A 72089-nucleotide genomic window follows, 5' to 3' on the forward strand; every position below is an offset into this window, starting at 1 on the left:
TTTACCTATACACTTACATCTTTCTCCTTGCGCAGCTAACACTGTCGTATTATGTCGTATGTCGCATTATAATTATATATACGATATTTACGAAAATACTTCCTAAAAAAATCTTCTGCCACACAGGAACACTACGCGCCTGTATCCAGGAGTGCGGTGGCTGGGATATTATTCACCAACACTTCAATCTTCGGAAGAGTCAAATTTTTCACCATTACTGTATTTAACTTGAAGGAAGAGGGGTTTTCGTGGCCTTCGGATTTCCGCACCCTCCCGGCAGCAGAAATCCGTTTTAGTTTAATTTATTTTCCATTTCCGTGCTTTCCTTCTTTTTCCACTGGCCTTGAGACATTTTTCCTGGATTGCTATTGAACTGTCGACGTTCGCCGGCTGTTTTTGAATGCTCGGGTTTCCTTGCCTACTGATTCGCTTTGCTTCCGTAGCCGTGTGCTTGAGTTTGCTGTAGTCTTGGCGCACCAAATTGGTTTCGCTGTTGATATTGGCGTCTTCTTTCAATGTCCGCCGTTCTTCTACTTTCAAACTGGATTGCAAGCTCAAATAACTTTTCCAGTGTAGTCGGATTTCTTAATTCAATAAAGTCTTGCACTTGGGGCAGTAACCTCGGCAAAATCACTTGAATTATCTCAGGATCCGGACGGTTTCCATACAAGATTTTGAAGACGTGAATTTTTCTTAAAATACAGCTTGAGAGATTTTCGATTCTTTGCTGATATATGCTGAAAAGTTCCGTTTCTAATTTCGTACGATCCCTTACGACAGCGAAGGCTTTTCCTAGGGCAGTCTTGAAATTCTCGTAAGTATAGGTGGGACTTCCTGCTTGACCCAAGACACTTCTGCCTATACATTTGAACCAATTAAGCGCTTGGCCCCTCAAAGCGCTGGTAGCTAAGGTAACATTTTGAAATTCGTGCACGGGGTAGAGCATGAAGTGGTCATCCAATTTTTCTAAAAAACTGGTAACCGGTGAGTTTCCATTAAATGTTACTTCTGGTTTCATCGAAGCGCGCATGGTCTGGACGATGTAACCAAATCTTTCCAGGGCGGCAGCTGGCATTTCTGGATTCTGAGCCGCTTCTGCAGGCAGCACAGGTTCTTCTTGAAACTCGGCCATGGTTATTCTTCTTCGTTGGGCGCCACTATCAGGTTCAATGTTCCGTCTTACTTTCTTCGGGAATATGCAAGTACCTGACTCGGAACAGAGAGCTTACTAAAGCTATGTTCAATAACTGTGGGGAGTAGACAGGATACACAAGAAAGGTATACAAAACCCTTTATTTTTCTCTCTTTACAATAATATCCGTACTTCGGAATACAAAGACCCACTACTTGTGGTCTAAACGTAAGAATATAAAAATATTTAACTAAACTTTAACTTAACTTTGGAATAATAAACGTGGAAGATTGGCCTTATATTAACAGGAAGCCGTATAGAGAACTGTTAACACTACAATACGTTTAAAAATTATCACGAGGATTAAAACTCTGGCCTGGAAGGCAACCAGCAACTGAGTAAAACTTCTAAGGTAAGTGGCCTGCTTCGACTAACTCCTTCCTCTCTCTCGCTTGGCAAAAAGCCACATCTTAAGTACTTGGCGTTCGCCACACAAATTTTGCATAAATAAGTTAACGCTTTTAATTCTGGCCGGAAGTAGAAAATAAGAAGTGATAGTAAAGATTTAAAATAAAATAAACGTTAGTAAAACTTAAGATCCTTACATAGGTGATGCAAAACCATTTGCAGGTATAACTGACGCCAAACCATATGGTTCATAGAATATAGAAAAAATTGAGTGTGTTGGACATATTCAAAAACGAATGGGAATATGGCTACGCAAATTAAAACTTGAAAGAAAAAAAGTAAAATTAAATGACGGTAAAATCTGTCTGGGAAAGGGATACTAACAGATAAGTTAATAAATGAAATAACTTCGTATTATGGTAATGCGATTAGAGAATATAATGAGTCTGTTAGTAATATGAGAAAAGCCATTTGGGCAATTTACTACCACAAAATATCGAGTGATGAAAAGCCGATTCATGACGTTTGTCCTACAAATGAAACCACATGGTGCAAATACAATAAAGCTAAGCAAAATAAAGCTGATTATAAGCATATAAATTCTGAGACAGTCGCTGTAATGGAGGCAATAAAGCCAGTTTTTATAGATTTGTCACAACCTTCGTTATTGAGACGTTGCCTTGGCGGGAAAACACAAAATAATAATAAATCATTTAATTCCTTAATTTGGAAATTTTGTCCAAAGACATGTCGTGCTGGTAGTAGGATAGTTCAAATTGCTGGAAATGAAGCAGTAATTGCTTTTAACGAAAGGTCTGTTGGTAGAAATTCTGTAATGAATGAGGTACAGCTTTTTAGAAGTAAGTTTTCTATTGAAGGATTTTTACAAATTGATAACTAGAGAATAGATAACGCAGAAACGAAAGGCTTGTCAGAAACAAAACAACAGCGTAACCTTGAAAGGCAGCAAAAAATGTCAGAAGTGCAGGCCTCCATAAAAATGATGGGGATGTTTATTGTGCTGGAGCGTTTTAATTTGTAAATAAAATTTTAGCAGTTTAGCATACAATTTGAAGTAAGTCGTAAAAGATTTTTTCACCCATGTTAAATAATATGTATATTATACAATATAATACATATCATATGCCTAAATGATTGAGTTTATTTAACTAAAGTGGTTATGTAAAAATAAATTTTTGTGCAAATATGCCACATGTATTTTAATATACGGCTATCATTCTGTTATGGTAATGTATATAGCAAGGTAAATTTAACGTGTTTCATACTAACAAAAGCTTCTGCAATTTATTAGGATTTATACTTTTTAAATATATTTTGAAAATAAATATACTATGCACTTTATTATTAGAAAGTTATATACTGAAGTATTGGCATTAAAACTCAAATTTCTTAAAATACGGTTTTTCGCAGTTGTATACATAGCATTTAAAGTATGCTAAAGTTACATTGTGGAAGAACTATTAAATGTTTTATAAGTTTGATATACAGTAATATATTACAGAGAACTTGAGCTAAGACATTTGGCTATAAGTAAATTCTTATTTGTAAGGAAGTTTTAGTTTTATCATTCTTAGTCGATATGTTATACTTCGATGAATGTAGCAGTTTAGCATACAATTTCAAATAAGTCGTAAAGGTTTTTTCCCACCTATGTTTAAATAATATTGCATAATATGATACATATCATATGCTTAAATGCTTGAAAGTACTTAACTGATGTGGTTATGTAAAAATAAATTATTTGTTCAAATATGCTACACGTATTTTAATACACGGCTATCATTCTGTCATGGTATTTTATATAGTATGGTAATTTGAATGTGTTTCATATTGACAAAAGCTTATGCAATTTATTAGGATTTATACTTTTTAAATATATCATTTTGAAAATAAATATACTATGCACTTTATTATTAGAAAGTTGAATACTGAAGTATATGAAGTATATTAGTACTGAAGTATATTTGTATCCATCATATTCAGAGATTTAGAGTATGCTAAAGTTACTCTGTGGAAGAACTATTAAATAATTTATATGTTTGATATACAATAATACATTACAGAGAACTTTACCTGAAACATTTGCCTATAACTAAGTTCCAATTTGTAAGAAAAATTTAATTGTATCATTGATAGCGTAGAAGTTTCAAATCATTTTTAGTGTATATGTTATACTTTGATGATGGCAGCTTATTTTACATTAATTATGCTTATACCAACTATTGGAAATTGTATAATATTACAATATCTCTCAGAAAATAAGCATTTTATATATTTTATAACAAGAGAAGTATTTAAAAAATATTTACATTAAAACTTGATTATCTCAAAACATAAATTTTCACTGTTGCGCGCATGATATTTTAAAAACGGTTCTTGGTACACACTTTAAATTTAATGGACTTCTTTATATGAGTATTATCATCTAACTGAACCAAAAATATATTGAATATTTTAATAGTCAAAAATTTTACGCATGGAAATATTAAAAATTCTTTATTAAAATGCATTGTATAAATTTAGTTCTAAATAAAATGAGAATTTAACATAAAATTCTTAAGATTTTTGGTTCACAGTAGTCTTTAGATGCTATACAAGCTGTATATTAACTATGAAGTTAAAATATATAACAGAATGTTTTAAATTGTGCACGCAATGTGGGAGTATTGCGTGATCATATAAAAAATTACCTCACAAAGAAGATTAAATTATAAAAACATTTGTGGCAACATAAACTATTTGTTTACTAATTCAGCTGTGCTATGTAGTCAGCTGTAAAAAACTGGAAGTAATAGCTTTAAAAATAAATATGCTATCCCAATTCTTACAACAGGATCATATTCAGAGATTTTGAGGGTTTTAAGGTGTACGAGACCCCTTAACGTAGTTCAATGGAAAATGTGATGCAACCACTTCGCATTCCCCAATGACTTTAGCTTTGGCACTTACGTTTCAACCGTCACCGGAATGACGGCCTTGATAATTCAACGAAAGAACATATTATTAGTACTCATTTCGTGCTCTTAACGTTCTTAGCATATTTCATAATGCCTTACCGGAAATTTCTGTTTTCAGCTATAATCCTGGAAGGAAAAGTTCTGTTCATGCTGGTTCTATCATCTCGACTTGAGGTTTTGGATGATGGTAAATTACTGATGTATCGATTGTTATACTAAGGGAACTCTATTTGTATGCCTCATGTCCATTATTGCCACCAACCATAACCGAAATCTGAAAGGATTTTATGTGGGACTTCTCAATATCTGGCAATCTCTGGCAAATTCCGCTCAACATCCACGATTTGTTTCCGTGACTTCTTGCTGATTAGCAGCATTATCTTCTGTGTCCTAATGTGTTCTGCAGTTCTTTCGTAAGCGTTCATCACCACTGCCGTTCTAGCATACTAAGGTCGCTTTCGTCTGACGTCTGTTCCGCCTCAAGGCACTTACTTAAGTGGGTAGACTGCCTGGACGAGCTGTCACTTGTCCACTAGCTTCTGGGTTGGAGTAGTTCCGATTGGGCATTGGTGTGTGCAAGTTTCTGAAAGGACTGCCACGTTTTTCAGGGCGTACATTCTAGGCATTTTTTAAATCCTTGAGATCCACTATTCGCAGTTGTTTCTATACCTCAGGTTCCCGTATGCCACCGAGGAAGTATTTCATGGATTGTACTTCACGTATTTCTGTTGAGCAGTCAAAAAAGGAGAGATGGGAGAGCATTTCGATATCAGTGGCGAGCTTCTCGATTATTTTGGCGAGCTTCTGCTATCGAGATATTAACTGCAGCCTTCTATAGCCTTTTAAACACTTCTTAGTAGAGCTTTCGCGTACCGGGTACAGCATCAAAATCTAGCCTCTGGTTTTCTAGAAGAGTGGGACCGATATCGTCTTCTATTCTCAGAGAAGTTGCGAAATTACAGGTTTGTCTTCGGAATCCTACCCATTTCCATTTGGAGCTATACAGAACTGAGCCTTGTACATATGCCAAATGTTTTTTCCATCACACGTGGAAAGCATGAGAAATGGGTCGGAAAACATAGGTACCAATTTAAAGGTATCAGAATCGTCTCCAGTTGTCATTATGAATGTGTTCAAGCTGTCAGATTCTTTGGCGACAACAGCAGAAACTCTGTCATCGATTTGTTGTTCGACATCAGAAACTCTTCCTTTGATTTGTAGTTTGACAGCATTAACTCTTTCTTTGATCTGCTGTTTGACAACAGAAACACGTTCTCCAGTTTCTCTAACTCTCCTTTCGACCATGTTATTTCTGCTTTCAAAATCCTCGAAAATCTTCTACTGTTGTCTTTTATTTCTTCTTGACAGGCTTAAGTATCAATTTTGGATAGATTCCATCTTTCCTTGAACTGGTATTATTTCACCTTTCCCTCTTTTGTTGGACGCATATATCTCTTCTGTAATTGAATCAACCTCTCCTTTTATATCTTCCTGGAACGCAGCAAAGACTGTCACAAGCTGCCTCAGATGCTCCTCAATTGTTCTTGTCACTAGCATTCTGTCCTACGTCTAACACCCAAAATTGTTCCTGGCATAAAGGTTCGTAAAGCATGCGGAAGAGCTGGTAGCTTGTTAGAATTTATTTGTCCCGAAAAAACACTAAACAATTCTGGAGTTTTTCGAAAAGTACGAGTAAAAAAATATAATTCCAAAAATATACGAAATATAAAGGAACACTGCTAGTAGTTATCACTTTAAAGTGCTGAGAATGATGAAGAAAATACGATGAAAAGCGCACGTAAAGAGCGAACATAAATCTGTCAATACTCCTTACTCTATGCTGAACTGCAAAGTTCAGAACTGAAGTTCATTCTGGTCTTATCTCATTTTCTCACTCTCCATACCAAAAGCCCGAAACTGACAAAACTGTTGGACGTTCGAAATTTTGGAAGAGGAAACAAATGAAGCCACAAGGAAAAATCTGCATCGCTTATAATGATTGTCACATTAAAAAAACTATAAACTGTATTTACAGTGGTACCTCGATATACGAGTGCCCCAACATACGAGTGCTACCGAGCGAGCGATGTTTTTGCTTTGAGACGAGAGTAAGATTTGAGATACGAGGAATCGCACACTACACCGCTGTACACGACCGCAACATGCGCGCGCATGTAGGTGTCGTGTGCAGCGTCTAACAGTTTCTCCCACCTCAGACTAGTCCTCAGTCTGAGTGCTTGTTTCCCTAGTTTTGGAAGCATTTTTGATAAGTTGGGTTCGCGTTTTTTGCTTTTTGTACATTTAGAAAACATTATCATATTTATTTTTATAACCCTGGGTCCAAAGAAGATGATGATGTCTATTGAATTAAAGCGTTAAATAATAGAAAACCATGAGCAAGGTGTGCGAGTAATTGACTTGGGGAGGATGTACGGGCGTAACACATCAATGATATTTACTGTGCTTGAACAAAAGGAGTTGATAAAGTATAACGCCAACTAAGGGCGTTACAATAATTTTTAAGCTCCGACCTCTCTCCTTCAAGACATGGAGAAACTACTGATGGTGTGAGTGAGAGAGAAGCAGCTTCAAGGAGGAACCTTAACACAAAGCATCATATGTGAGAAGGCACTATTACGAGTTATTTACGAGCGATTTACGCTTATTTTCTAAAGAAGATCCCACACACTTCTACAAACGTGGAATCGGAAGACCCGTTTAAAGCCAGTCGGGGCTGGTTTGACAACTTTAGGGAAAGGACCGACCTTCACTCCGTCGTCAGGCATGGTGAGGCAGCAAATCCGGATGTAAAGGCAGCTGATGTTTACATCAAAATGTTTTCCGAACAGATAGTAGCCAAAGGATACATTCCCCCAGCAAGTCCTCAACTGTGACGAGACAGGGCTTTTCTGGAAAAGGAAGCCGAATAGAACTTACATAACGGCAGAGGAGAAGATGCCAGGTCACAAACCCATTAAGGATAGATTAAATCTAGCAATTGACGTCAATGCGAGTGGCGACTGTAAAATCAAGCTTCCGCTAGTATTCCATTCGGAAAACCCCAGAGGCTTTAAGTCATATAATATTTTAAAAGAAAACCTGCCAGTTATAATTTTAAGAAGATATGTGGAGGGCAAATCCGAAGGCGTGAGACAGAATGAACTTCTTTGTGGAGTGGATAATTCTGGTGTTCTGTTCTGGTGTTGGCCTCGACAATGCCCCTACTCACCCGTCAAATCTCGAAGATGATTTACTCGATGATTTCAAGTATATAAAATTTCCCTACCTACCACCCAACACCACTCCTATCCTGCAGCCCATGGATCAGCAGGAGATTTCTAATTTTAAGAATTTGTACACTAAGCACATTTTTCGCCGCTGCTTTGAGGTGACAGAGAACACAAACCTTACCATTCGAGAGTTCTGGAAAAAACACTTTAACATCGTGATGTGCCTAAGAATTATTGTTCAGGCCTGGCTGGGTGTTACAACGTCTGCATGGAAGAAGCTGTGGCCTGAGGCTGTAGCTGAAAGAGAATTCGAAGGATTGGAACCCAAAGTGTCAGTGGTAGAGGAGCTTGTTTCTCTGGGAAAATCCATGAGTCTGGAGGTGGAGGAGAGAGATGTGAACGAACTCGCAGAGGAACAGTCTCAGGAGCTGACAACCGAGGAGTTACACGATCTGCATTTGCAGCAGCATGCGGTGGTTCAACGAAAAATTAGTTTTGAAGAGGAGCCAGAGATGGAGGAGGTTATCCCTACAAGAGATATAAAAGAGATCTTGAGAATGTGGGATAAAGTTGTAGAGTTCGTGGATATAAATCACCGCGAAAAAGTTGCAACTAGTCCTAAATCGGAGTTGTTCAACGAAACTTGCCTAACTCGATTCCGCAATACCTTGACAGGTAGGTAGAAACAAACCTCCTTGGACAGTTTTTTTAAACGATCTGCGGGTGAAAATGAGCAGATCATGACAAAAAGAGCGAAGACCAGTGACAAAAATTAAGCGCTTCCGTAGGCACTTTTTCTTTTAATTATGTTTTTATAGAATATGTATTTGTTATTTATAAATATATGTTTCTTCTTGTTTTTGAATAAGAAACTACATTTTTCTTATTAAAAAACACTTAAAAAACAGCTGAGGTCGTGTTTTGGGAGCTGGAACGGATTAATGGCATTTCGATTACTTTCAATGCGGAAAATTGCTTTGAGATACGAGCAAGGTTACGAAACATATTAAACTCGTATGTCGAGGTACCACTGTACTTAATTATATAATCGTTAGCAAGCAGATAGTAATAAATAATTTTAAAACTGTGCTGCTATCAATATACAAATTATGTTGACTAGTATAATTAATTTAGAATTATGCGAATACATATAATATAAGATGATGTATGTTACTACAGATACGTGTTAATATAATACATATATAAGTCTGTGCATATATATGCAATCATAATTCTTTTTATACCAGTTAACAGTTAGAATTACTGAACAACCATGAAAGGTTCCCCAAGAATGAAATATGGTGTAACAATGAACACTTAGTTTAGAAATTCGATTCTATTATATATTGTTGTAAAAGTCATTGTAAGAGTGAAAATTCTTCATTCTGCCTTAATGCGATTTTTTGCGTTTAATGCGTTGTTTGGTGATTTTATGATCCCGAATTATATTGATGTGATATATTAATACTGCATTTGTAGACATACGTTTTCTGAGAAACGAGTCAAGGCGATTGATTTTTTGTAAAAATTTGGATTTATCCTTATTTTATTGACGTGCACCAGCACTGAATTGAGAATGGCTTGTGCTATGCTTCGATGAATGAAGAAGCGTTTGTAAGTAATGAATATTATGAACATTTGAACATATTTAAATGAATAATATTAAAAGTATATATTTACTTATATCATATACTAATAGTTTATGGTAAATTTTTCATTAGAAATCTCATCACAGTTTCATTTCTCATTCTATTGCATTTCTATAGCGGTAGATAAATTTTGTGGTTTACATATTGTAGATTGCATCAGTTTTGCAGCGCAATTTATTCCTCGGTATGTTACTTGTAGTGTTATTAGAAATTCCATTATTTTTGTATTTTTTCTGCAATCGGTAGTATCTGATTAGGAAATTTATGTTTTATTTCAAGATATATATGAAGTTGGTTATATCAAGTGTTAAATAAACGTTGTTATTCGGGCAATAGCGTTAGCTTTATCGACATAGATAAATGCAATTCTTATTTCTTAAATACTCAAGATATAAAGACACACTCGAATAGTAGATTCACTCACTTTACGTTTTTTAAGGGTTATATATATACATTAAGGGCGTGTTCAAAACAACCATTGACGAGTAGTCTTGGCGTAATTCGTATTCATACCAAGATTATCCATTTCTCAAGGCAATAATTTTTGTTATTTTTGCTAAACCGTTTACGAAAATATAATTTTCCGAATCCTGAACTCTTATGCATGGAAAGGCAGATTTTAAGATATTTGTTTTGCAATTTGATGCAAAATTCGTATTTTTAAAACACTGATGTATATGTTCTTTTTTAAAATTCTGCCAGTATATAACATTATATAACATTCTTGTGTTATCACCATTTATAGTTGTCGCTTGCTGTACAGCCTGCTGAATACATTTTACTTTCTAGGTATCTACAATTACATCGTGTTGTTTCGGTACGAACAGGGGCGAAGTATTCATCACTTAGATACATTTAAAGATAATTAATTAATTAATTTTTTCTGATTTTGATATCTATAATATATAGACAGGATTACTGATAAGAAATTTAAGAAAATAGTAAATGAAGAAGTAAATAGAAAAATTTCTTTCAGGTATTGTGAGATGTCAATATAAACTTCATACATTTTACTAGGGGGCTGTTGACAAAGCAAAATCTTTACTATATATGTCTACGAGCTCTACGTATACAGTGTGTTGCTCAAAGTAAACTTCCTGCATTGTGAAGGGTACTACGTGTATGTCGTGATGCGTTCATGCGAAGCTTGTTTCCTCGTATGAGCTCTGCCTCTTCGAACCGAAACTGACCGTAATCTGCAGCGTCTTGAGTTGTTTATGTAGCTTCTTGAGCTGTTCTGGTATTTCCTGTCGAATCTGACGATGACGCGGACAGTCTTGTATCCTTCGTTTACTTGCGACAAGTTTCTTGTACTTGCCTGCTGAGTCTCCTAGTGCTTTTTACTTCATTTTTTCTGTAGCTCGCTGTAACGTTTGTGCTGTCTTCTTGCGTTCAGACATTTTAGTAAATTGAAAAAAAAAATTATGTAACTGTTGTAAAGTAACATTGCATCTAAAATATGTTAAATACCTACAGAAGTTTAAACTTCTACTCAGAAAGGAACTATACAATAAAAGAAATAAAATTTTTATTAGAATAGCATAAAATGCATAGAAACATTTCATTATGAAGAAAATATTTCATTCTTTCCAAGCAACCAGCTATTCGTAAATAAATGTTTCTTGCCAAGTCAGGAAACAAAGACCTTTGACACTTGGGATAATACATTTGTAGTTATGATTTAAATTTATTTTAATATAACAAATTTGCAAAATCTCAATAAAAGAATTAATGTAGCGATAGCATATCGTGTCACGTATCTAAAGGTGAAACATAAAAGTTGCCAAAAGCAGCTATTCATTTAAAATACTGAAATTAACGAAATATTTTTCGACATACAGTGACGTTATATGGAATCACGTGCTTTCTTCAACTCAGAATATAACCGTAAATAATAACAATAAGTTTCGAGTTTGGCAATACTATTTATTTCATATTTTTTTAACTTAAAAATTTCTCTTAAACAATACGATTTGAGAGAGAGAAGAGCCATCATTTTTCTAAATAAAGCAATTTGATCTCCAGCGCTTTCCGAAATTTTATATAACATCTCGAGTGATAGTCGTAGGAAGACAACAATAGTCGAAAAGTTTTACGAAGAATTTTTGAAATCCGAGGGTACCTCCTTTTAAACTCAAATCTCCCCCCCCCGTTCCGGAGGATATGATGTTACGAAGAAAAAAAAAAGAAAGAGGCAAAATCCCACATATATTTAAACTGCTGATTCCTGTTTACAATATTCAATTTCCTTTAAAAACATTAAACTTCATTTAAATAAAAGGAAAATAAATTCACACTTTTTCCCTAGCTTTCAAGCTTTTATTGTATTTTTAAATATTCTTTTTGTCACTGTTGCGCAAGTTTTCCGCGGCGTCATTAGGAGCCGTAGGTCGAAAACATATAAGATCATGGCTGTAAATAATGATCATATGATAAATTGCATACATATGCGATTCTTTTTATTAGAATTTGAGTACAATTCTTTATACATCAGCTACTATGCCCCTTTATGTAACGACAAGGATTATTTTCAATGATTATCCGATGAGAATGATTCTTTACAATGATTATTTGATGACAATGATCATTTGCAAAGAATATTAAAAGCCGATGACAACGATTACTTAAATAGAATATGCATGTCATTCGATGACAACGATTATTTCCAAAGAATCTTCGATCACTTCACTATTGTATATTGCTATACTTCTGGTGTTGGGGGGGGTGTATTGTACTACGGCCCTGTAATTAAGCGTTTTAAATGACATCAAAAACGTTAGTAAAACTTAGGATCCTTACATACTACCCGCCAGAGTTAATTAGTTTGAAACTGAGGTCTAAAACGACCTTGTTGAAAACTTTTAGCTCTAGAATCTAACGCGAGGCCAATCTTTTACAAACATTTCTCACTAGAAACTAGAAATTAACATTATCATCTCTATGGACAAATATTTTCATCTGTACTGCATCTATAAACAGGAGTTTCTTAGTTGAAATCTGGTTGCTTATGGAAGGAAAACTAGTTTAATGAAATGTTACACAATCAAATGGCAAGTAACATGAATATTTATATTTCTCCTTTAAAATTCTTATTTCATTCATGACGTTATTTAATTATCTCCCCGTGCTCTCTGACTTGTGTTGTAAAGAAAAACACCAAACACGAGCGTGTCTATGTACAAGTGTTCAACACTACGGCCTGCAATCAAAACACTAACGTGTTAAAATTCAACATAACAAGACCTCAGAACACACCTTATATTTATCTCTAAACCCTGAGGTACTATTCTGAAAAGTGGCTAACTCTGAAGTGTAGCGTCAGAGAGCATAACTACATTCATTCAACCTTTATCACATATTCACAATAATTTGCTCTTTTTACAGTCACACGAATAAGTTAAAATTTTTGGCATTACTCTAATATTTTTACTTTTAACATATCACAATATTTCTTAACTTTTAAGATAACAGTTCATATTGTATATAAGGACATATTAACATGCCGTTAATTTTACGCATTTTAAAACATACATTATTAGTACATTGTTAACTTCTATTCTTTTCCAAGCAAGTGCCAATTCTTCTGCATTGAAATTCTACATTTCAAAAGTCTTTCAGATTAAAACTTCTTTCTTGCCAGAATCTTTTAAATAAAATTTTATACAATAATTTTTACAATTTTCTTAAGGTACCTTTCTCAGAGATTATCTATGCTTTTTCAATATTCAAGTATTTACACATTCCTATTATACATTAATTTTAGTTTTACTCGCGATTAATTGAAAATAATACCAAAATAGGTAACAACTCCTTTCTTGCCTTTTTAGCGATAAAGGTAGGCCTCACATAAGGTAAAAATTCTTGAATTCTGCCACTTGCAGTAAGATTGAAAAATTAACTTATGGTTTCAAAGTAACATAAAGTTTTACTTATCTCTGTAATATTCAGACATCCTTTTTTCTGCCCAGTCCTGGAAGGTAGCGAAGACTACGGTCTGGTTGATCTTCCTTCTTGTGCGGGTTCGGCCTTCGGTTCCTTCCTCCATGAGCTTTCTTTTTCTTCCAGTTCGGTCACCGTTGAAGACCTTTTTTTTTAGCATCTGCCTGTGGTCTCGGCCGTTTGATGGCAGCTGGTCTTGGCGGAACCGGGACAACTGTCTCTCGTTGTTGCCTGGATCTCGTTGCTGGCTGTTCAAATTTTTCTTGCGTCTTTGCATCTGCAGCTGGTCTTCCTTCATCAATTCGTCGACATTTGCTGCGTAGACTCCTATCCGATGGGTAGATCTTCTGTTTTGGAGCCGTGTTATAGTTGCTGTCATTTCTCCTGGCTTTCTTTGCATTAGTCGTACTTCTCCCTTCTTCATTCTGGGGGTGGTCGTGCCCTCTCTTTCCTGGTCGGTGGAACGACTTCTTTTTCTTGTTACCTTCAGTTTTCCAACGGGGGAACTTTCTTTTCAATTGCTCCTGTCTACTAATGGCTTGCCCTTGGGATTGTCGTTGTTCCACCTCTGGAGCTTGTGCCTGCCGTGCCGGATCCTGCAAAAGATCTTGAAATATTGGCATTTTATTACGATTATAAAATGGTTTTATCTGGTCTACGTTTACGGTGCAGGTTTCACCATTCCTGGCTCTTAACACCACTAAGCCTGAGTTACTTTTTCTATGACATATGGTCCTTCAAATCGTGGATAAAATTTGGCAGTTTTATCTTCTGGTGCTGAAGAAAGTTAATGCTTAATTTTTAACACTTCATCTCCTACTTTATAAGTTACTCCCCGTCGTTTCATATCATAATAAAGCTTCTGATTTCTCTGTGCTACTTCAGTGTTCTTTTTTGCTTCTTTAATTTATTTTTCTATATTGCCCATTTTAAATTCTGGGGCTCTTTGTTGAACATAAAATAATTTATCTAACGGCGTTATAATCTTTCTGCCTAAAAATAACTCAGCAGGAGTTTTGCCCGTCGTATCATGTTTTGCGGTCTTAAGGGCGAAACCTAATTCATTGACATAGTTAACCCAGCTATTATGAAAATTTTTAACATAACTACGGACAATTTTCATTATATTTCTATTGACCCGTTCCGCAATATTTGATTGCGGCCGATACGGGACCATTTTTAAATGACGTATGCCCAGTTTTTGGCACATGTCTTCAAATATAAGACTTACAAATAGAGGATCATTATCCGATATTACATTTAGGGGCGCCCCGTATTTTAAAATATATTTATTTAAAATAGAATCAGTAACTAATTTCGCGGAGGCTCGTTTTAAGGGAACAATTTCGATCCACTTACTAAAATGATCAACCATAACAAGAAGACAGCGACTTTTATTTAACTGACTTTTTGGGAAAGGGCCCAATAAATCGATGCCAATTATTTCATTTGGAAATTCCGATTTAATACTATTTAGAAACCCGGCCGGGCGGAAATTAATATAATTAACTGCTTGACATGTTGGGCAGGACTGGACATACGCCCTTGTTAACTTTTGCAGCTCAGGAAAATAAACTGCTTCGCGTACGCGTTGGATAGGTTTACGAATACCAGCATGAGAAGATAAAGGGGAGTCGTGTAACTCCTGCAGTATATTTAATCTAAGACCAGCTGGGATAACAGGTCGAAATTCGTTGTTGGAATTCGTAGTTTTTGTATAAAATAATAGACCATCTATTAGTTCGTAATGGGCCGCCCTATTTCTTATCGCCACAATATCTTGGTGGCTAAAATTTTCAGGATCCTTTAAATAATCATAAATATTTTTAAATTCAGGATCTTTACCCAGTTCGGTTATCACAGTTTCTCGGGAATGCAACTTACATGCTGTGAGCATTGCCACCTTTACAGTATTACCTTCTTCATTTATTTTTATTCTGGATAGGGCATGTGCTACGATATTTTCCTTTCCGGGGCGTGTGCTTAATTACCAGATTATACTCTTGTAACTTTAGTGCCCATCTTATTAACCTTGGGGATAAGTTTTTCCCTGAGTACAATCTAGTTCCCGCCGCATGATCAGAATACACTGTTATTGGATCCTTTTCAAAATAGACTCGGAACTTTTACACTGCTAACAGAACTGCAAGTGCCTCTCTCTCAGTCGCGGAATAATTTCTTTGTGTTTGATTTAAAGTTCTACTAAAAAATGCCACGGGCTGCTGATTTTGCGAAAGTACCGCTCCTAGCGCATAATCCGAAGCATCCACTGAAATTTCTAAATTCTCATCCTTTTCAGGAAATTTCAAAACAGGGGCTTGCGTTAATGCTTGCTTTAATTTTTCGAAAGCACTATTGGCTTCGGCCGTCCACGAGAATCTTGCTTTTTTCCTTTTTAATTTTAACAATGGTTCAACAATAGCTGCAAAATCTTTTATAAAGCTCTAACTTCAATCTTTGGAAGAGTCAAATTTTTCACAATAACTGTATTTAACTTGAAGAAAGAGGGCTTTTCTTGGCCTTCGGATTTCCGCACCCTCCCGTCAGTAGAAATCCGTTTTAGTTTAAATTTTCTTTCTTCCTTTCCATGCCTTCCTTGTTTTTCCGCTGGCCTTCAGACTTTTTTTCTGGCTTACTATTGAACTGTCGACGTTCGCCGGTTGTTTTTGGATACTCAGGTTTCCTTGCCCTCTGATTCGATTTGCTTCCGTAGCCGTGTTCTTGCCTTTGCTGTGGTCTTGGCGCACCAAATTGGCTTCGTTGCTCATACTGGCGTCTTCATTCGATGTCCGCCGTTCTTCTACTTTCAAACTGGATTGTTAGCTCAAATAACTTTTCCAGTGTAGTCGGATTCCTTAATTAAATAAAGTCTTGTACTTGGGGAACTAAACTCAGCAAAATCACTTGGATTATCTCAGGATCCGGACGGTTTCCATACAAGAGTTTAAAGACGTGAATTTTTTTTTAAATAAAGGTGGAAAGATTTTCGATTCGTTGCTGGTATATGCTGAAGAGTTCCGTTTCTAAACTTGCACGATCTCTTACGACAGGGAAGGCTTTTACTAAGGCAGTCTTAAAATTTTCGTAAGTATAGGTGGGACTTCCCGCTTGACCCAAGAGGCTTCTGCCTATAAATTTGAACCAATTAAGCGCTTGGCCCCTCAAAGCGCTGGTAGCTAAAGTGACCTTATGGAACTCATGGACTGGATACAGCATGAAGTGGTCATCCAATTTTTCCAAAAACCTAGTTACCGGTGAGTTTCCATTAAATGTTGCTTCTGGTTTCATCGATGCGCGCATGGTCTGTACGATGTACCCAAATCCTTCCAGGGCGGCAGCTGGAATTTCTGGATTCTGAGCCGCTTCTGCAGGCACCACAGGTTCTTCTTGAAACTCGGCCATGGTTATTCTTCTTCGACGGGCGCCACTATCAGGACTTGTATTCCTCTTTACTTGCTTTGGTAACATGAACTATCCTGACTCGGAACAGGGAGCTTACTCAAGCTATGTTTACTAAATTACGTGATTCAAATCTTATTTATTGCAACAACTTAAACTGTTATGACACTTTCAATTGCACAAGAGGCCCTTGCTTTTACAACTGCATTTATTTGTGGAACACTTCCTTTTGCAATAAGAGTGTGTACATATACTCCGCTCTTTCCTATCTACACCAGAGCATATCTGTGATTATCGACATACACCGGTGAGGGTCCGAATGTAGAAGAATGTAATGCAATATTTGATCTTTCACCGACGTATTTGGTGAATGTTGACATTCTCCGGTGAAAGTCGATATTCTCCAATTTCGGTCTTTCACGGTAACATATGTTTATAAGATTATATATATATATATATATATATATATTGTTTATATATATATATATATATATATCGTTTATATATATTGTTTATATATATATATCGTTTATATATATTGTTTATATATATATATATATATATAATCGTTTATTGCAATGCATTGTCGGAAACGCTTTCCTGTCCCATAGTGACGAGAGACAACACAAGAAAAATAGGGTACGAACATTGTAAAGATATTTGTTTATTTTCCTTATCGCAGCGGAAACCAAGAAATAAGAACAAAAGCAGGGGATCGCCATCAAAGAAAGTATTCGAAAGTTCCTTCGGAACGTTTCCTAAACATGGGTTTGGTAGGGATAGTCCAGTGCATTGTTCAGCAAGATCACGAGACCTAACTTGCATTATCAGTTCGTCTCGGGGTACTTCAACACATAAGTGCACGAACCCCAGTTAGAAGTCCAACAGGAACTTGTGGCACATATTGTGGCAGGTGCTGGGAAAGTCCTGGGGATGCACGGTGTTTTCCAGAACATCTGATGTTGGATGTGCGAGAGATGGGATACCTGTAACAGGGTGCAGGTCGTAATTTCGAACACCTTTTTTGAGGTCCATAAGTGTCTAATTTTGTTCCTACTTTTTAATTTCTCTTGTGCTAAGCATAACTGGTGTCCGATCTTTCCTGTGTTTTGTGTTGTTTGCACCGGCCAGGAAAGTGTTTTCGGCCATTTAATTTTTCGTCATCGTCGTCTCTCTCATATATGTGTATAATTACTTATGACTCAAGTGTTGCTACTATATGATGACATTTACAAACACGGTGTTTAAAATGCTACATATTGCCATCCGAAAATATCTTTTTCTTTTCCTCTTGCCGTTCAAATAAGATATATGTGTCCTTCATTGCAAAATTTCCTGGAACTTTAATTTTTCTTTTTTCGAGGACAATGGAGAACATATTTTAGTATAGGCAGCTGTCAATATTCAAACATCAAATTGTAAAAGCCATTAAAGTGTGGCCGAAATGATCAGAAGGGCTAAATTCGCATAAGGATTTAGGAAATAAATTTTGAAAGATTTTGTAAATTTAATGGAACAGGCAAAAGAAATTACAGGGAACAATACATATAGGAGAAAAAGGGGTATATCTTTTCCTAATTTACTTTGATTTGATTGATTTCTTTCTTTCTTCCTGTATAAATAAATAAACTTTAAGAATGCAACTGAAGAATGAGAATAAAAGTTTCAATTGAAAACAAATGGTGGCAAAAATCCTAGTGCGGCTCTGCTGGACGACGAAAAAGACCAGCAATATGATCCGAATTTGGAATAACGAGAGAAATTTGAAATCTGTGCAGCCAGCGATGCAAAGAGACTCGTTAAAATACAGGTTTTGCTGATTCAGAAAGAACGTTACGTGTATATCTTCTAAAATGCTTTTTCCATCCTTTGTTTGTAGTTGTTTCATTTTTCATTTCAGTTTCCTTTTTTCCTCCTATTTTGCAATTTTCATCATTGTTTCCCTCTGTTTTTAAGCCACCTGTTTATTATTTCTGTTATTATTATTGCAACTTATGTAAAAATTAAGTAAGGAAAAGTAAGGCACTGAAACTTTGCAAATTATTACGCTCTACGTGAGATTCATGGAGGCCGCTTATTGCATACAAATAACGCAAAATACTTTAACTTATCTGCTTGGCTTTAGGTCAGAACAACGAAAACAACAAATTCACCCTTTGTAGAAAACAATTCTGCCAGGCAATAATCTACGGGGAGTTTTTTCCCTATCAAACTGAGCCAAAAGTGTTATATAGTATCTAAATATGGAAGTGTTGTACATGTTAAACGTGATCGTCATTGCATTACCTTCACTATTTTACTACTGAAATAAAGATATACCGATTTTTTTGTAGATTGGAAAATCCTCCTTGTGATCATGAAAAGGAGCAAAAACTGGAAAACGAGAAAGAATTGGAAAACGAGAAGGAACTGGAAAAGAAGCGAGAACCGGAAAAGATGCAAAAACTGGAAAAGAATCAAAAACTGAATAAAAAGGAAGAACAGGAAAAGAAGGAGAAACTGGAAAAGAAGCAAGAACTCAAAAACAAGAGAAAACTGGAATTGACACAAAAACTAGAAAAGAAGCAAGAACTGAAAAAGAAACAAAAGCTGGAAAGATACAAAAACTAGAAAAGAAGCAAGAACAGGAAAAGATACAAGAATTAGAACAGAAGCAAGAACTGAAAAAGAAGCAAAAATTGGAAAAGAAGCAAGAACTGAAAATGAAACAAGAGCAGAAAAAGAAGGAAAAACTGGAAAAGAAGGAAGAACTGAAAAACAAACAAAAACTGGAAAAGCAACAGAAACTAGAAAAGAAGAAAGAACTGAAAAAGAAGCAATTACTGGAATGGATTCAAAAACTAGAAAAGAAAGAAGAACTGAAAAAGAAGAAAATACGGGAAGGAATACAAAAACTAGAAAAGAATGAAGAACTGAAAATGGAGAAACATATTGAAGAGATGCTAAAACAAGCACACAAAAATGAATTGGAAAGGCAAAAGTTGAGGGAAAAATTGCAAAAACCAAAAAAGAGAGACCTGAAAATGAAGAAGGAACTGGAAAAAATGCAAAAACTAGAAAAGAAGCAAGAGCCGGAAAAGATGCCAGAAATGGAAAATATAGAGGAGTCTGAAAAGACGCAATACCTGGAAAAGAAGCAAAAAACGGAAAAGATTCCAAATCTGAAAGACAAGCTGGAACCGGAAAAGAACTGTCAAACCCGAAAAGGAACCGGTTGAACTGCGAAAAGAGCCAGAACTGGATACCGACTGTAGAACGATTGATTTAATGACCAAACGAAGCAAGACCCGGAAAAGAAAAATAGAACAAATAAATCATATACCTGCTTCATTTTACCAAAATTTATTATCAACAACATTTTTATTATCAAGAACTTTATGGTATTCTTAGTATATGGACGGCATTTGATAATATTTTGCTCGGTAAGTGTAACTACTGATATATTATTAGCTAGTAATTAGTCATGCTAACTTTAAGATACCAGTATTATTTTAGCAGCAACTAAGTACACTCTTTCGTAGTTCAGATCTATGTTTTCAGTGCCTTTCATGGCTGCGAGGTCTTCCGGTTTTACCTGGAAAGTCACACTTTATTGACTTTCTTAACACATAGCTTTACACATGACAATATTTTTCAACAATAAATTTATGTTGTGCTACTGGCTTTAAATTGTGCAAATAAATATTGCACGGCATATCTTTCATAATTGAACTCATGAAATTAATTTATACAAATTTCATTTTAAAATTTGTTTGACCCTGAGCTGTCTTATCCAACTGCAGATATTCATAGAACTTTATATCAAGGTTCAAAGAAACGTTCAAAAAGGAATGTTTATCCACTTTTAATTATGTGTTAATCAGCATGATTTGCATTACTAAGATTGTAATTCTAAACAAATTAAAAGCTATTGTAGTATGTACATTAGCTTTTCATTTGCTTTCACCTTGTTTAAATTCAGTTTGACATACCACAGTTTCCGTCTCTACTCAGGATTTTTTCAGTGTAAAAATTCAAGATTACAAATTGAAATGAGCGAAAGAAATAACTTTTAAAATGTGTGTATACATTACATCAGAATCATAATATAATTAGATAAATAAACTGAATAATATGTTATAAAGCGAATTTATATCAATTTCTATTTCTTTCAAAATAGAGATTCCTTCGCACCTCACAAATCTCACAGAAACTCTCGGTTTGTGATTCGTGAGCTTTAGTTTTTTATATTTGGAATTTGGCAGCAATATGATTCACTGTTACGATGCAAATTCTTGCTCACAAATTGGTTATCTAACTAAAAATTGTATAATTAAAATAAAATGAATATTATTAGATGGAAATGTTGGTTTCCTTTGCGTTTATCTGAATGGTATCGTATTGCTTTCTTTATTTACTAAAGATCTGATGCATTGTAATTAAGCGATATACGAACTTGATTTATATGCGATTACGTTTTCTTATACAAAATGTTCCAACAATGTGCTTATGCGTTGTAATTTCATTTATTCAAAACTCAGTCTAGTTATATTTATAAAATTTTCAATAGCAAACGAATGTTTTAGGAAAACAGTTTAAACGTTTTGGGTCAAGATACTTTTCAAAAAAAGTCTAATCCAAAAATTATTTATATGAGAAAATTTTATATAAAAACAAATGGCGCACATTTTTACGTTTGAAATTTACTGGCATATTCCATGACAAATTTAGTAAGAGATTTCAGGTTATTACCAGCTATAGGAAGTCAAGGATTTCTAGAATAATTTACAAAGTCAAGGATTTCTAGAATAATTTACAAAGTCAAGGACGAGTTCTGTCTATTGTTAATTGGTATTTTCATTTCCAAAATAGAACGTTGAAAATTAAATTTTGAGAGAAGTCTTTTTAATTTTTTTGGCACGCTGCATAATGAGTTCATTTCAAAAAAGCTGAAAATAAAAGTATCAGTTTTCTACATTTTACTAATTATTCTTTCCTCCAATACCTAGACTTCATTTCGGAAACTTTCCTTTTGGTTATAAGAAATAAATCACAAAACAATTGACTGATGTCAATCGAAATCAGACGGAGATACTTATGTTCAAAATTATTTCATAACGAGTGCAAACTTTTTCCTCATAAAATTATGAGTGTCGGAGAAACATATGAAGAGCTAGGCTTCGTAATTTTTACAAAACAAATTACTTTAAATTTTAAAGTACCAAAGCGCAAACATTTACGTTTTTCAAAACACATTTGTACTTGCAAGTCAATGCCTACCACAAACGACCAAGATCCGGTCTGAACTTTTGCAGACAGTGCACAGACATGCGTTTCGAGTACCTTTCATTTTGGTTATTTGCGTATGCCATATAACCTTCTCAAATATTCTCATGCTTGTGACTCAGAATTGAATTATCATTTTAACTGATATTTTTATGTGATGTGTAACAATAATTTTGTTTATTTTTCAGGATGAAGATTCAGGCCCCCTTTGCGCATACCGACTGTAATTTGAATAGCCAGTTTACAATAACAAGCTTAATAGTAACCGACCGTCATAAGGAGACGCCCGAGGCTTAAAGGAACGCGAATCCCTATCAAAGTTGCAACTTGTGTAAATGCAATTTTGACTTTTAATTTCTTTTATTTTCCCTTTCTCGTGTCAAAAATGTTTTTCTCTTCAATATTTAGTTTAATAACGTGAAACTTTAATTTAAACTTTTCTTTTCGCTATTTTTACTTTAAAAAGCTTTTAAGTTCTTTCATTTTACAAAAGTAATACTGATTTTAAAAACTATAAATATTTCCGTTTGGTTTTTTATTTTAAAAAATTGCTTTTAAATGCTCACTTTATTTATTTTACAGAAATATTATATACTCTTATAAGCTAAACATATTTCTATTTCGTATTTCCATAAATGCCATTTTTTAAAAATATTTTACTCCTTTTTATTAAGGGGTGTTGGAAACCCTATAGCAACAATGTTGAATTGGCCATTTTTGGATTACCTTTTCTGAAAATCTGCTGTTCTTACAGGTTTGAAGGTTTTTACGTAATTAAAGTACATCTATCACCTCGCGCTCTTTTAAGCACGAGGCAGCTTCGTCTATGCGCTCGCCATAGTAGGAAAATAATATCTATTTTTGAAATTTTATCCTCTAATTTATTACACATAACGGTACACAATATACAATAAAACAAATATCACTAGTATAGTATACATTTAAATATATACATAAAATAAGGCGTGCAAAACATGTTTTAAGTAATCTCAACTATATACATAATATAAAGCGCGCAAAACATGTTTCAAACAAGATTTCAAGGGGTTCAAGAGGCCGTTGCCTAAAAAAAAAAGAAAACAATTCGTCGTTTCTGGAAGAAATGAAACTTTAAAAAATATTTTCGTTGTCACAAAAACCAAACTTTTTGAAACATTACGTTATTCAAACTCTTACGTCACTTCCGAGTGTCACGTTATCTAAGATGGCATAGGTTTCGGCTACGTCCCCAAGCCTCTGGCATCTCCTGAGGGCGGTTGGTTACTACACCTGTATCAACGATAGTGAACTTCCGGTGATATCCTTCTGTCTGTACCTGAATGAAACTGGCTCTATTTGACGGCACACTAGCAAAACACTAAAAAGTCATGATTTAAACGACGATGATTTGAATAATTTAACTGGAATTTTGAGGACGACAATTTAGATTAACTGCTGATGATTTTTTATTTAGGTGATCGTGAGTATATGGTTTAGTGATGAAGAGTATGAATAATTGAGTAGGATGATAATAAAACTTTAGGTGATCGGGCTTTGTATCTAGGTGAAGTTCTTTTATTCTGACGACGACTTCAATGATGATGATGAAGATGATACATAGGATGATTTAGAATGACTGATGTGATTTGGGTGATGATGGTTTATCTTATTCTGACGATGATCATGGTGACGCGATATACATGATGGTTAATATGACGATGTGTATTAAGTGATAATAAATATTTAGATGAATTTGATGGTGACATACTTTTGACTGATGACGATTTTATACATGATGTGAGAGTGATTTATATAATAATTTAGAAGAGTTAGACAATGAAGACGATGATTAAATGAGGATGAAGAAGATGATGATTTGGTTGATATTGCTTTCTATTTAGATGATCTGGAAGATTATGATTTATGTATCTCGACGATGATAATGGTGATGATGACATATACGACGGTTTAAACTGAAGGTATGATTTCGATGATGATGATTATTTAAATGATGGTTTTGAATAATCTGGTGATAATTTTATAATTTCTTTCTTGGTTATTCAGATTACAATTTTGATGGTGAATTAGAAGGTTGAGGTGATGAAGACGATGATCAAATGAAAATCATATTGTTGATGGTGGTGATTTAGATGATACTGCTTTTTATTTAGTTGATTTGAGCTATGATGATTTATCTTAATTTGGCGATATTTTCAATGACGATGTTGATGATAATATATATATGATGGTTTAACATGAAGATGTGCTTTGGGTAGTTATGCTTAGTTAGATGTCTTAGATTAGCATATGAAGTTGATTGGATTTAGAAGGAAATTTATATAGATGATGATTTCAATGAGTTAGATATTGATTTAGATGAAGGTATATTCATTTGATAATGATTATTTAAACAATAAGAGGGTCGTCCGAAAAATTACTTTGCCGTAAACCATAAAAAACAAAGTCTTATTACCTGGAAAAACCTATTGCAAAAGATACAGCTATATTTCTGCTACTTCTCAGCATAAGAAACATCGGAACAATACCAATTGTCATAGCGTCTGTTACCTATTTCCATTAGAGTGTCATAGAAGTCTGTCGCCTGGGAAGAAAGGCAGCCCGTCACATTTGTCTGCAACATTTCACCTGTAGGAAAGTGTGCCCAGACAAGAACGTCTTCAGGTGCAATAACACGTGGAAGTACTTAACAGCAAGATCGGAGCCATAGAATGGATGGTCAGACATCTCCCAGCGAAACGTCTGCAACATATATTTTGTGGAATTCCCCGTATGCGTCCGATGTTGTCGTAGGACACCACAACACCAGCACTGAGCATCCCAAACCATTTGTTCTGAATGGCTCTTCAGATGTTCTCTAGTAAAGCGCAATAAAGATCAGCTTTCACCGGAGCACCACTCGCCAATACGACAATGAGCAGAATGCCTTTACTATCCCAGAATACCGTGGACTTCAATTTCCGTGCATAGACTGAGGATCGTCCGGCGCGTGGATCCCTGTGACGCCAATCAATCGTGAGTTGCTGTTTTCTGTGGTGAAGTGAGCTACCCACATCTCATCACCTGTAACGATTCTGTTAAATTGCGTTCAATAAACTGATTTATGTATCTGCTGCCTCTAGTTCTTTGTGTTTAAGTTTTGAGTATTCGAAATGGAACTCAAATACAATCAATCATATATATAGATTACATATCAATTCATATATTTGAATTAAATACATATTTACTTACCGGCCCGAAACTTTCTTAACACGTTGAGCGCGGCGCCGGTCTCTGGGGATCGACAGTGAACTTTCCGTGTGGCCGGCGTCGGTCCCTGGGAACCGACACTGGAATTTTCGTTTGGCTGGCGTCGTTCCACAGAACCGACAGTATAAGTTAAAAAATAAATATAGTCTCAATGAAATTTGATCAAATTTAGCATTAATGAAATGTATTGAAACATTCTAAACAAAAATACGGCTTAGCATTAAGGCTTAGCTCGCTGCCGGCTGAACGGAAAGGACAGCAAATTCGGCGCCGAACTCAGCGTGTTAATTAGAAAGCTACCGCTCGGCCTTAAAAACGCACAGCAGTTTGGTTTAAATAACCATTGATAACACTATTCTATAACGTTCTTTCTATAACGTTCTATAACGTATTATTCTATAACGTTCTTTGTACGTTAAAGTACATATAGCACAAGAGTGTGCAAGGAAACTGACTCGTATAACAAATTTATTTAATATTTTTCATATAATAAGGATAATTTCAAACTGTAAACATAATTCTAAAAATCCATGACATTATCGAATTGAGACCTGTTTCGATGTCAGATATATCTCGTAATGAAATCTGAAATTTTTTGAAATTTAACAACTAATTTTTCGAGGTATTTGACAGTCCAATCTGTATAAGTTTCATTTATTTGTTTAAATGTTTGTAAAGTGTTATCACAGATTTTCATAAAAAAAGGGTGTGAGAGATAAATGATAAAATTGATAGATAGAAATGGCGGGAATATTATGCATTTGTTCAGAAACATAAACGTAGTATTTGTGAGATTTCTCGCACAGCCAAGTTATAATTGTTTTGTTAAATTCTTTTTTTTTTTCATATTTAATTCTTTTAAATTAATTTCTCAAAGTTTGTCATAATTTATGTGACTCAACTAGGTACGAAAAATTGATTCGGAATGTAAAAGAAATATATGTATTCTGTAACATTATTTTTTGTAAAGTTTAATTTTTTTTAATTAACAAGGTCTGTAACCAATGTTTGCACTTATTTAATGCACGGAGTTCCAAGCAATTTCACTCATCATCCTACAAGCTGCAATAAACACAAAAACACAACTCTCAAAATGAAATATTCTATCAAGGATTGTAAAGCCAAAGGCATATAATTAGTCTCCTCTGTATGCTCAGATCATTCAATATGATTTCTCTCACAGCTTATAGATTTTCAGATGAGTTACTCACGTTCGTTTTTAATGGTAATCAAAATAATGTAAAACTGCAATTAAAAAGATTAAATTTTCTATTAAATTGACTAAATGAAAAATATATTCGCTGATCGCTTAAAATTGCTTCAACGGTACCTAGTTCCAAATTGCAAGACGGGTATTCCACACACGGATAATCGAGAATTAGTATAACATTCTACAGCAAAATAATGCAAATTCCGTGCTTTTTTCATATAATGCATTCATGCTGTCAGATTTATTATGTCTAATCTTATAACATTATTGTAAAATTACTGCCGGTAGAAATCATTCCTTGAAAATGAAGGCCCCTTGCCACCTTCTTGATGCCTAATTTCAAATGGATAATTCAAACGTGGCCAAAGGAGAAATATTAAAATTTCCAAAAATTCGTGTTTACGGTTTTTTAATACCTAGATTTACCACTGCTAACTAATATTATGATATAATAATATATTAATAATTAGTCAAATGAAATTTATGTGGCTTCGTGTCAACCACTTGGTATTTTTAACGCTGTGTTTGAGCAAAAACAGAATATTGTTTATTTAAGCTATAATAAACATCCTACAGTAACATTTAGTTATTGTACATTGTTTTTTATCAGCACTTACGAGCTGAAGTTTCGTCTTATTAAACTATCCATATTGGTGTTTTTCATGCTCCTATATTGTTTTTGTATATAAATAATGGAAATTACAATTGGGATGATCAGTTCCATAAAACTCTCAGTATTCTGCAATCCTAACCACATGACCAATGGTGCCCCAAACATACAAGAAACAAACAGGTATTTACAAGTAGGAATGATTTTCGAAACTTTTGCTTGAACAAAACTCAAAACAAAATAAAACAAAAGGGTCGAATCAAAATGTTAATATTTCATAAAAATGTGCAGGATAATGTTAGATGTAAAGCCTGTTTTCGTTTCCCTGGCAGACGTGCTAGGAAGTTTCATAAATGAAAGTTTTCTCTTTTGGTGGGATAGTGGCTGTGACCTATACATCGAGCATTCATTGCTGGACAGTACGTGTATAATTACAGATAGATAGATATAAGTAATTAATAGAGTATTTGACATATATAAACTCATCATTCAGATCTTCGAAAGTGTTCAAATAGTAAAAACACGATACCGTATGCTTTCACCACTTCACTTATGATGTATACTATGCCCATATGAGGTACTTCTCCCTGTTAGAGTTAACTGAATCTTAGCTATTGAAATATAGCATTTTCAAATTCTTTCCATTTGAATTTAACAAGAATAATTTTACTCTGATCTCTCTCTTTCTTTTCTGTTTGTTTCTTACTTCTAGCCATCTATATCCAGTTTTATATCTTCTACTTGTGCCTCTGATATTTAATGTAACGGCATTTTGCTTTAGAGTAAATAGATTTAAAATAATTAAAAATTACATTCCTATTTTCAAAATACTTTTATTAATATTTCAAGGTAAACATTTTGATATTCGTCAAATGGAACTCGAACCTAAAATTTAATTTTTATTAAATCTTTAATCTATTTCCAGCACTATGCATAAAAACGCCCTTTCTTGTTAAAATAACGAAACTGATTTCAGATCTACTAGTAATGAATCAACTTGCAAATTGCTTAGATGACATTTTTCAGCTCTCAGAATACATTCCATTTAACTATGCAGTAAATCGAATGATTGTTTGCAGTTAACAATATGTAAAAAGCTGTTTGGGCCAGGTCGAGAAACTGGTGGTTTACATCTGGAGGAAACGAATGTTTGACAATGTCTATATACTATATATAAACTAATAATTAGAAACTTCCGCGTAATGCCCTTATGAAATAATTCACTGTATATTAGAAAAGTACGAGAAACAGACGCATATTTTTTCGAAAGAAAAAAATCGAAAAATTATGTGCTTACTAAAATCAAAAATCTCACGCGAACAACAAATAAGGCCTTGTAAGGCCTTATGTGTTGTTCCTTATAAGTTATGTGAATTTCCTTATAAGGCCTATTAAAATGTACACACTTTTTGCTGCTGATCATTTAAATTTATTTCTTCGAATTGCTGTTTCAAACTTGAATACCCGATTCCTAAAAGAAAGTTGCTGATTTTGAAATTACGTATACTGCACAATTTTGGTCGTGCGTTTATGAATTTTTTCTAATTTTATTTCTTTATTAGCAGAAGTACCCGATGTCAATTAAGTTAGATTGAAAGCAATGTATCTAACAACAAAGAGAACGATACCGTTGTAATCCTTCTCTAATGATGTAAAAAATACGATTCATAGTTATACATTTTTCAGTCTGGTGCGATATGCAACCCCACATAAAAAATTTCGATAGAAAAATATAATTCTCTCTCATTGTATCAGAAGCAATGTCAATCAGCTTTTAGTGATTTTGGTCTTTCTAATCAAATGGCCATAACAGCTCAAGTTCCATCCAATATTTCACCTATATTCAACTTTAGTCGATTCAATGTCGCAAAATATTTATCATAATTGATCAGAAATCAATAACGCAAACAAACAAACAAACACACAAACAGACATTCTTCTTTATATATATAGGTTATGTAAAATTTACAAATTTTTTATTAACAAAATGTACGAGTTGCAAGCGAGCAATAGCAACACATTTCGAAGTAAAACAATTCTATTTCCAACGCCCGAGACTGTTACCACTAGGAAAAATGAGTGCGAAAATTAGAACTTTCAGAATTTTTAATTACTATTTTGGCTCATGAAAGTGGTTAAGATGAGAATAGTCGAAATGGCTTCCCTCGAATTTTCGGAATCGGGAATAACGTATTTAATATTTGGGAAAGCTATTTTTATTTCATCTTTTATCTATTTTCGTATTTTAACAAACTCTAGGATTTGAAACACAGCAATGGTAACAACTTTCGAAATAAAGCAGATTTTCGTCTCCAGCTTGCGAGACTGTTGCCACTCGGAAAATGAGAAAGAAAATTATCGTTTTTCCGAGTTTTTAATTTATAGCTCTGATTTTAGCTACTTTTCTTTTTTTTTTTTTTTTTTTTTTTTTTTTTTTTTTTTTTGGAGAAAAGTGACGTCGACCTATTCCGGGACCGATAAAAGAATTGTAGAAAGTTTGGTGGTGATAGCTATAGTAGTGACCGAGTTATGAGAGGACAAACACACAAACTTTCTTCTTTATATACTATATAGATAACAAGTATGAAACTTTCCCAAATGTAAGTATACGAACCGCGAGACTGTATTAAAATTTGGATTTACTTATTTGTCAAAAAAGAATTTTTTTAAAAATTTGACATCGCCAAAACATGAATATTTTCGTGATTTAAAAACATTTCGATAACTGGAAGTATATTACTACAAGCAACGATTGCAAAAATAAAGGTCTTGTAGGGACTTTTAAGCCGGATAAAGGATGTTGGTGTACATATACGTGAGCATATACATATACGGTTGGTACAGCTAACCTGCAATATAAAGAGAGAAGCAAGCCTACTCTTTAGAAAATTTCAATATTCTTCGGCTAATCGTTTTTGAGTTATGCGAGATACATACACACATATATTATATCTACATACATACAGAGAACACGAAAAAAATCCCTTTTGAATGCATTATAAAATATACTATGAAAAGGAAGAAGTCTTTATTCTGTCCGTATGAGATGTCGCACAAAAATAATCCAAATGGATTCAGATATGGACAAAATGGATATTTCCTCTGAAATGTGATACATGAAAATTTTCGTGATTATAATACTTCCTTTATATTGTAAAATGCAGTAATAAAATATTACCTAAATTTGAAATCTTAAAAAGATGAGAATTAGTACCAGAATTCCACAGCTATACTTTTAAGAAGTGGTCGTAAAAAAAAGTGGTTCGCTGAGAACCTCGTTGTAAAAGTTCAAGCAATAACTAAAACAATTTCGAATAAATTGTGTGTGAAAACTGTATGTCCCGTCGTTCAAAAGTAGTGGACTGTAAATTCACTTGATGTTCCCTCAGTGTAGAACCCAAGAAACCTCAGAGTCATAATGTTGACCGAAACTACTTTATTGGCTTTCAAACATTAAGTTGGCTGAGGAATGGCGAAGAACTCTTTGAAATCTCCGACTTCAGTAGCGGCTCACCAAGTAAACTCAGGAGAACCTCTGCTTAGTTGAAACTCACCGCAACTTAGCTCTAAACCCGATCTTTACGATCCTAACAAATTTGTGTCTGCGCCTCTCCTCGGTACAAAGAGAGAAATACAATTTTCGTAACATAGAACTAAAATATTTAATCCTATGCGGCGCACTGTACGTTAAAGTCGGAATTTCAGCAAGAAACGTTGTATTCAGTCTATTTAGTCCTAAATAAGTATACTGGTTAAATGTTGTAAAAATTGCACTTACCGTTTTAATTCTGTGGGTGTTCTATGAGGTGGAACACTGCGCCGCCAGAGCTTTTAAAAGTGCGACTAAGCGAGCATTGCAGTGAAGCACGAAAATGAGTAGAAGCGTTTGCATAAGAATGAAAAAACTCTGTATTATGGCTGTATACATGGTTTCCTGGATATACACAATATTCTTGAGTATATACGGATAAATGAGATACATATCTATGTACACAAGTCCTATATACAAAAATGTTTATAAATTTTCCTATTTCTTAGCTTCGTGAAATTGTTCAAAGCAAGTCACACCTTTTTGATGGAAGCACAAACCAACTAAGATTAAAATAATTAACTACGATTAATATTAACAAAAAAGAAAAATAAGCTTATAATATATAGATACACGAAAAATATCTACACAATTATTGAAAATAAACGGGAATGAGACTAAAAAGACAGCAAAAAATTCGCGTAGGTCTAAGTAAAGATGAGTCAAGCTACTAATGAAATTCCCGCCTAAAAACTACCCCCAAAAATTTCGAGATGCCAGAATTAATGCTTTCATAACACAAAAACCACCTCGCCCCTCAATGCTGCTTTGTTTGAATTCATTCCCCCCCCCAAAAAAAAATCAACGGAAACAGAAAACGAAAACAACGGATGTTCTCTCCTAAGAGCACAGATGTTCTGATTAGTAAGAGCATGAGATTGCTAAAGGCGCAGTGTTCCCGCTAATAAAACACCTGGTTTTATTCAATGATTCTGCGTATGATTTTTGTATGAAAGATTAAAAAAATAATTTGGAGTACAGCCAGCAAAATTATGCCTATTTTTTCTCCAAATAAAATTTTTATATCATTAAAAAAATAGAGAAAATTACTTGAAAAAAATGGATTTTAATAACACATAATAAATTAAAGTTATGTGTCTCCTTGTGATATGCTGCTATCTACGGTTTAAAAAGAAGAGTTCAAAGTATATTATAAAAGCATTTTTATCTATTTACGGTTGAATTTACAGGCTTTCGAAGCGATTCAATTTGGGTGTTCCATGTAGTGGCACACTGAGACACAAAAGCTTAACCGTATTTTAGAAACATTTATAAAAATATATAAATGTAATGTTAAATATAAAATATTCGTTTCAAAGCGATCGTTGGCGATTCCATATCTCTTTAGTCTTCCGTTGCATCTTAGAGAGACATTGTGAAAAACCTATATTTACTTATTTTCTCAGAAACATCGGTCATCTTAGAATGGTAATCGACAAGAGGATTTATTGTACCTATATTTTCTTTTTGTAAAATTCTGCGTTTACATTTTCTAGATCTAAATTTAAATTTGATCTTTCTCAAAAAAATAGTGTGAAAATGAATGCATTTCCGTTAATAATCTATTCCGTTAATAACTCTATCTGGCTGCAGTGGTCCATAGGTAAAGTCGTTGAACGCTGGTAGCTAGACCCAGCACAAAAACACGCTGCTTGAGAATTTTGTGGTTTTTCTAATGTGTAATGTGCGTACGAAATTTTTCCTGAGATAGTCCTCCCCAAACGCTTCCCTCCCCTTAGGAAAAGAGCCCTAACGTGCTCTTCCGATAATCCAATAAATATAAATACGGTACTGAAATATTACGTAGTTTATCCTGACTGTTGTCATCACAACTAACGAATCGCAACATGCAAAGGATACTTATATAAAAGGATTACTTTGAAGTCTTAATTTTATTCAAAGAACATAATATTAGATATTTGAGACATTCATAAAACTTTTAAATACATTTAATCTAAAGTAAATGCTCCTTTTCCCTTTTTTAATTTTTTAAAAATATATTGTTCATGAAGAACTGCCAATACAACTTTATGAAATGACTTAATTAAATAATAACGTTTAATAGTTAAGTAAATAAATTTAAAATTCTCTTAAAATAAAAAATAAAAAACTGCGTAGTACTCCCATACGTATCATTAATTTTCTGCTTCCTTTCAACTTTTCAATGCAAGAGTTCCTTCTTGGATTTTTAGCAAAAAATTATTAATGAAAGGAAATATATGAAATATAGAGGTAAAAATATTCCTCATTCTTACTCGCACTTAGAATTCATTACTCGAATACGCACCAGCACCTTTTAAAAGTAGAAAAGATATATCTGCAGAATAATCGTCATGCGATTATTTTATTTACTCTCTTTTATAGGAATATATTTTCCACGACGATATTTTTAAACTGCGAAGTTTTGGAACCGCTTTCTGTTCTTCGTCGATGTTTTGTACCACGATTGTTTTCTTCGATGATGTTTTAGACTTACGATATGTTTTCCTGCCTTCTTTTCTGCCACATGTTTTCTACAACGAAGTTTCCGTCTTACGTTGTTTTCTCCGCTACGTTTTCGTCCGCGATGTCTTCGTCGGACCTCCTAGAATTCACTCGCAAGCAAGCGAAGTAATCGTTCCATTTAGACTCTTGTCCTTCGACAAAATAATACCTGGCCCATTATGGATTTATGCAAATATACAGAGACGTATAAGATTATGGGGTTCATTTAAAAATGACTTTTCAGTCCACTTTCATATTAGTTTGATTACCATTAAAAACGAACATGAGAAAGGTGTCTAAAAATTTGCGTCTTATAATTAGGAATTTTTGAATAAGATTACAATCAATTTTTTTTTTCTTATGGTTGGCACTTGCCTATGTCGGCATCGTCCTGCCCTAAGGCCAGATCGGTAGTCTCTTTATCATGGAGGCGCCTAGTAGGCGGGCCATCATTGCCTCCTATGAAGGGACAGACAATTTTACATCCATGCCTTCTCCGGGATTCGAACCCTAGCCTTTCGGTATCGCACTCAGTTTTCCCTAACCACCATAACGCTGAAAAAGGCTTGCAGCTACAGATTTGATTTTATTCTTGACTTATCATTATAGTCGTTAGAATATTTTATTCTCACAATTAAATATTGTTTTTTTTTTTTTTTTTTTTTTTTTTTTTTTAGCTTGTACAACGATGATTCAAATTTTAGTGTTTTTCCAGCATCAAAGCGGTGCGCACATTGATTACAGACATGTTGTTTAAAAAAATAAAATTTACGAAAAAAAAAATGCAGATCAATTTTTTAACAGTGGGAATCAATTTTTCGTAACTATTTCAGTAGTGTCAGTTAGGTTAGACTTGTAGAGATTAATATTAAAATATTAAAACTGAGACTCGGTCTTTCAGAAAGCCTCACAAGTACTTTCTCTCTTTCCATAACAATGTATGTTATTGTCGTTAGGATTGATCAATACCAGTATTGATCACCGATAATTTTTAAGAAAATCTGTGATAACTCTTTACCGACTTTTAAACAAAGGAATGAAGCTTATCCAGGGTGAGCTGTCAAGTACTTCAGAAACTGTGTTCTTAAACGTTTAAAAATATTTCATATCTTTTAATGAAATACATCTGACACTGAAGCATGTCTCCATTCGATGATGCCACCGATGCTTGAAATTATATTCACAGTTTCAGCATGTTTATAATAAAAATTGTAACCAATGTGCTACTCACTAGTTTTCTGATATACTCCTGCGCTTTATGTACTTTAAAATTACAAACGGCTACAACTGTGTCTCTGTTCACCTTGTTTATTTAATCAAACTACTTTGTCTTTAACTGACAGAGTGTTGGCTTTATAGTAATATATACTTCTCACACTTCTGCTGCTTTGTTTTGTGTTTCAAATGTTTCTTCAGTTTTATTTGGACCGTAAACGCTTCAAGAAAGTAATTCAGAAATCTGATTTAGAATGTGCGTGTTGATGATTGACTGATTCAGATGCTTGATTATTTTCTGATTAGATCTCATTTGCGTCTGCAAGAAGTGCCAATAATTAGGTAATAAATCTATGCAGACTTTTCGTCAGAACTCGTTGGTATGCAAGTAAATAAAATGCTTACACAAATGAATAAAATACTCCTCATATTATCATTTCGACGTTTCATATACAGATAATTTGACTAAAACCTGAATTTATATTTTCTCTCTCATTGTAATGTTTCTTTATACTTTTATAAACGTTCTTCCAAATAAATGTTTCCACAAAATTATTACAATAGGTTCTCAAGCATTACCCTCTTAACCTTCTAAAACCGGGCCGAAATTCTCATATTATAGCTTTCAGACCAGCGCGATCCGAAACAGTTTTGCCACCTCTTTGACATTTTCCTAATGAGAAAATTCGTTAGTTCCCCTCCATGGATGAAGTAAAATTTACATGTTTGTCGGACGCCTACGTCCCATAGTAGAGGAGTTGCTAGATTTGCAATTTTTTCGATGATTATTTTGCTTTCATATTTAAATGAAAGCAAAATTCTAAATAAATAGTGCATAAATAAATGTGCAGTACTGGATGCATATCCAGTGCACACTTTATTTAGAACAAAATGTATGCAATGTTTATATTTCACTCATTATTTCTAATCAATCTCGTAAATAATTTGTGAATTTTTTAACTTTGTTTTCACTCTTCATTTATATTCGCGTATTTTCGTATTAGAAATTAGAAAGCGAGAACAAAATTTAACAAAATATAGTAAATACAGACTAGATCTGTAAGTCTGCAGGCCGGAATGCGATTTTTAATAACATATTTTCATTGATAAAATAATGGTAATGACTAATTTAATGAAATAATAATAATAATATTTATTACCATTAGATGGTTAGAATGAGATTCAATACAATTAGATTTTGAGATGAACTTACAGCAATAATAAAGCTTTACATAACAATAACAGAGATTTAAATCTGCTTTTTTCGATAATTTTGTTATTATAATATAAAAATCAAAATCCGAGATACATTGGTTGCGTTTAATAATTAATTTTAACAAATATTACATTGGACTCTCAGGCAAAGAAGGTATATCTTTAACGAGAATTTTTCTTTGTAAAATTGGCTTTTATTTATGTTAGCCGAGAAAAAAATTCGTGACTTATACATGCAATCATCAAAAGAATTTTGAGAACAGTTTTAAATGTTCATGAAGAATTAATTATACGTCAATTTCTTTCCATAGGTAGAAATTTCGTCTAAAACTATCGTTATATCCAAAAGTTGAAGTCTATTTCATTTTCAACGAATATTCTATTTGCACATAATATATTTTCTAATTTATTTTAGAAAGAGTAATCTTTCACGTTTTCAAAAGAATAAGGAAATATTGGGTGTTGATACCATGTAGTAAATTTGTTTTTTATATTTCTTCCAGTAATGAAAACGATTACCCTACAATATTTTCAAAGCAAAATTAAGAAAACCGTCTACGCCAAACTTTGCATAAAGTATCGTCTCGTGTATATTTTTATTTAAAGTGTGGAATTTTCTCTTTGAAAATATCAAAAATCATGAAGAGCAAAATTAATTTATGAGAAATAACTTTGAAATGCAATAATTCCATTGTAATATGACATAGTGGATAAAAGTGCAATACAGTTTATTTATTCACAAATAATCCCCCTCATATGCGTAATTTATGTACTGTCGATTGAGAAATATATGTTAGTAAATTAAACCGGTTTATTCAATATTTTTCCTTTATCAATATTTTTACCTGCTCTTCAGTAAAGCGGTAAAGGTGGCTGAACACTTATAGCTCGCTTGGATTTGAATCCCGGATAAATAGTTGGATTCATGGTTTTTGTGTAACGTAAATGCAAGCCAGCTTCTCTTAGAAAGTCCTCCGCGAAGACATAACTCCCCTTATACAGGTAATCGTTGGGTGCTTTGATGTAATTCAGTAAGCGAACAAATTAATCCAATCAATACCGAAGAACGGGTTGACTACATGTGGAGTTTTCCACCAGGAATGTAAATGCGAGCAATTTTCTCTTAAAAAGGTTTACACGAAAGCATCCATTCCCTTAAGCAGATAGCGTTCGCGTGCTTTTCCGTAATCCAATCCTAATTTTCATACATTTAGTAGTAAGTTGACATACACCTTATTACAGACAAAATAACAACTTTTTTAAGATATTTTTGTATCAACTTGTCTGAATTCTCTCTATCTCTTGAAGAGTATAAGAATTTCAGCAAATAAAACTAGCCAAAATTTTATAACATTTAACTGATGTTTTGATTCAGTTTACAAGTAACGTCAGCTTTACTGATATTTAAATATTTTTTGGCAGATCTCATCCTAAAAGAGGGTGTAAAGATAAATTGATTTTATTTAATTTACAATCAATGAAAATCATTGAAAGCAATCACTGAATGAATGAAAATCAGAAAAACTATTATGCATACAATTGTCTCTTATTTATCTCCTGATAAATCAGACAAAATTGCCTGCATAATAGAAGCACTTTGAAAGAGTTGACAGTTCTTAAGGGTTTTATGCACTCCACAAAACAATGTCAAAATAAAATCTTATTATTCATAAGTATGAAAAGGAAGTAAACGAGTAAACGATAAAAACGGTTTTACCTATTTTCTAGAAGGGCATTAAATCTAAAATATCAATCTATTCTTATTTGTTATGATTAAAGAACATTAAATATGGTAAGCTTCAAGAGCGTGCAAAATCGCTGACGTTTTAATCATAGCAAAAGTCAGTACTAAAAAAAATAGCATTAAAATTATGAGACAGATTGAGAAAGAGATGGCCTCTATTTAATTTTCACGTATATTGGCGAGAGACAAAACCTGCGGTTTTTGCCAAATGTAGCTAAACTGATAAGAAGAGGGAAATAATGCGTAGGTAGCGGCTACTCTGAGCAGCAACAATGGACCACCCAAAGATCTACAGATAGGCGAGTCTCTAAAATGGGGAGGGCATGGATGGTATGACAGTTGTACCAATGCCGGCGTCTGAGAAAGTCATTCTCCTTGTACAACTGCTGTACCAGCCGGCTTCGAGAGGTTAATCGCATTTACGTTTACTCGGCTGGAGAACTCAGTAAAGGACTTCTTACCACAATGCCCACAGTTGGATAATCTTCGGTTTCTGGCAAGTACTATCTTAGCTGGTAAAAGGCAGCAGACCAACAATAAAGTGCTATTCACATTCAATGTTCCCATGTTTAGCTATTGTCTATTTTGCCTTTCTGCTCACTTTTCGAATATTTGATTTTGAGTGAAACGATCGTTAAGATAGTAGGTGCTTTGAAATTTATAATCATTCATCCTTTGGTATTTAATTAGGAAAATTCTCATCGGAAGACCCAGTGTGAAAGTAATTCAGCTAACAGGGAAGTACTGCTATATGCGGTAGAATTACATTTGCATAAAGGTATAAAACCGGCCCTTTAACCCCCCGAGCGTTACGGGTTTTTTCAGGAAACGACGTAAAAATAATCGTGTTTTGTTACCATGTCTGTCGCAAAAGCGGCAAGCAATTTTACTGAAACTGCTTCAAAAGCGGGCCCCCCTTACCATGTGGATATAATTAAGCTAATTCTCCCCTCCGTTGAATTTAGCGAGTGAAATTATTTTTTCTCCCTATGGTATCTTCGTCACGAGACTGGTTGCTAAAATAGTATTTTATCTCCTATTTGGCTACTTTATAATTTGCACACTAACACATATTACTGTATATTACTCGTACCTTAAAATCAAGATATGTGCCGAATACAGAAAGTTAGTCAATATACATCAGTAAGAGAAACTACGTAAAATGCTTTAAATTCCCAGTTTCTTTAAGGAATTGCTTCGATAATGGTGAAAAATTAATCTTGCATTTTTTTATCCTTATTTTCTGAGGAAATATTTTTTAATATACAAAGGGATTTTGTGAGAATTTTTTTCTCTCGTGTTGCAATTTTTCGAATACAAATTATTCGCAACTTATTTTAGTATTATGTTTGTATTTAATTTTCAAATATTATAAGTTTATTCCAGTTTAAAGTGTTAGATTTAAATAATTCTTTAGATTGCACCATAAATTTATTAGTAGTTAGTTTTTTATGACACTGTTTTGACTTGTGAGAAATAAATAAAGTATTGTAATCGCTAAACATTTCGATTTTCATATTTCAAAGGAAATTTCCATTTTGAATAGTTCCATCATGACGTTTACACGTACGTATGTCGCATAACTTAACATAAAATGTTGAAATTTTATATTTGGGACTTATGACTAGTTTTAGTGCGACGTATGTATGCATGTATATCGCATAACTCAACAGCAGAATAGATGAAGTGGCTGATGAATGAGATCAGGCAGTTCGGCTTTCATAGAGTAAAATCACTTTGGGGGTAGAAAACAAGTAAACAGCTTGGACAAAGGAGCTTCTTGAGAAAATAAATGTATTTTCGAGTTACAATGCAATTTCCTTGTAATTAGCTATATATGAGTTACAATGCAATTTCCTTGTAATTAGCTATATATGAGTTACAATGCAAGTATTTATATACTACGTGCATTATCGAGATGTTAATAGAAACCAAAAAAAAAATTCTTTGTAGCAAAATTGTTAACGATATTATTTCTCCAAGACATTTACGCAGATGTGTATTCTTTTCATGAAGGATGAAAAATAAGTTAACAGTTTTTCGAGCAGATGCTCCAAATTATACAGCTTTGAAGATTAAGTAATGAAAACATAAACTCTTATTTCTGGTTATGTGCTGAAAAAGATATTACCCTTTTCAAAGAAAACACCTAATAGCGGAATCTTCAAGTTGACTTCAACGTAAATATACCTCCAGGGGTATATTTTAGTTTACTGAACTCTTTTAGTTTACTGAACTAAAAGCTTACCACCTTTGTACATTTTCTACTTTATATGGGAGACCATTACCTTTGTGCAAGGACAAAAAAGCATCCGCTATCTATTTTTCTCAGTTCTTTCATTTTGTTTACTATGACGAGAAATGGAGCTGCCGAAAATTCTAAATTTATTGCTTCTTCCAAAGACTCTGATTTCAAGTTGTGTATTTGCCGTCTGTTAGTAATTTAAGGCCTTAAATTCAGAAACATCCTTTCATCAGTAATTACAGTACATATAAACACAATATCATTATTTAAATTCAGACTTTAAAAACTTCATTTATGTTAATCTATGGAAAGCGCAATATATATATATATATATATATAAATGTAGTAAGCTCGCATAAAAGTTACCAAGAGCTGTTGCTCCAAAAATTGCACAAGATGTTTTCTAGACCAAAATTAGTTTTTCAAAATTTTAATTAATACCTTGCTTGATATATATATATATAAATTTAAGCAGTTTATTTCGTGAAAATTTATCACACTTTTCGTAGGAATTATTAAAACTGTTTTGCTGTTAAAATTATTAAAACTGTTATATGTAAACTATATATATATATATATATATATGTAAACACACAATACAAAACACTGTGTATACATATGGTGATGTAAGTTTGTGAGCATGTGTGCGCGTGTATGTTATATTTCCCTATTATATATCATATCAGTATTTTATTGAAAGTAGTTGTAGACAACATTTAATAAAAAAAACTGAAAAGTATAGTAAATCTCAAAATGATAGTGCCATTATGAAACTGAATATTACATGAAATCGAAAATTTATGTGAAGCAACTATGGAATGAAAATAAATTCTAGTTAGGTTTCACAGCATACAAAATAACACTTTAATCTAACCACTTGAGTAAAACGAATGCCAAGAAAATATCCTGAAAATGTATATCGGGAAAAAAAATTCTCCGGAAAATGCCTCACGGAAAATATGCACCTGGTTAAAAATATCGCTAGAATAATAAACAATGTAAATATTTTTATCAGGTACATATACACATGTACCTTGAAAAATATTTGTAATTTTTATACTTTGTAGAGATATATAGAGGATTCTTTAGTATTAAATATATTTTTCAATTATTTATTACAAAATATTCTTTCTTACTAAAAATATGCTTAATGATTACATCGTTTATATATCCTAATTAATTATGAATATTTTTTTTTAGTTTTTTGTTATTTGTGTTTCGTTTCTGAGAATTATTAAAATTCAAGCAATCTGAATTTTACTCAAAAATAAATTCTTTCCTTAGTGACAAGTATAACTTTTGCATTAGAAATTATTCATGATAAATGCAATCTTGCTTTTTTGCCAACAGAATGTTTTGGCTTATTTGACTACATCAAAGCATACTAGAGCTGTCTGCCTAAGAGGAGGGTCCGAGAAAGAGATGCGAAACAGAAAAGATATGCGAATCATATCCATCTCACTGAGATGAATATGATCATTTTCAATGTGCCATTTGGTAGTGCTCTATTTAAATGGTCAACGTGTAAGTTAAGTGGGTGGCCAAATACCAGACAAGACATTTTTTAAAGCATAAAGGTAATTAAATGTATTTTAAAAATTGAGTTTGTAATCAAGCTTCGCTATCTAGGAATAAGACATAGCTTGCAGTTAAGTTATATTCTTTCTTAAAAAAATATTTCTTTTGTTCACCTATTAAAAATAACAATCAGCAGCGTGTGTTTTTGAAAATATCCCTAAATGCAACATAAATACACGGCAGATTTCTTTAGGGAATTCTTTACGAAGACATTTTACCACTTAGGTGGAAAACGTTTTGCTAAATTAAACTCTAAATTTACAAAGGCGATTTTATGAGAAAACAGAAGGAGGATTCTACATTGGACTAATAATTAGCAAGTTGCTCATCAGTGAAACATGATGACAATCTTGTATAAAATGAAAATCAGAACGATATTATTGCAAATTCTTCAATAAAGCATCTAACGTATTACAAATTAAAAATTTATAAAAGCGTTCTTTATTTTGTGAGTTTATTTGTGAGACTATTTGAGAAATAACCTCATTTTATCTTGTAATATTGGAAAATATTTTCAGCTGCCATTATCTATCACAAATTAAATACTTTGAAAGTAGATTCATTTTAAGCTGTTTAAAATATGATTTGTGTTCGTGCTTAGGGTGAAGAAATGTTTGTGTGCTGTGTTCATTCATAAGTATATGTATTTCGCCAGGATTTTGATTTTGCACTTCCCAGTTTTTATCAAATAATATAAAATTAGCATTTCATGGGGAAAAAACAACATTTTTTGTTTATCTTTAATTTAAACAACAAAGGGATTAGAATTTTTGTTACTTTGCAAAAAGTACTTAGTTAAAAGATGGATTTCGAATTTGAAATGTTATTGCTATTTGGTTAGTAAATTAATTAATATAATGTAGTATACTACTCAGTTAACTATGTTTTTATTGGGAACCATTTAAGGACATATTATAACGGTGGAAATTACTTTTGTTCTGTTTTAAATTCCTCTATACATTATAAAATTAACCAATTGATAAAAATTTGCATTATACAATAAAATAAGTACTATAACACAACAACGATAAATAGCCTTCTTATATAACAGCCCCAATTAAAATTACTAACTAAAAACAACGAACGTGGAGACATTTCTATTATGTAGTAAAGTAAGCTTTAAAATATTTTGGAAGAACTGGTCAGAAATTATGTGAAAGAAAGTGAATCCAATTTTCATTTTAAAAAATTTTCTTATAATGTGTGAGTTTATTTTAAGCCATTTTACCTAGTAATAACAACTTGATATTGTTTCAGATTAAAAATAATGAATGCAATATCATCCATATTTCAAAATGGGCTTATTTAGTTATGCTGTTATAACTACTAATAACTGTTGATGAAACATTTCCACAGCAACATAATTTTGATCTGCTATGCAAGTTTATTTATGTGTTTATTTTTTAAACAAATATTGAATCGTCGAATGTAAAAAAAAAAAAAAAAAAAAGCATTGATAAAATCTTTAAATGCCCGTCTTTGAATTTGAGTTCGAATACAGCATATTTAAAACAAGAGACTATTACAAGACTTTGCTAGGATCCTGCTAGCCGCCCAAGACGCTTTGTTAGAAGGAAACAACTGATTGAAAGCATGTGTTCAAATTATCACATCTGTCATTTATCTGTCGAACAAAAGGTAGGACTTTTGTATGAGTATGTTTCAAAGCTTGTTTTTCCGTTCCGTAAGTACGCATATCCCCAGGGGTGTAATTAGTCTTTTACAACAAATCTGAACTACTACAGTTCTTCCGAAACGTGAAGAGAATATACTTACGATGACCTTACTGAATGATCTGAAAACCATCTGCTATTCTGAACTATTTTGTACTTTCTTTAAAAATGCAGAAGTTTATAAGTACAGGTTTTTTTCGCATCTACAGTTATTATTTTCTAATTACTGTCATGTAACATAAATGCAAAAGCATTTAATATTACTGTCATGTAATATTGTTGTGTTATAGTGCTTATTAATCTTTCACATAATATGTCAAAACAAATTTCTCTTAAGTCATCTGTTTATGGCTGAAGTTGCTATGTGTATTTCTTTAATTTATGCTATGGAAGTTAAAAATACAGCGATCAATAAAAAATATAAAAATTCTGCACATGTGAAAATAAAATTATGATGCTTGAACACCATCTCCAAAACAAGAGACTAAATTTTGAAAAAATCATGTTTGAGCTAAAATATTAATGTCTTGCAAAATCTTTCTAACATACGTGACAATTTTCGATAGAGGGACAGGCTTTCTTTTACTGCTTAGACCTAGAGTACTTTTTTTTTACTTCTTACTAAACAATCATAGATCCTTTCCCAGATTTACTAATCAGGTCTTGCTGGCCTAAGATGTAATACTTTGATAAAAAAATTCTAAAAAGTTTAGCTTTTTTTATTTCAGTAACTCTGAATACTTATAAAAATTCGGACTACTACAAATTTTAGTGAAACTCATCCTATGATTCAAAAAGTTGCTTCAGACCGCTGGCGAAGTTTTTAAATTAAAAAGAAACTGTATTTGATATGGTAATGAAGTTAAAATATCATTGAACCTGCTTAGACAATATTCAATCTAAGAATGCTACTATTTTAGAGAATTCTATGCATTTCAAATAAAAAATAGCACAAATAATTATTATATATTCAAATTATACACGACTACTGCGTCATTCGCAAACAACATGCATTCAAAAAACAATAAAAAATTTTTTAAAAAAAATCTTACAGGTCTCAGATTTTAAATTACGTCCAAAAAGACATTTCTTTAACGTTTTGTGTGGTACCTTTATTTATTAAATATCATGTTCTTTGCACTTACGCCATAAAATTCAGTTCAATAGCAATGTCGATAATTAATTTTAAAATGAGCATATATTTAGAATTTCCGGTACATAATTCCGCGCGCTGGAGATAAAAAGGTTTCCATCCCCGTAGAGTGTTGCTATTGCTTGCTTTGAAATCGTTGAGTTTGTTACTCAAAAATTCGTTAAAGTTTCACAAAATATGAAATAGATAATATCAAATTTGATCTTCCACATGCCCATATTCGTAGGAGGATTACGGCATTCAAACTTGGATGGCCTTTTTTCAAACCTTTTTTTTATCACAATGCCAGAAATATACACACATTTACGCAGATTTTCATTATTTACTTACTTCAAATGTAATGTGGGACTCTAACATTTGGTGGCAACAGTCTGAAAAGTGATTCGCCGTTTATAGTGATTCAACGCAAAATCGCAAAAACGAAAACAGTATTAGTATTTAAAACAATAGTCTCTCAAGGACTATTGTTTTAAATACTAATAAGCCCCTTTGAACTAATAAATAAAAATATGAAAGGTTTCAGATTTTAAACTGCGTCCAAAGGAGTGTTTTTAACGTTTTGTGTGTTACCTCATTAAATATCATGTTCTACGTATTCAAACCAACAAGTTCAGTTCAACAGCAATATCTCAAAATTATTTTAAAATGAGCGTATCTTAGAGTCTCTCGCGCTGGAGATAAAATCGCTTTGGAACTTGCTTTGAAATCGTTTAGTTTTTTAATCAAAAATTCGTTGAAGTGTTATAAAATATGAAATCGATAATAAAACAAATTTCAAATTCAAATTAGGGCTTCCATTTTTGAAATTTTGATAGCTCTAGGTACCGTTGTTTTATTACAATGCGAGAAACATACGTACATTCATGCAGATTCTTCATTATTTAATTTCTTTAAGTATAATACAGAGCGATAAAATTTAGTGGCAACAATTTGAAAAGTGATCCGCCGTTTATAGTTTTCAATGAAAAATGCCAAAGCGAAATTAAAAGTTCTTCAGGACAAATTGCCCCTTTGAACTAAAAATAAAGTAAGCAAACATAAATAAAAAAAAGCCTGGTCCGGGTGGCCTTAAGAGAAATAAGCTCGCATTTAATCAGATTCATCCAAGTGATGTACATTTGTGTACATTCATGCAGATTCTTCATTATTTAATTTCTTTAAGTATAATACAGAGCGATAAAATTTAGTGGCAACAATTTGAAAAGTGATCCGCCGTTTATAGTTTTCAATGAAAAATGCCAAAGCGAAATTAAAAGTTCTTCAGGGCAAATTGCCCCTTTGAACTAAAAATAAAGTAAGCAAACATAAATAATAATAATAAAAAAAAAAAAAAAAAACAGCACACTGGTCCGGGTGGCCTTAAGAGAAATAAGCTCGCATTTAATCAGATTCATCCAAGTGATATACATTTGTGTACATTCATGCAGATTCTTCATTATTTAATTTCTTTAAGTATAATACAGAGCGATAAAATTTAGTGGCAACAATTTGAAAAGTGATCCGCCGTTTATAGTTTTCAATGAAAAATGCCAAAGCGAAATTAAAAGTTCTTCAGGGCAAATTGCCCCTTTGAACTAAAAATAAAGTAAGCAAACATAAATAAATAAAAAAAAAAATCTGAAATTTTTCAGATTTTAAATTATGTCCAAAGGGGCGTTTTTTTAACGTTTTGAGTGTTACCTTTATTTATTAAATATCATGTTCTTTGCACTTAAACCATAAAATTCAGTTCAAGAGCAATATCGCAAAATAATGTTAAATTAAGCATATCTTTAGAATTTCCGATATACACAGTCTCGCGAGCTGGAGATAAAAGTATTTTTTTTATATATAACGTTGCCATTTCTCGCTTTTAAAGCATTGAGTTTGTAAATCAAAAATTCGTTAAAGTTTTACAAAATATAAAATCTATAATAAAACAAATTCCAAATTTGGGATTTCAGATGCCCATATTCGCAGTAGGATTTCGTCATTCAAAATTCGATGGCTCTATGTATCATTGTTTTATCACAATGCGAGAAATAGACAATCATTTATGCAGATTTTTCATTATTTAATTTCTTCAAATATAATGCAGGACTCTAACATTTTGTGGCAACAGTTTGAAAAGTGAACCGACGTTTATGAGTCCGACGCAAAATGCCAAAACGAAAGCAATAGTCCTTCGGGACTGAAATCTCTTTGGACTAAAAAGTAAATTTTCGTGCTTCTTTTCTTAATAGTATTTCGTTTTATTTATTAACTGCGGTTTTTTTTAACTGAAATTTGTTACTTTTAGAAAAGTTGCGGGTTATATTTCGGACATTCAGTTGTTAGGCTGTAGGTTGGTTATTTTAATAATTTATATAGCAAAATACAGAAATTTTAACACACCTTTGCCTTTCTGCTTGTAGTTATTTTGCGTTGAACAATGTAATTACAATTATGTAAGAAAATCAAACTAATTGAATTTTTTTCTAATAAAAATCGCTTTGAAATCAATGTACATATAAAGATTTGGAATATTTGAAATGAATTTGAACAGAACTTTATCAAACCAGTATAAGCGACGAATATTGTTCCAAAATGAATAAATAATTCGCCATTATTATTTTTACTATAAAATTAGATTATGCTTCATAAACCCGTTCAAAATACGCTTATTATAAATTACTGTTGATGGCTAATTTTTATTTGAATTATTGCTTAATTATGTTATTCTTTACATGTAATTATATATAACTCATATTAAATGCAGTATTAAATTAAATGCAGTAATTAAATGCGCTATTCGTTCGCTCGAATAATTAAAACTTATAACTTGTCGGTTTTAATTATGTATCTATATATCCATAAGTAAATTTGTTTAAATATTTCCTAATGCTATTTTTTAATTGAATTCACGAGCATTTCGCATATTTCTGAACAATCAATTTAAAAACTAAAGGATATTTTATGAAAATGTTATCTGTTTAAAGAGACTATTGAAAAAACATGCTTACATGCTACTTTTTCATTTTGCGAAGAATGTCCACGTTTGTTTGTTGTTTATAAACCATTACATGTTCAAGCGTTTTCTTGGCGATTAAACATAGCGGTCTTAAACGAAAAAGACAACCCTCTTTGCCTCCTACTGAGAACTGTCATTTAGAGATCTCCAGGGTTCCAGAAATAAAGGGGGCAGGAGACATCTGCACGGCCGCTTTAAAGCGGTCATAACGCTTTCGAGGTCTTCATCACTGACCGCCTAGAACCGTCAGTAACGCTTTCGAACACTTTTCCAGTGACCGCCTAGGAGCGTCCGTAACGCTTTCGAGGTAGGCCGTCTTGACCGCCTAAACCCGGTCATAACGCTCAGAGGGTTAAAAGAGCTTCAACGTTTTCATATGAACGTGTATTTCTGTTGAAATTCAACTAGTTGCATAAGCACAAATCTTCGTAATTTATTTTGAGATGGTGGAAAAACAGTGCTGATGTGTTATCAAGCTAAAAAAAAAGGGAGGACTGTGCTATATCTCCCGTTCTACTGGGCCGATTGACAAAATTCAAACTGCGTTTTTCATGTCTCGAAAGCGCGACTTAGGAATATATTACATTTATACATAGCACTATTCTAACATAGGCATCTAACATAGGCATGTGTTGAAATCTTACTCCAGCTTTGGATTAGCGTGAAACGTGATTGTTTACAAGCTCTTTTGCGATTTCTAAATTTCTTTTGACTTTTTTGAAGGTGTTTTTATTGTAACATTGCAATTTTTTTTAGTATTTTTATCACCTGATAATTATGGAAAATTGTGAGGAAGATGTAAAAAATAAAAGATCTTATATTCATCGACCAAAGAAAAGAAAGTTCCAGGGAAATCAGCATAATGATACAATGAATAAGAAGTGTGGTGTCAGTTCTTCGTTTAAAAAATTAAATAGTGACACTGTTTTGCCACCAAGAGATAAAGATAACTTTAGAGCCTAATTTTAGTGGTTATAGACTATTTGATTTGGATATCCTATTTCAATTTATTGAAAATAATTTATGTTGTAAAATTTGTAATGTTCATTTAAGTGAACTATTTCATCATGGTTTAAGCTCAAAATTTGAGTTACTATGCTCAAATTGTTCATGTAAAAGAACTTTCAGAAACTCTAATATGATAGGTGTCCGAAAAAATATATCAGAGCTAAACAGAAGATTTACGTATGCAATGCGAGCTCTTGGTCAAGGGAAAGCTGCTATGCAGAAATTCTGCTGCGTTATGGATCTCCCTCCTGTGATTGCACATCGTTCTTTCAAATTCGTCGTTAAATGTGACTGTAAGTGGAGACGGTACATGGAAGACTCGAGGACATACGTCTTTGGTTGGAGTCTGTTCCGTAATAGGGTCAGAAAGCAACACAGTAATCGATACAGAAATACTGTCTTTATATTGCAAAGGTTGCGAGTCATTTCTAGGAAATGGCGTAAGTGAACACAAGGTTTGTTTGGAGAATAATGCTGGTTCTTCAGGAAAAATGGAAATGAATGGAAAGATAAACAATTTTTCATGTTCCATGAAAAAAGAGGTGTAAAATATACTTCTTATATTGGTGACGGTATCAGGTTCAATGTTGTGTCTTACTTTTTTCGGGAACATGCAAGGACCTGACTCGGAACAGAGAGCTTACTAAAGCTATGTTCAATAACTGTGGAAAGTATACAGGATACACAAGAAGGGTATACAAAACCCTTTGTTTTTCTCTCTTTACAATAATTTCCGTACTTCGGAATACAAAGACCCACTACTTGTGGTCTAAAGATAAGAATATAAAAATATTTAACTAAACTCTAATTTAACTTTGGAATAATAAACGTGGAAGATTGGCCTTATATTAACAGGAAGCCGTATGTGGTACAGAGAACTGTTAACACTACAATACGTTTAAAAATTATCACGAGGATTAAACCTCTGGCCTGGAAGGCAGCCAGCAACTGAGTAAAACTTCTAAGGTAAGCGGCCTGCTTCAACTAACTCCATCCTCTCTCTCGCTTAGCAAAAAGCCACAACTTAAGTACTTGGCGTTCGCCAGACAAATTTTGCATAAATAAGTTAACACTTTTAATTCTGGCCGGAAGTAGAAAATAAGAAGTGATAGTAAAGATTTAAAATAAAATAAACGTTAGTAAAACTTAAGATCCTTACATACTTCCCGCCAGAGTTAATTAGATTTAAACTGAGGTCTAAAACGACCTTGTTGAAAACATTTAGCTCTAGAATCTAAAGCGAGGCTAATCTTTTACAAACATTTCTCACTAGAAACTAGAAATTAAAAAAAAAAAGAAATTTGTTTTTACAATAGCAGCTCCAAGGACACGCAATTTTTCATCAGTACTGCATCTAAACAGGAGCTTATATTCAAATCTGGTTCCTTCCAGAGATCTGGAAGGAAAACTAGTTTAATGAAATGTTACACAATGAAATGGCAAGTAACATGCATATTTATATTTCTCTTAACATTCTTATTTCATTCATGACTATTTTAATTATCTCTCCCCGTGCTCTCTGACATGTGTTGTAAAAGAACACCAAACACGAATGTGTTTATGTATACGTGTTCAACACTTCCTCCTACAATCAAAACACTAACGTGTTAAAAATTCAACATACCAAGACCTCATAACACACCCTAACTTCAACTCTAAACCCTGAGGTACTATTCTGAAAGTGGCTAACTCTGAAGTGTAGCATCAGAGGGCCTAACTACATTCATTCAACCTTTAACACATATTCACCATGATTTGGTCTTTTTACAGTCACACGAATAAAAAAACATTTTAACATTACTTTCACTTTTACCATATCACGGTATTTCTTAACATTTAAAATAACAGTTCACATTGTATATAAGAACATATTAACATGCCGTTAATTTTACGCATTTGAAAACATACATTAGTAGTACATTGTTAACTTCTATTCTTTTCAAATCAAGTGCTAATTCTTCTACATTGAAATACTACATTTCAAAAAGTCTTTCAGACTAAAACTTCTTTCTTGTCAGAATGTTTTAAATAAAATTTATACAATAACTTTTACAATATTTAAGTCTTTACATATTCCTATCAAACATCAACTTTAGTTTTACGCGCGAGTAATTGAAAAACATAATACCAAAATCGGTAACAACTCATTTCTCGCCTTTTTGACGATAAAGGTAGACTTCGCATGACGTAAAACTTCTTGAAATCTGCCACTTGCAGTAAGAATGAAAGATTAACTTACGTTTGCAAAGTAACATAAAATTTTACTTATCTTTGTTATATTCGGACATTCTTTTCTGAGCCCAGTCCTGGAAGGTAGCGCAGATTCTCGTTTGATTTATCCTCCTTCTTGTGCGGGCTCGCCCTTCAGGGCCTTCCTCTAGAAGCTTTCTTTTTTCTCCAGTTCGGTCACCCTTGAATACCTTCCTTTTCGCCGCTGCCTGTGGTCTTGGCCGTTTGATGTCAGCTGGTCTTGGCGGAACCGGGAGAATCCTTTCGCGTTCCTGCTTGGACCTCGTTGCTGGCCGTTCAAATTTTCCTTGTAACTTTTCCTCCGCCGCTGGTGGCCCTTCCGCAGTTCGGCGACATTTGCTGCGGAGAGTCCTGTCGGATGAGTAGATCTTCCGTTTTAGAGTCGGATTATAGTTTCCGTCATTTCTCCTGGCTCTCTTTGCATACGTCGTCCTTCTCCCTTCTTCATTCTGGGGGTGTTCGTGAGCTCTCTTTTCTGGACGGTGGAACGGCTTCTTTTTCTTGTTACCTTTAATTTTCCCGCGGGGAAACTTTCTTTTCACTTGCTCCTGCCTCTTAATGGCTTGCCCTTGTACTTGTCGTTGTTCCACCTCTGGAGCTTGTGCCCGACGTGTCTGCCGTGCCGGATCCTGCAAAAGATCTGTAATTATTTGCATTTTATTACGGTCATAGTAGGGTTTGATTTGATCAATGTTTGCGGAGCAGGTTACACCATTCCTGGCTTTTAACACTACTACAGCGTGAGTTATTTGTTCTATGACATATGGTCATTCAAATCGTGGAAAAAATTTGGCAGTTTTATCTTCTGGTGTTGAAGAAAGTGAATGCTTAATTTTTAACACTTCATCCCCTACTTTATAAGTTACTCCCCGTCGTTTCAAGTCATAATGCAGCTTTTGTTTTCTCTGTGCTACTTCAGTATTCTTTTTTGCTTCTTTAATTAGTTTTTCTATATCACCCATTTTAAATTCTGGGGCTCTTTGTTGAACATAAAATAATTTATCTAACGGCGTTATAATCTTTCTGCCTAAAAATAACTCAGCAGGAGTTTTGCCCGTTGTATCATGTTTTGCGGTCCTAAGGGCGAAAGCAAATTCATTGACATAGTTATCCCAGCTTTTATGAAAATTGTTAACATAACTACGGATAATTTTCACTATATTTCTATTCACCCGTTCCGCTATATTTGATTGCGGCCGATACGGGACCATTTTTAAATGACGTATGCCCAGTTTTGGGCACATGTCTTCAAATACATTACTTACAAATTGAGGACCATTATCCGATATAACTTTTAGGGACGCTCCGTATTTTAAAATATATTTATTTAAAATAGAATCAGTAACTAATTTCGAGGAGGCTCGTTTTAAGGGAACAATTTCGATCCACTTACTAAAATGATCAACCATAACAAGGAGATAGCGACTTTTATTTAACTGACTTTTTGGGAAAGGGCCCAATAAATCGATGCCAATTATTTCATTTGGAAATTCGGATTTAATACTATTTAGAAACCCGGCCGGGCGGAAATTAATATAATTAACTGCTTGACATGTTGGGCAGGACTGGACATACGCCCTTGTTAACTTTTGCAGTTCAGGAAAATAGACTGCCTCGCGTACGCTTTGGATAGGTTTTCGAATACCAGCATGAGAAGCTAAAGGGCAGTCATGGAGCTCCTGAAGGATATTTAATCTAAGACTAGCTGGGATAACAGGTCGAAATTTGTTGTTGGAATTCGTAGTTTTTGTATAAATTAATAGACCATCTATTAGTTCGTAATGGGCCGCCCTATTTCTTATCGCCACAATATCTTGGTGGCTAAAATTTTCAGGATCCTTTAAATACTCATAAATGCTTCCAAATCAGGATCCTTACCCAGTTCGGTTATTACAGTTTCTTGGGAATTTATTGTACATGCTGTGAGCATTGCCACCTTTACAGTATTACCTTCTTCATCTATTTTAATTCTGGATAGGGCATCTGCTACGATATTTTCCTTTCCGGGAGTATGCTTGATTACCAGATTATATTCTTGTAGCTTGAGTGCCCATCTTATTAACCTTGGGGATAAGTTTTTCCCTGAGTACAATCTAGTTACCGCCGCATGATCAGAATACACTGTTATTGGCGCCTTTCCAAAATAGACTCGGAACTTTTGCACTACTAACAGAACTGCAAGTGCCTCTCTCTCGGTCGCGGAATAGTTTCTTTGTGTTTGATTTAAAGTTCGGCTAAAAATGCCACGGGCGGCTGATTTTGCGAAAGTAGCGCTGCTACCGCATAATCCGAAGCATCCGCTGAAATTTCTAAATTCTCATCCTTTTCAGGAAATTTCAACACAGGGGCTTGCGTTAATGCTTGTTTTAATTTTTCGAAAGCACTATTGGCTTCGGCCGTCCATTAGAATCTCGCCTTTTTCCTTTTTAATTTTAACAATGGTTCAGCAATAGCTGCAAAATCTTTTATAAAGGACCTATAATATGAACAATGTCCTAGAAAAGAAGAGAGCTTCTTCGCCGTGTTTGGAGTCGGATACTTTTGTACAGCGATTATTTTTGATTCGTCTGTCTCTATTCCTTTCTGAGATATTTTGTAACCTAAATATTTTGATTCAGAGGCTGCAAATTGGCACTTTTCGACATTAACTTTTAGACCGGCTTCATTTAATAAAGAAAACACCTGTCTTAAATCCTGTACATGTTGGTCGAGATTATCACTAGTAATAATGATATCCTCTAAATAGAGAAATGTGGACTTTCCATGAACAGTCCTTAACACAATGTCCATGCATCGCTGAAATGTTGCCGGTGCCCCTGAAAGGCCAAACGGCATACGCAGAATGCATAAGTGCCAGACTTGGTTATAAAAGCAGTCTTAGGCACGTCCTCAGGCCTAACCCCTATTTGAAAATAACCAGTCGTTAAGTGTAAAGTCGTCATATATTTGGTGGATGTTATGTTCCTTAGAATTTCTTCAATAATAGGTAACGGATATACCGGATATTTAGTTATGGAGTTTAATTTACGGTAGTCAATTGCGAATCTCCACCTTTTTGGATGTATCAATGGATAGTCATTATTTTTCTTACATAAAACCACCGGGCTAGCAAAACTACTTGAGATGGGCGTTATGATCTTTTTACGTAGCATATCCGTGATATGCCATTCTATAATTTTTTCCTTATTCTTATCATACCGGTATGCTTTGTGGCGAACTGGCATTGAATCTCCGGTGTCAACACTATGGTTAGTAACCTGAGTAAATCCTGGAATATCACTAAACAACGAAGCAAATTCACTTACCACTTGTCGGATTCTTCGTTGCTCTTCATTAGGCAGGTGGTCAAGGTTTAACATCGACGGTTCAGCCTTTTCTTCACGAACTGGTTTCATTGTCAGCTTAAGGGACGCTTCATTAAAATCTAGCGTTGCTTGTGCCTCTGAAAGAAAATCTATTCCTAAGATAATATGTGCTTGCAGATTCTTTACTATGAAAAACATAACCTTTAATTGTTCGTCCTTGATACGGACATACAGCGGTAATTTACCTATACACTTACATCTTTCTCCTTGCGCAGCTAACACTGTCGTATTATGTCGTATGTCGCATTATAATTATATATACGATATTTACGAAAATACTTCCTAAAAAAATCTTCTGCCACACAGGAACACTGCGCGCCTGTATCCAGGAGTGCGGTGGCTGGGATATTATTCACCAACACTTCAATCTTCGGAAGAGTGAAATTTTTCACCATTACTGTATTTAACTTGAAGGAATAGGGGTTTTCGTGGCCTTCGGATTTCCGCACCCTCCCGGCAGCAGAAATCCGTTTTAGTTTAACTTATTTTTCATTTCCGTGCGTTCCTTCTTTTTCCACTGGCCTTGAGACATTTTTCCTGGATTGCTATTGAACTGTCGACGTTTGCCGGCTGTTTTTGAATGCTCGGGTTTCCTTGCCCACTGATTCGCTTTGCTTCCGTAGCCGTGTGCTTGAGTTTGCTGTAGTCTTGGCGCACCAAATTGGTTTCGCTGTTGATATTGGCGTCTTCTTTCAATGTCCGCCGTTCTTCTACTTTCAAACTGGATTGCTAGCTCAAATTACTTTTCCAGTGTAGTCGGATTTCTTAATTCAATAAAGTCTTGCACTTGGGGCAGTAACCTCGGCAAAATCACTTGAATTATCTCAGGATACGGACGGTTTCCATACAAGATTTTGAAGACGTGAATTTTTCTTAAAATACAGCTTGAGAGATTTTCGATTCTTTGCTGATATATGCTGAAAAGTTCCGTTTCTAATTTCGCACGATCCCTTACGACAGGGAAGGCTTTTACTAGGGCAGTCTTGAAATTCTCGTAAGTACAGGTGGGACTTCCTGCTTGACCCAAGACACTTCTGCCTATACATTTGAACCAATTAAGCGCTTGGCCCCTCAAAGCGCTGGTAGCTAAGGTAACATTTTGAAATTCGTGCACGGGGTAGAGCATGAAGTGGTCATCCAATTTTTCCAAAAACCTAGTTACCGGTGAGTTTCCATTAAATGTTGCTTCTGGTTTCATCGAAGCGCGCATGGTCTGGACGATGTAACCAAATCTTTCCAGGGCGGCAGCTGGCATTTCTGGATTCTGAGCCGCTTCTGCAGGCAGCACAGGTTCTTCTTGAAACTCGGGCATGGTTATTCTTCTTCGTTGGGCGCCACTCTCAGGTTCAATGTTCCGTCTTACTTTCTTCGGGAATATGCAAGGACCTGACTCGGAACAGAGAGCTTACTAAAGCTATTTTCAATAACTGTGGGAAGTAGACAGGATACACAAGAAAGGTATACAAAACCCTTTATTTTTCTCTCTTTACAATGATTTCCGTACTTCGGAATACAAAGACCCACCACTTGTGGTCTAAAAGTAAGAATATAAAAATATTTAACTAAACTCTAACTTAACTTTGGAATAATAAACGTGGAAGATTGGCCTTATATTAACAGGACGCCGTATGTAGTACAGAGAACTGTTAACACTACAATACGTTTAAAAATTATCACGAGGATTAAACCTCTGGCCTGGAAGGCAACCAGCAACTGAGTAAAACTTCTAAGGTAAGCGGCCTGCTTCGACTAACTCCATCCTCTCTCTCGCTTGGCAAAAAGCCACATCTTAAGTACTTGGCGTTCGCCACACAAATTTTGCATAAATAAGTTAACGCTTTTAATTCTGGCCGGAAGTAGAAAATAAGAAGTGATAGTAAAGTTTTAAAATAAAATATACGTTAGTAAAACTTAAGATCCTTACATAGGTGATGCAAAACCATTTGCAGGTATAACCGACGCCAAACCATATGGTTCATTAAATATAGAAAAAATTGAGTGGGTTGGACATATTCAAAAACGAATGGGAATATGGCTACGCAAATTAAAACTTGAAAGAAAAAAAGTAAAATTAAATGACGGTAAAATCTGTCTGGGAAAGGGAGACTAACAGATAAGTTAATAAATGAAATAACTTCGTATTATGGTAATGCGATTAGAGAATATAATGAGTCTGTTAGTGATATCAGAAATGCCATTTGGGCAATTTACTACCACAAAATATCGAGTGATGAAAAGCCGATTCATGACGTTTGTCCTACAAATGAAACCACATGGTGCAAATACAATAAAGCTAAGGAAAATAAAGCTGATTATAAGCATATAAATTCTGAACCAGTCGCTGTAATGGAGGCAATAAAGCCAGTTTTTATAGATTTGTCACAACCTTCGTTATTGAGACGTTGCCTTGGCGGCAAAACACAAAATAATAATGAATCATTTAATTCCTTAATTTGGAAATTTTGTCCAAAGACATGTCGTGCTGGTAGTAGGATAGTTCAAATTGCTGAAAATGAAGCAGTAATTGCTTTTAACGAAAGCTCGTTGGTAGAAATTCTGTAATGAATGAGCTACAGCTTTTTAGAAGTAAGTTTTCTATTGAAGGATTTTTACAAATTGATAACAAGAAAATAGATAACGCAGAAAAGAAAGGCTTGTCAGAAACAAAACAACAGCGTAAACTTGAAAGGCAGCAAAAAGTGTCAGAAGTGCAGGCCTCCATAAAAATGATGGTGATGTTTATTGTGCTGGTGCGTTTTAATTTGTAAATAAAATTTTAGCAGTTTAGCATACAATTTGAAGTATGTAAAAATAAATTTTTGTGCAAATATGCTACATGTATTTTAATATACGGCTATCATTCTGTCATGGTAATGTATATAGCAAGGTAAATTTAACGTGTTTCATACTAACAAAAGCTTCTGCAATTTATTAGGATTTATACTTTTTAAATGTATTTTCAAAATAAATATACTATGCACTTTATTATTAGAAAGTTATATACTGAAGTATTGGCATTAAAACTCAAATTTCTTAAAATACGGTTTTTCGCAGTTGTATACATAGCATTTAAAGTATGCTAAAGTTACGTTGTGGAAGAACTATTAAATGTTTTATAAGTTTGATATACAGTAATATATTACAGAGAACTTGAGCTAAGACATTTGGCTATAAGTAAATTCTTATTTGTAAGGAAGTTTTAGTTTTATCATTCTTAGTCGATATGTTATACTTCGATGAATGTAGCAGTTTAGCATACAATTTCAAATAAGTCGTAAAGGATTTTTTCCCACCTATGTTTAAATAATATTGCATAATATGATACATATCATATGCTTAAATGCTTGAAAGTACTTAACTGATGTGGTTATGTAAAAATAAATTATTTGTTCAAATATGCTACACGTATTTTAATACACGGCTATCATTCTGTCATGGTATTTTATATAGTATGGTAATTTAATGTGCTTCATATTGACAAAAGCTTATGCAATTTATTAGGATTTATACATTTTAAATATATCATTTCGAAAATAAATATACTATGCACTTTATTATTAGAAAGTTGTATACTGAAATATTTGCATCAAAACTCGATTTTCTTAAAATGCATTTTTTCCCAGTTGTATACATATCATTTAGAGTATGCTAAAGTTACTCTGTGGAAGAACTATTAAATGATTTATATGTTTGATATACAATAATACATTACAGAGAACTTTACCTGAAACATTTGCCTATAAGTAAGTTCCAATTTGTAAGAAAAATTTTAGTTTTATCATTGATAGCGTAGAAGTTTCAAATCATTTATAGTTGATATGTTATACTTTGATGATGGCAGCTTATTTTACATTAATTATGCTTATACCAACTATTAGAAATTGTATAATATTACAATATCTCTCAGAAAATAAGCATTTTATATATTTTATAACAAGAGAAGTATTTAAAAAAATATTTACATTAAAACTTGATTATCTCAAAACATAAATTTTCACTGCTGCGCGCATGATATTTTAAAAACGGTTCTTGGTACACACTTTAAATTTAATGGACTTCTTTATATGAATATTATCATCTAACTGAACCAAAAAATATATTGAATATTTTAATAGTCAAAAATTTTACGCATGGAAATATTAAAAATTCTTTATTAAAATGCATTGTATAAATTTAGTTCTAAATAAAATGAGAATTTAACATGAAATTCTTAAGATTTTTGGTTCACAGTAGTTTTTAGATGCTATACAAGCTGTATATTAACTATGAAGTTAAAATATATAACAGAATGTTTTAATTTGTGCACGCAAAGTGGGAGTATTGCGTGATCATATAAAAAATTACCTCACAAAGAAGATTAAATTATAAAAACATTTGTGGCAACATAAACTATTTGTTTACTAATTCAGCTGTGCTATGTAGTCAGCTGTAAAAAACTGGAAGTAATAGCTTTAAAAATAAATATGCTATCTCAATTCTTACAACAGGATCATATTCAGAGATTTTGAGGGTTTTAAGGTGTACGAGACCCCTTAACGTAGTTCAATGGAGAACGTGACGCAACCACTTCTCATTCCCCAATGACTTTAGCTTTGGCACTTACGTTTCAACCGTCACCGGAATGACGGCCTTGATAATTCAACGAAAGAACATATTATTAGTACTCATTTCGTGCTCTTACCGTTCTTAGCATATTTCATAATGCCTTACCGGAAATTTCTGTTTTCAGCTATAATCCTGGAAGGAAAAGTTCTGTTCATGCTGGTTCTATCATCTCGACTTGAGGTTTTGGATGATGGTAAATTACTCATGTATCGATTGTTATACAAAGGGAACTCTATTTGTATGCCTCATGATTGAAAAGTCCATTATTGCCACCAACCATAACCGAAATCTGAAAGGATTTTATGTGGGACTTCTCAATATCTGGCAATCTCTGGGAAATTCCGCTCAACATCCACGATTTGTTTTCGTGACTTCTTGCTGATTAGCAGCATTATCTTCTGTGTCCTAATGTGTTCTGCAGTTCTTTCGTAAGTGTTCATCACCACTGCCGTTCTAGCATACTAAGGTCGCTTTCGTCTGACGTCTGTTCCGCCTTAAGGCACTTACTTAAGTGGGTAGACTGCCTGGACGAGCTGTCACTTGTCCACTAGCTTCTGGGTTGGAGTAGTTCCGATTGGGCAATGGTGTGTGCAAGTTTCTGAAAGGACTGCCACGTTTTTCATGGCGTACACTCTAGGCATTTTTTAAATCCTTGAGAGCCACTATTCGCAGTTGTTTCTATACCTCAGGTTCCCGTATGCCACCGAGGAAGTTTTTCATGGATTGTACTTCACGTATTTCTGTTGAGCAGTCAAAAAGGAAAGATGGGAGAGCATTTCGATATCAGTGGCGAGCTTCTGGATTATTTTGGTGAGCTTCTGCTATCGAGATATTAACTGCAGCCTGCTGTAGCCTTTTAAACACTTCTTAGTAGAGCTTTCGCGTACCGGGTACAGCATCAAAATCTAGCCTCTGGGTTTCTAGAAGAGTGGGACCGATATCGTCTTCTATTCTCAGAGAAGCTGCGAAATTACAGGTTTGTCTTCGGAATCCTACCCATTTCCATTTGGAGCTATACAGAACTGAGCCTTGTACATATGCCAAATGTTTTTTACATCACACGTGGAAAGCATGAGAAATGGGTCGGAAAACATAGGTACCAATTTAAAGGTATCAGAATCGTCTCCAGTTGTCATTATGAATGTGTTAAAGCTGTCAGATTCTTTGGCGACAACAGCAGAAACTCTGTCATCGATTTGTTGTTCGACATCAGAAACTCTTCCTTTGATTTGTAGTTTGACAGCATTAACTCTTTCTTTGATTTGCTGTTTGACAACAGAAACACGTTCTCCAGTTTCTCTAACTCTCCTTTTGACCATGTTATTTCTGCTTTCAAAATCCTCGAAAATCTTCTACTGTTGTCTTTTATTTCTTCTTGACAGGCTTAAGTATCAATTTTGGATAGATTCCAACTTTCGTTGAACTGGTATTATTTCCCTTTTCCCTCTTTTGTTGGACGCATTTATCTCTCCTGTAAAGGAATCAACCTCTCCTTTTATATCTTCTTGGAACGCAGCAAAGACTGTCACAAGCTGCCTCAGATGCTCCTCAATTGTTCTTGTCACTAGCATCTGTCCTGCTTCTAACACCCAAAATTGTTCCTGGCATAAAGGTTCGTAAAGCATGCGGAAGAGCTGGTAGCTTGTTAGAATTTATTTGTCTCGAAAAAACACTGAACAATTCTGGAGTTTTTCGAAAAGTACGAGTAAAAAATATAATTCCAAAAATATACGAAATATAAAGGAACACTGCTAGTAGTTATCACTTTAAAGTGCTGAGAATGATGAAGAAAATACGATGAAAAGCGCACGTAAAGAGCGAACATAAATCTGTCAATACTCCTTACTCTATGCTGAACTGCAAAGTTCAGAACTGAAGTTCATACTGGTCTTATCTCATTTTCTAACTCTCCATACCAAAAGCCCGAAACTGACAAAACTGTTGGACGTTCGAAGTCTTGGAAGAGAAAACAAATGAAGCCACAAGGAAAAAATCTACATGGCTTATAATGATAGTCACATTAAAAAAACTATAAACTGTATTTACAGTGGTACCTCTATATACGAGTGCCCCAACATACGAGTGTTTTGAGACAGGAGCTACCGAGCGAGCGATGTTTTTGCTTTGAGACGAGAGCGAGATTTGAGATACGAGGAATCGCACACTACACCGCTGTACACGACCGCAACATGCGCGCGCATGTAGGTGTCGTGTGCAGCGTCTAACAGTTTCTCCCACCTCAGACTAGTCCTCAGTCTGAGTGCTTGTTTCCCTCGTTTTGGAAGCATTTTTGATAAGTTGTTCGCGTTTTTTCCTTTTTGTACATTTAGAAAACATTATCATATTTATTTTTATAACCCTGGGTCCAAAGAAGATGATGATGTCTATTGAATTAAAGCGTTAAATAATAGAAAACCATGAGCAAGGTGTGCGAGTAATTGACTTGGGGAGGATGTACGGGCGTAACACATCAATGATATTTACTGTGCTTAAACAAAAGGAGTTGATAAAGTATAACGCCAACTAAGGGCCTTACAATAATTTTTAAGCTCCGACCTCTCTCCGTCAAGACATGGAGAAACTACTGATGGTGTGAGTGAGAGAGAAGCAGCTTCAAGGAGGAACCTTAACACAAAGCATCATATGTGAGAAGGCACTATTACGAGTTATTTACGAGCGATTTACGGTTATTTTCTACAGAAGATCCCACACACTTCTACAAAAGTGGAATCGGAAGACCCGTTTAAAGCCAGTCGGGGCTGGTTTGACAACTTTAGGGAAAGGACCGACCTTCACTCCGTCGTCAGGCATGGTGAGGCAGCAAATCCGGATGTAATGGCAGCTGATGATTTCCGAACAGATAGTAGCCAAAGGATACATCCCCCCCAGCAAGTCCTCAACTGTGACGAGACAGGGCTTTCTGGAAAAGGATGCCGAATAGAACTTACATAACGGCAGAGGAGAAGATGCCAGGTCACAAACCCATTAAAAATAGATTAAATCTAGCAATTTGCGTCAATGCGAGTGGCGACTGTAAAATCAAGCCCCCGCTAGTATACCATTCGGAAAACCCCAGAGGCTTTAAGTCATATAATATTTTAAAAGAAAACCTGCCAGTTATAATTTTAAGAAGATATGTGGAGGGCAAATCCGAAGTCGTGGGACAGAATGAACTTCTTTGTGGAGTGGATTATTCTGGTGTTCTGTTCTGGTGTTGGCCTCGACAATGCCCCTACTCACCCATCAAATCTCGAAGATGATTTACTCGAAGAGTTCAAGTATATAAAATTTCCCTACCTACCACCCAACACCACTCCTATCCTGCAGCCCATGGATCAGCAGGAGATTTCTAATTTTAAGAATTTGTACACCAAGCACATTTTTCGCCGCTGCTTTGAGGTGACAGAAACACAAACCTTACCATTCGAGAGTTCTGGAAAAACCACTTTAACATCGTGATGTGCCTAAGAATTATTGTTCAGGCCTGGCTGGGTGTTACAACGTCTGCATGGAAGAAGCTGTGGCCTGAGGCTGTAGCTGAAAGAGAATTCGAAGGATTGGAACCCAAAGTGTCAGTGGTAGAGGAGCTTGTTTCTCTCGGAAAATCCATGAGTCTAGAGGTGGATGAGAGAGATGTGAACGAACTCGTAGAGGAAAAGTCTCAGGAGCTGACAACCGAGGAGTTACACGATCTGCATTTGCAGCAGCATACGGTGGTTCAACAAAAAATTAGTTTTGAAGAGGAGCCAGAGATGGAGGAGGTTATCCCTACAAGAGATATAAAAGAGATCTTGAGAATGTGGGATAAAGTTGTAGAGTTCGTGGATAAAAATCACCGCGAAAAAGTTGCAACTAGTCCTAAATCGGAGTTGTTTAACGAAACTTGCCTAACTCGATTCCGCAATACCTTGACAGGTAGGAAGAGCAAACCTCCTTGGACAGTTTTTTTAAACGATCTGCGGGTGAAAATTAGCAGATAATGACAAAAAGAGCGAAGACCAGTAACAAAAATTAAGCGCTTCCGTAGGCACTTTTTCTTTTAATTATGTTTTTATAGAATATGTATTTGTTATTTATAAATAAATGTTTCTTCTTGTTTTTGAATAAGAAACTACATTTTTCTTATTCAAAAACACTTAAAAAAACAGCTGAGGTCGTGATTTGGGAGCTGGAACGGATTAATGGCATTTCGATTACTTTCAATGCGGAAAATTGCTTTGAGATAGGAGCAAGGTTACGAAACATATTAAACTCGTATGTCGAGGTACCACTGTACTTAATTATATAATCGTTAGCAAGCAGATAGTAATAAATAATTTTAAAACTATGCTGGTATCAATATACAAATTATGTTGACTAGTATAATTAATTTAGAATTATGCGAATACATATAATATAAGATGATGTATGTTACTACAGATACGTGTTAATATAATACATATATAAGTCTGTGCATATATATGAAATCATAATTCTTTTTATACCAGTTAACAGTTAGAATTACTGAACAACCATGAAAGTTTCCCCAAGAATGAAATATGGTAATGAACACTTAGTTTAGAAATTCGATTCTATTATATATTGTTGTAAAAGTCATTGTAAGAGTGAAAATTCTTCATTCTGCCTTAATGCGATTTTTTGCGTTTAATGCGTTGTTTGGTGATGTTATGATCCCGAATTATATTGATGTGATATATTAATACTGCATTTGTAGATATACGTTTTTTGAGAAACGAGTCAAGGCGATTGATTTTTTGTAAAAATTTGGATTTATCCTTGTTTTATTGACGTGCACCAGCACTGAATTGAGAATCGCTTGTCCTATGCTTCGATGGATGAAGAAGCGTTTGTAAGTAATGAATATTATGAACGTTTGAACATGTTTAAATGAATAGTATTAAAAGTATATATTTACTTATAGCTTATACTAACAGTTTATGGTAAATTTTTCATTATAAATCTCATGACAGTTTCATTTCTCATTCTATTGCATTTCTATAGCAGTACATAAATTGTACATATTGTAGCATATGTATTGCATACATATTGTAGATTGCATCAGTTTTACAGCGCAATTTATTCCTCGGTATGTTACTTGTAGTGTTATTAGAAATTCCATTATTTTTGTATTTTTTCTGCAATTGGTAGTATCTGATTAGGAAATTTATGTTTTATTTCAAGATATATATGAAGTTGGTAATATCAAGTGTTAAATAAACGTTGTTATTCGGGCAATAGCGTTAGCTTTATCGAGAGAGATAAATGCAATTCCTATTTCTTAAATACTCAAGATATAAAGACACACTCGAATAGTAGATTCACTCACTTTACTTTTTTTAAGGGTTATATATATACATTAAGGGCGTGTTCAAAACAACCATTGACGAGTAGTCTTGGCGTAATTCGTATTCATACCAAGATTATCCATTTCTCAAGGCAATAATTTTTGTTATTTTTGCTAAACCGTTTACGAAAATATAATTTTCCGAATCCTGAACTCTTATGCATGGAAAGGCAGATTTTAAGATATTTGTTTTGCAATTTGATGCAAAATTCGTATTTTTAAAACACTGATGTATATGTTCTTTTTTTAAAATTCTGCCAGTATATAACATTATATAACATTCTTGTGTTATCACCATTTATAGTTGTCGCTTGCTGAACAGCCTGCTGAATACATTTTACTTTCTAGGTATCTACAATTACATCGTGTTGTTTCGGTACGAACAGGGGCGAAGTATTCATCACTTAGATACATTTAAGGATAATTAATTAATTTTTTTCTGATTTTGATATCTATAATATATAGACAGGATTACTGATAAGAAATTTAAGAAAATAGTAAATGAAGAAGTAAATAGAAAAATTTCTTTCAGGTATTGTGAGATGTCAATATAAACTTCATACATTTTACTAGGGGGCTGTTGACAAAGCAAAATCTTTACTATATAAGTCTACGAGCTCTACGTATACAGTGTGTTGCTCAAAGTAAACTTCCTGCATTGTGAAGAGTACTACGTGTATGTCGTGATGCGTTCATGCGAAGCTTGTTTCCTCGTATGAGCTCTGCCTCTTCGAACCGAAATTGTCCGTAATCTGCAGCGTCTTGAGTTCTTTATGCAGCTTCTTGAGCTGTTCTGGTATTTCCTGTCGAATCTGACGATGACGCGGACAGTCTTGCATCCTTCGTTTACTTGCGACTTCTTCCCGTCATCGCGCATATTCTTTTGACGTTCCGCTTGCCTAATGGGCCTCCGTTTCGCTTCTGCTTACCTTTCCGGAGCACGCAGTGATTCTTGGTTTTCTGAATGTCTTTTGCGTCTGCTACTAGTTTCTGATACAGTTTGAGCAAGCGAAGTTTCTTGAGTTGTTGCTTGTCTGCTGGAACTCCTATTCGTTTCTTCTTCAGTTTCTTGAATGCGTAACCTTTCTTGTCACTATGCTTGCCTGCTGAGTTTCTAGTTGTATCTTCATTCATTTTTGAAGCATGCAAGTTTTCTTCTACTTGCCTGCTGAGTCTCCTAGTGCTTTTTACTTCATTTTTTCTGTAGCTCGCTGTAACATTTGTGCTGTCTTCTTGCGTTCAGACATTTTAGTAAATTGAAAAAAAAAAATTATGTAACTGTAGTAAAGTAACATTGCATCTAAAATATGTTAAATACCTACAGAAGTTTAAACTTCTACTCAGAAAGGAAGTATACAATAAAAGAAATTAAATTTTTATAAATGAAATTAGAATAGCATAAAATGCATAGAAACATTTCATTATGAAGAAAATGTATTCATTCTTTCCAAGCAACCAGCTATTCGTAAATAAATTTTTCTTGCCAAGTCAGGAAACAAAGAACTTTGACACTTGGGGTAATACATTTGAAATTATGATTTAAATTTATTTTAATATAACAAATTTGCAAAATCTCAATAAAAGAATTCACGTAGCGATAGCATATCGTGTCACGTATCTAAAGGTGAAACAAAAAAGTTGCCAAAAGCAGCTATTCATTTAAAATACTGAAATTAACGAAATATTTTTCGACATACAGTGACGTTATATGGAATCACGTGCTTTCTTCAACTCAGAATATAACCGTAAATAATAACAATAAGTTTCGAGTTTGGCAATACTATTTATTTCATATTTTTTTAACTTAAAAATTTCTCTTAAACAATACGATTTGAGAGTGAGAACAGCCATCATTTTTCTAAATAAAGCAATTTGATCTCCAGCGCTTTCCGAAATTTTATATGACATCTCGAGTGATAGTCGTAGGAAGATAACAATAGTCGAAAAGTTTTACCAAGAATTTTTGAAATCCGAGGGTACCTCCTTCTAAACTCAAATCTCCCCCCCCCGTTCCGGAGGATATGATGTTACGAAGAAAAAAAAACAAAGAGGCAAAATCCCACATATATTTAAACTGCTGATTCCTGTTTACAATATTCAATTTCCTTTAAAAACATTAAGCTTCATTTAAATAAAAGGAAAACAAATTCACACATTTTCCCTAGCTTTCAAGCTTTTATTGTATTTTTAAATATTCTTTTTGTCACTGTTGCGCAAGTTTTCCGCGACGTCATTAGGAGCCGTAGGTCGAAAACATATAAGAATCATTGCTGTAAATAATGATCATATGATAAATTGCATACATATGCGATTCTTTTGATTAGAATTTGAGTACAATTCTTTATACATCAGCTACTATGCCCCTTTATGTAACGACAAGAATTATTTTCAATGATTATCCGATGAGAATGATTCTTTACAATGATTATTTGATGACAATGATCATTTGCAAAGAATATTAAAAGCCGATGACTACGATTACTTAAATAGAATATGCATGTCTTCGATCACGTCACTATTGTATATCGCTATACTTCTGGGGTTGGGGGGTGTTGTGTATTGTACTACGGCCCTGTAATTAAGCGTTTTAAATGACATCAAAAACGTTAGTAAAACTTAGGATCCTTACATACTACCCGCCAGAGTTAATTAGTTTGAAACTGAGGTCTAAAACGACCTTGTTGAAAACTTTTAGCTCTAGAATCTAACGCGAGGCCAATCTTTTACAAACATTTCTCTCTAGAAACTAGATATTAAAAAGTCGTTTTTACATTACCATCTCTATGGACAAGTATTTTCATCTGTACTACATCTATAAACAGGAGTTTCTTAGTTGAAATATGGTTCCTTATGGAAGGAAAACTAGTTTAATGAAATGTTACACAATCAAATGGCAAGTAACATGAATATTTATATTTCTCCTTTAAAATTCTTATTTCATTCATGACGTTATTTAATTATCTCCCCGTGCTCTCTGACTTGTGTTGTAAAGAAAAACACCAAACACGAGCGTGTCTATGTATATGTGTTCAACACTACCGCCTGCAATCAAAACACTAACGTCTTAAAATTCAACATAACAAAACCTCAGAACACACCTTATATTCATCTCTAAACCCTGAGGTACTATTCTGAAAAGTGGCTAACTCTGAAGTGTAGCGTCAGAGAGCCTAACTACATTCATTCAACCTTTATCACATATTCACAATAATTTGCTCTTTTTACAGTCACACGAATAAGTTAAAATTTTTGGCATTACTCTAATATTTTTACTTTTAACATATCACAATATTTCTTAACTTTTAAGATAACAGTTCATATTGTATATAAGGACATATTAACATGCCGTTAATTTTACGCATTTTAAAACATACATTAGTAGTACATTGTTAACTTCTATTCTTTTCCAAGCAAGTGCCAATTCTTCTGCATTGAAATTCTATATTTCAAAAGTCTTTCAGATTAAAACTTCTTTCTTGCCAGAATCTTTTAAATAAAATTTTATACAATAATTTTTACAATTTTCTTAAGGTACCTTTCTCAAAGATTATCAATGCTTTTTCAATATTCAAGTATTTACACATTCCTATTATACATTAATTTTAGTTTTACTCGCGAGTAATTGAACAACAATACTAAAATAGGTAACAACTCCTTTCTCGCCTTTTTGGCGATAAAGGTAGGACTCACATGAGGTAAAAATTCTTGAATTCTGCCACTTGCAGTAAGATTGAAAAATTAACTTATGGTTTCAAAGTAACATAAAGTTTTACTTATCTTTGTGATATTCAGACATCCTTTTTTCTGCCCAGTCCTGGAAGGTGGCGAAGACTACGGTCTGTTTGATCTTCCTTCTTATGCGGGTTCGCCCTTCGGTTCCTACCTCCATGAGCTTTCTTTTTCTTCCAGTTCGGTCACCCTTGAAGACCTTTTTTTTAGCATCTGCCTGTGGTTTCAGGCCGTTTGATGGCAGCTGGTCTTGGCGGAACCGGGACAACTGTCTCTCGTTGTTGCCTGGATCTCGTTGCTGGCTGTTCAAATTTTTCTTGCGTCTTTGCATCTGCAGCTGGTCTTCCTTCATCAATTCGTCGACATTTGCTGCGTAGACTCCTATCCGATGGGTAGATCTTCTGTTTTGGAGCCGTTTTATAGTTGCTGTCATTTCTCCTGGCTTTCTTTGCATTAGTCGTACTTCTCCCTTCTTCATTCTGGGGGTGGTCGTGCCCTCTCTTTTCTGGTCGGTGGAACGACTTCTTTTTCTTGTTACCTTCAGTTTTCCAACGGGGGAACTTTCTTTTCAATTGCTCCTGTCTACTAATGGCTTGCCCTTGGGATTGTCGCTGTTCCACCTCTGGAGCTTGTGCCTGCCGTGCCGGATCCTGCAAAAGATCTTGAAATATTGGCATTTTATTACGATTATAAAATGGTTTTATCTGGTCTACGTTTACGGTGCAGGTTTCACCATTCCTGGCTTTTAACACCACTAAGCCTGAGTTACTTTTTCTATGATATATGGTCCTTCAAATCGTGGATAAAATTTGGCAGTTTTATCTTCTGGTGCTGAAGAAAGTTAACGCTTAATTTTTAACACTTCATCTCCTACTTTATAAGTTACTCCCCGTCGTTTCATATCATAATAAAGCTTCTGTTTTCTCTGTGCTACTTCAGTGTTCTTTTTTGCTTCTTTAATTTATTTTTCTATATTGCCCATTTTAAATTCTGGGGCTCTTTGTTGAACATAAAATAATTTATCTAACGGCGTTATAATCTTTCTGCCTAAAAATAACTCAGCAGGAGTTTTGCCCGTCGTATCATGTTTTGCGGTCCTAAGGGTGAAACCTAATTCATTGACATAGTTAACCCAGCTTTTATGAAAATTTTTAACATAACTACGGACAATTTTCATTATATTTCTATTGACCCGTTCAGCTATATTTGATTGCGGCCGATACGGGACCATTTTTAAATGACGTATGCCCAGTTTTTGGCACATGTCTTCAAATATATTACTTACAAATTGAGGACCATTATCCGATATTACTTTTAGGGGCGCCCCGTATTTTAAAATATATTTATTTAAAATAGAATCAGTAACTAATTTCGAGGAGGCTCGTTTTAAGGGAACAATTTCGATCCACTTACTAAAATGATCAACCATAACAAGGAGATAGCCACTTTTATTTAACTGACTTTTTGGGAAAGGGCCCAATTAATCGATGTCATTTATTTCATTTGGAAATTCCGATTTAATACTATTTAGAAACCCGGCCGGGCGGAAATTAATATAATTAACTGCTTGACATGTTGGGCAGGACTGGACATACGCCCTTGTTAACTTTTGCAGCTCAGGAAAATAAACTGCTTCGCGTACGCGTTGGATGGTTTTTTGAATACCAGCATGAGAAGCTAAAGGGGAGTCGTGTAACTCCTGCAGTATATTTAATCTAAGACTAGCTGGGATAACAGGTCGAAATTCGTTGTTGGAATTCGTAGTTTTTGTATAAAATAATAGACCATCTATTAGTTCGTAATGGGCCGCCCTATTTCTTATCGCCACAATATATTGGTGGCTAAAATTTTCAGGATCCTTTAAATAATTATAAATATTTTTAAATTCAGGATCCTTACTCAGTTCGGTTATCACAGTTTCTCGGGAATGTAACTTACATGCTGTGAGCATTGCCACCTTTACAGTATTACCTTCTTCATCTATTTTTATTCTGGATAGGGCATCTGCTACGATATTTTCCTTTCCGGGGCGTGTGCTTAATTACCAGATTATACTCTTGTAACTTTAGTGCCCATTTTATTAACCTTGGGGATAAGTTTTTCCCTGAGTACAATCTAGTTCCCGCCGCATGATCAGAATACACTGTTATTGGACCTTTCCAAAATAGACTCGGAACTTTTGCACTGTTAACAGAACTGCAAGTGCCTCTCTCTCAGTCGCGGAATAATTTCTTTGTGTTTGAGTTAAAGTTCTACTAAAAAATGCCACGGGCGGCTGATTTTGCGAAAGTACCGCTCCTAGCGCATAATCCGAAGCATCCACTGAAATTTCTAAATTCTCATCGTTTTCAGGAAATTTCAAAACAGGGGCTTGCGTTATGCTTGCTTTAATTTTTCGAAAGCACTATTGGCTTCGGCCGTCCACGAGAATCTTACCTTTTTCCTTTTTAATTTTAACAATGGTTCAACAATAGCTGCAAAATCTTTTATAAAACTCTAACTTCAATCTTTGAAAGAGTCAAATTTTTCACAATAACTGTATTTAACTTGAAGAAAGACGGCTTTTCTTGGCCTTCGGATTTCCGCACCCTCCCGTCAGCAGAAATCCGTTTTAGTTTAAATTTTCTTTCTTCCTTTCCATGCCTTCCTTGTTTTTCCGCTGGCCTTCAGACTTTTTTTCTGGCTTACTATTGAACTGTCGACGTTCGCCGGTTGTTTTTGGATACTCAGGTTTCCTTGCCCTCTGATTCGATTTGTTTCCGTAGCCATGGTCTTGCCTTTGCTGTGGTCTTGGCGCACCAAATTGGCTTCGTTGCTCATACTGGCGTCTTCATTCGATGTCCGCCGTTCTTCTACTTTCAAACTGGATTGTTAGCTCAAATAACTTTTCCAGTGTAGTCGGATTCCTCAATTAAATAAAGTCTTGTACTTGGGGAACTAAACTCGGCAAAATCACTTGGATTATCTCAGGATCCGGACGGTTTCCATTCAAGAGTTTAAAGACGTGAATTTTTCTTAAAATAAAGGTGGAAAGATTTTCGATTCGTTGCTGGTATATGCTGAAGAGTTCCGTTTCTAAACTTGCACGATCTCTTACGACAGGGAAGGCTTTTACTAAGGCAGTCTTAAAATTTTCGTAAGTATAGGTGGGACTTCCCGCTTGACTCAAGAGGCTTCTGCCTATACATTTGAACCAATTAAGCGCTTGGCCCCTCAAAGCGCTGGTAGCTAAGGTGACTTTACGGAACTCATGGACTGGATACAGCATGAAGTGGTCATCCAATTTTCCCAAAAAACTGGTTACCGGTGAGTTTCCATTAAATGTTGCTTCTGGTTTCATCGATGCGCGCATGGTCTGTACGATGTACCCAAATCCTTCCAGGGCGGCAGCTGGCATTTCTGGATTCTGAGCCGCTTCTGCAGGCACCACAGGTTCTTCTTGAAACTCGGCCATGGTTATTCTTCTTCGTCCGGCGCCACTATCAGGACTTGTATTCCTCTTTACTTGCTTTGGAAACATGAACTATCCTGACTCGGAACAGGGAGCTTACTCAAGCTATGTTTACTAAATTACGTGATTCAAATCTTATTTATTGCAACAACTTAAACTGTTATGACACTTTCAATTGCACAAGAGGCCCTTGCTTTTACAACTGCATTTATTTGCGGAACACTTCCTTTTGCAATAACAGTGTGTACATATACTCCTCTCTTTTCAATCTACGCCAGAGCATATCTGTGATTGTCGACATACACCGGTGAGGGTCCGAATGTAGAAGAAGGTAATGCAATATTCGATCTTTCACCGACGTATTTGGTGAATGTTAACATTCTCCGGTGAAAGTCGACATTCTTTAATTTCGGTCTTTCAAGGTAACATATTTTTATTTTTATACGATTATATACATATATATATATATATATAACACTTTCAATTGCGCAATAGGCCCTTGCATTTACAATTGCATTTATTTGTGGAACACTTCCTTTTGCAATAACAGTGTGTACATATACTCTTCTGTTTTCAATCTACCGAAAGTCGACATTCTCCAATTTCGGTCTTTCACAGTAACATATGTTTATACGATTATATATATATATATATATATATATATATAATATCTAACACTTTCAATAGCACAAGAGGCCTTGCTTTTACAACTGCATTTATTTGTGGAACACTTCCTTTTGCAATAACAGTGTGTACATATACTCCGCTCTTTTCAATCTACACCAGAGCATATCTGTGATTATCGACATACACCGGTGAGGGTCCGAATGTAGAAGAATGTAATGCAATATTTGATCTTTCACCGACGTATTTGGTGAATGTTGACATTCTCCTGTGAATGTCGATATTCTCCAATTTCGGTCTTTCACGGTAACATATGTTAATAGGATTATATATATATATATATATATATATTGTTTATATATATATATATATATATATATTGTTTATATATATATATATATAATCGTTTATTGGAATGCATTGTCGGAAACGCTTTCCTGGCCCATAGTGACGAGAGACAACACAAGAAAAATAGGGTACGAACATTGTAAAGATATTTGTTTGTTTTCCTTAGCGCAGCAGAAACCAAGGAATAAGAATAAAAGCAGGGGATCGCCATCAAAGAAAGTATTCGAAAGTTCCTTCGGAACGTATCCTAAACATGGGTTTGGTAGGGATAGTCCAGTGCATTGTTCAGCAAGATCACGAGACCTAACTTGCATTATCAGTTCGTCTCGGGGTACTTCAACACATAAGTGCACGAAACCCCAGTTAGAAGTCCAACAGGAACTTGTGGCACATATTGTGGCAGGTGCTGGGAAA

This window comes from Stegodyphus dumicola, chromosome 5 (assembly GCF_044657685.1).
Source record: "Stegodyphus dumicola isolate Sdum_Otavi_A_Nest chromosome 5, ASM4465768v1".
Lineage (NCBI taxonomy): Eukaryota > Metazoa > Arthropoda > Arachnida > Araneae > Eresidae > Stegodyphus > Stegodyphus dumicola.